This window comes from Prinia subflava, chromosome 2 (assembly GCF_021018805.1).
Source record: "Prinia subflava isolate CZ2003 ecotype Zambia chromosome 2, Cam_Psub_1.2, whole genome shotgun sequence".
NCBI classification, from domain to species: domain Eukaryota; kingdom Metazoa; phylum Chordata; class Aves; order Passeriformes; family Cisticolidae; genus Prinia; species Prinia subflava.
In genome coordinates, this window is record NC_086248.1 from 2939225 (window position 1) to 3008789 (window position 69565).

The 69565-nt window shown below is 49.3% G+C and overlaps 2 protein-coding genes across 11 annotated transcripts; both read left to right on the forward strand.

Moving 5' to 3' along the window:
* Positions 1-16968: 16968 nt before the first annotated feature.
* Positions 16969-36893, forward strand: MTMR9 (myotubularin related protein 9). 10 transcript variants are annotated; one of them, XR_010083548.1, is made up of 12 exons: positions 16969-17073; positions 17471-17659; positions 19160-19268; positions 19599-19724; positions 24560-24733; positions 26320-26537; positions 27440-27601; positions 29312-29453; positions 30580-30800; positions 32210-32361; positions 32797-35620; positions 35653-36893. XR_010083548.1 is itself a non-coding variant. In XM_063423195.1 (11 exons), exons 1-11 carry the CDS (start codon positions 17009-17011, stop codon positions 32958-32960), a joined length of 1722 nt encoding a protein of 573 aa, XP_063279265.1. In that variant the 5' UTR covers positions 16969-17008; the 3' UTR covers positions 32961-36893. The 10 variants fall into 10 exon arrangements, 1 of the variants encoding a protein (XP_063279265.1); XR_010083546.1 differs by having other exon boundaries at positions 32797-35557; positions 35621-36893; XR_010083551.1 differs by having other exon boundaries at positions 32797-35557.
* Positions 36894-54042: 17149 nt separating this feature from the next.
* Positions 54043-66709, forward strand: LOC134564404 (L-threonine 3-dehydrogenase, mitochondrial-like). Its single transcript, XM_063423239.1, has 10 exons — positions 54043-54067; positions 56513-56625; positions 58917-59118; positions 59440-59482; positions 60616-60686; positions 61216-61365; positions 61704-61876; positions 62825-62915; positions 63334-63603; positions 63815-66709. Exons 3-10 carry the CDS (start codon positions 58935-58937, stop codon positions 63952-63954), a joined length of 1122 nt encoding a protein of 373 aa, XP_063279309.1. The 5' UTR covers positions 54043-54067; positions 56513-56625; positions 58917-58934; the 3' UTR covers positions 63955-66709.
* Positions 66710-69565: the final 2856 nt, after the last annotated feature.

A 69565-nucleotide genomic window follows, 5' to 3' on the forward strand; every position in this document is an offset into this window, starting at 1 on the left:
TTTTTTTGTTTTGTTTTTTTTTTTTTTTTGGTAAAGACTCATTTGTATAAAAATAGCTCCCCATGTAAGACAACCTGGGGTAACCAAACCACGTCACAGAATCATAGAATCCTAAAGTCCAAAGACCCACGAAATCAGAGCCATGAAATCACAGAATTATGAAATCCTAGAGCCCTCAAGTGGCTTGGGTCGGGAGGAGACACAGATGCAGCCCCAAAGGATTAGGGACATTTATGTGGCCATCAAAGTCCCAGCTCTAAAGCCAGTCGGGCCCACGTTTTCTCCAGCTGCTGCCACCCAGGCTGACCCTCCTCATCCCGCTTTTCTCCCTTATCCAGCCCACATCCCCACAAAATCCCCCTCTTACCTGGGGCAGCCAGGGAGACCAGGAGGAAGACAGCAAAGACGAGGTAGAGGAACCTCATGGCTGGAGAGGAGCTGGGATCTCAGCGGGGCTGGAGCAGGAGCGTCAGAGGGAGCCGGAGCTGGGCGCTGTGAGCGGCACGGCTGGGGATCCTCGATTTATGGGGCAGAGAGGAGGGTCTGGGGGAGGTCCTGCTGCTCAGGGCACCTCTCATGGGTCACTGCCACCGGCCCCTCCACCCTGCTGGCAAAACTCTGCCCTCCCCAGACCTGGTATCAGCCCCTGATTCAAAGGAAAACCGCGGGGTGTGACAGGAGCGGACGGGGAGCAGATGGAACAGATGTCCTGGGGCAGAGGGACCTCGCAGGGAACAAGATCAGTATCACAGGCCTTTCCCAGCCTTTGGCAGGGATGCAGCAGGGCTGGGATGTGGCCAGGATGCACTGACAGCTCTGCCTCTGTTGTCTAGGGGTGTCCCCACACGGGCTGGACACGCTGAGAGGACCCGGTGTCCGTGTGTCACCCTCTTGGGAACCATGACCGCAAACCCCTCTGGTAAATTCAGCAAACACCACATCCCCCGCAGATCTGCTGTCCCCTGTCACCCCTCTGAAGGGCAGGAGCCCTGGAGCTGAGAGCCTTTTCCCAGGGAGAGCTGAGCACTTGCAGACACTTTGATCAGCCCCTCTTCCTCACAAACCCTCAGACAGCTCTGGGGGCTCGAGTGTGTTCAGTTTTTGGGGTGGATGTGGCCTGACCTCGACTGTCAGAGTGTCTCTGATGCCAGCAGGAGGTTATTGAGAGCAGGGAAATGAGAACTGACTGCGAGGAGTCTGGAGGCTCTGGAAGGATCTCAGCACTGAGAGGCAGCTTCAGCAGATGGCAAATGGGACTGGCTCGGTGATGGCAAACTGATTTTCACCTTCCAGGAATGAGACATTCCCAAAGAGCACTCAGAAAAAAAAACCTCAAAAAAACCAAAAAACAAAACAAAACAAACCCAAACCAAACCAAACTAACCCCAAAAAACCCCCCACCAAACCAAAACAACAACAACAAAAACCAAACCAAAAAAAACCCAAAACAAACCAAACAAACAAACAAAAAACAAACCAAAAAACAAAAACAAAACCAAAAACCCACAAGAAAACCACAAAAAAACACACAACCCCCCCCACACACACACACAAAAAAAACCCCCCAAAAAAACCCCAACAAAACAAAACAAACCCCAAAAAACACCACCCAACAACAACAAAAAAAAAAAACCCACAGTGCCCAGAAGCAGGAAAACTGAGTGCTTGGATTTGCTGGAATGTGTGCTGGTAGAAATTGGAGTGGTTTTGTGATAGTTTTGAGAGTGCTTCATGCTGCAAACTGTGCAGGTGTGCCTCAGTCTGCACAGGCAGAGCAAGAATAGAGGTACAAAGGATGGCTGGGAGGATGGTGAGAGCTGGGGACTCATTCCCAGGCACTAAGACACTAATTAGACTGGGAACTTCCACTGGAGAGGGAGAGGAGTATGGGGAAATGTGTGACAGCACTGTTAAAAAAGTGCCCTAAAAAGAGAGAGAACTCTGGTTTTCCCTTTCCATACCCAGGGAAGCAGATGACACATGGGAGCCTGAGGCACTGAACAAAGTAATTGTTCCTTCCCACTGCCCACAGTGATGCAACTCCCTGTGCCACTGGCAGCATGAGAGGAAACAGGCTCAAGTTGCACTAGGGGAGGTTTAGATTGGATATTAAGAAAGATTTGTTCACTAAAATGGTGGTGAGAGCCGTGGTGGAGTCCCCATCCCTGGAGGGATTTAAAAGTTGTGTGCATGTGGCACATGGGGACACGGTGGCCTTGGCAGTGCTGGGGGAATGGTTGGACTTGGTGACCCCAGAGGGCTTTTCCAACCTTGGTGATTCCATGGCTGCCACAGATACTGTGGAACAGGGGTTATAAATGTCTCCAGAAGGTAACTGGGGCAGCCACTCTGACTTGGAAGATTGCTCTGCTCTGAGCAGCTCTGAAGCTGCACCAGAGCTCCCTCCCACTCTGTGTTATTCTGTGCTTCCATGAAAGCCATAAAATCCACTGAGGGGCACTCAGCACAACGATATTCATCCATATCCAACTCAACAACCCCAGACATGAGACTGGAATTGGGTGGGTTTCCAGTCTAATGCTGCTCTGTGTGGCTCTGCTCTCCTTCTGAGCATGAGCTGTTTGTCACTGTCACACTGAGGACACCTGGCTGCATGGGGACCTGCCACACAGACACCAACAGAGCTGGGAAGGGGCTGGAGCACCAGGAGAGGCTGAGGGAGCTGGGAAAGGGGCTCAGCCTGGAGGAAAGGAGGCTCAGGAGGGACCTTGTGGCTCTGCACAACTCCTGACAGGAGGGGACAGCCGGGGGGGTCAGGCTGTGCTCCCAGGAAACAGGGACAGGACAAGGGGAAATTGCCTCAAGTTGCTCCAGGGGAGGTTTAGGTTGGAAATTGGGAACAATTTCTTCATGGAAAGGGTTGTCCAGCTCTGGCACAGCTGCCCAGGGCAGTGGTGGAGTCCCCATCACAGGAGGGATTTAAAAGCTGTATGGATGTGGCACCTGGGGACATGGGTGAGTGGTGGCCTTGGCAGTGCTGGAGGAACTGTTGGATTCAATGGTCTGATAGGTATTTTCCAAACATAGATGGTTCTAAGATCCTGTGAGTCTGTGATTCCATGGCATGGTTCACCCTCTTGTGAGTGACTTCTGAACAAATCAACTGTCCTGGCACAAGGAGCTGCCTCTCCTCACTGGTGAGATTTTAACACAGCCCTGGCCATGCTTTTTTCCAAGGCCACTTGAGACATTTGCAAACACATTTCCCACTGCACCTCCAGGCATGATTTCCAACGAGACTGGGACCTGCTCACCCTGCTTGGAAGGGAGTTTAACATTGTGGATGTCAGCAGGGTGTGACCACTGACACGAGGGCCGGGGAGTGGGGCATGGAACTGTTCAGCTGCCAAAGAAGCTGCATCCGTGGTGATTACTGTGTGTTACCAAAAATGCATGGAACCACAGTGTCCAAGGAATGCCATGAAAGTGTTCCATGGGCTGGAGCCCCTCTGCTCTGGAGCCAGGATGGGAGAGCTGGGGGTGCTCACCTGGAGAAGAGAAGGATCCAGGGAGAGCTCAGAGCCCCTTCCAGAGCCTAAAGGGGCTCCAGAAGAGCTGGAGAGGGAATGGGGACAAGGGATGGAGGGACAGGACAAGGGGCAATGTCCTGAAGCTCAAAGAGGGAAGATTTAGATGGGATATTGGGAAGGAATTCTTCCCTGTGAGAGTGGTGAGTCCCTGGCACAGGGTGCCCAGAGAAGCTGTGGCTGCCCCTGGAAGTGTCCAAGGCCAGGTTGGATGGGGCTTGGAGCACCCTGGGATAGTGGAAGTTGTCCCTATAGCAGCCGGTGAAACCTAATGGTCTTTGTGGTCCCTTCCCACCCAAATCATTCTGTGATTCTGTGATCACAGTCTCAATTCTTACAGATTTTTGTTGCAGATCACATTTTCTTGGTCCTGTAACTGTCTCAGCCCTGAGCTCCCTCCAACCATTCCACCTCTCCTTGAAACCTGGTCCTCTTAGCAGCAAACAGCACCACCTGGAATTCTAATTCAGAATAATAAATGAATTAACAGATGTGCCTGGCACGTGATAAACCTGGTGGTTATTTTTATAGAAAGAACAATTCCTGCCTTTTCCAGAACAGAACAGGATGATGCTATCCCAGTGTGTGCACCTTGGTGCCCACTGCAGCCCCACAGAATCCCTGAATTGCCAGATATTGCTTATTCCAGCTTCTCCACCAATTGTTCCTGTCTTTTCCAAAAAAGAAAAGCCAGTTCCCAGTGCCTCCCAGGACAGAGCAGCTCCTTTCAGCCTATTTGCAAATTCAGAAAGGAGGAGCTTTATTCCCTTATGGATTTTTTTAAATGGAGACCCTGGATAGTCCAGGACTTAGAACAGCCTTCTGAGATGTCCTTCTACCATCACCACGGTAACTGGAAATTTATTAACTCCTGCTCATAAACCATTTTCCCTTCATTTCCTTTAGGCCATGATCGATACCGGGAAAAAAAGAGAAACAAACTCAAAATGGAGACAAAACACCCAGAAGAAATGAATATGATGAAAACCTTGTGGAGAATCACATCTGGGAGAGGCCCTTGAGGATCCTCACTGGCAGAGCAGTGGTCAGGGTTGGATGCTCCATCAAACCACTCCCCAGTGTGGATCTGACACCCCATTGTGTCCGTGCCTTGCAGACAGTGCCCAAGGCTTATCAGGAGCCATCCCAGAGCTTATCAGGAGCCATCCCAGAGTGAATTTGAGCTGCCCTGGCAGCAGCTGTGCCGTGGGCAGCCCTGGCTGGCAGGGCTGGAGCCGGATCTGCAGAGCCCCAGGTGCCCGTGGAGCAGGGCCTGGCTGCCAGGAGCCTTTGTGAGAGGGCCCAGCGGGTCAGGGTGACACTGCACAGCCCCTGCAGAGCAAACAGCAGCTCCTGGGAGACACCTTGAGACGTCCCCAGGCACAAATGTTTCTGGGTTTTGTGGTTTCATGGGTGTTGTTCCATGCTCCCAGCACAGCACGAGTTCCCCTGGCCTTGCGGGCATTAGATTGGGTGTTGGAGGGAATTAGATTGGATATTGGGGGGAAATGCCTTCACTGAAAGGGTGGCCTGGTGTTGTATTTCTCTGGAAAATGTTTTTTTTCCCCCCAGAGACCCCTGGAGTCTGTAACCATGTAGTTTAACCCTTCCTCCCTTTTCTGACCCCATTGGCTGAGTTCCAACTATCTCTTCCTTAGCAGGAATCTAGATAAGGCTCTGTTCTTCCTCATTCTTTCTCTTTCCCCCCTGGAAACCATCTGGAATAAAGGTGTGGGACTACATTTGGGGGTTAGAGCCTCTCTTGGAATCTTTTGCCTTGTCCCTGAAATATTCCTCCAAAGCCTTCTAGGATCTGAGCTAGCACAGGAACTCTGGGGAGCTGCAGGGGGAAAAATTTCAGTCAGGCACTGGAATGAGGTGCCCAAGGAAGTGGGGGAAAAACCATCCCTGGAAGTGTTAAAAAAACCCCAAACATGTAAAGATGTTGCTTCTGGACATTGGTCAGTGCTGGGGAATTGTTGGACTCGATGACCTTAGAGGGATTTCCCACCCTCAGTGATTCCATAATTCTGTTTTCTACACTGTTCTGCTTTTCCCTTGTTTTCCTCTATGCCCACCCAGGTAACACAGCAGCTGGGGAACTGGAGAGGATGGAGAGACCTGGAAGGACAAAATTAGGAATTGTCACCTCCAGAGTCGCCTTATTGGGACACCCTGCAGTGAGATATCCTTGAAAACAAACTCCACTGGCCAGAAACTCTCCAGAAAACTGGAGAAAGTCTCTTCCCACCCTCTCCCCTGTCAATCCTTTACCCCTTTTCCAGATTTCTCTATTCCTTCTCTCTTTTTTTATGCCTCCATCAGGCTATTGTCCATATCCAATTATTGTAACTACATGTTCATTCCCTCTCAGCTTCCTTCTCCATTCTTTGCTTTTTCCTTTTTCATTCCACTTTATATTTTTTGTTTTCCAATACCACTGCAGGGAAATACCCCTGCTCATTTCTGCTGTTGACCATTCATAACCTTTTAGAACGAATAATCCCATTTACTGGAATTCTGAAGGAAAATAAATCATTACACTGATCATTACACTGCTATTGAGAAGTGCTTTTTCTTTCTTCTTGACAAGAAACTGGGTGGGGTTTTTTTGAGATGCAGAGTTTATTTTGTAGATATAGAATGTGTTTGTTCCTACAAATGTTCAGCAGGAAATCCCTCATTCCAGCTATTCATGTTCAAATTCATACAAACACCATCAGTTGTTCCTGGTGTTGTCTTTTCTGGATTCATCTTTTCTGGATGCAAAACCAACAGCTAAAGTCTCCTCCTCTGAGTTAAGGTACAAGGAGCAGGAAGGATGAGTCTGGACCAGCTGAAAAACACCTAAAAAAAAATGCTGGGAGATGCTGAAGCCCTTTGCACCACGGGAGAAAGAGCAGAGCTGGAGAAAATCCAGCAGAGGAGAGGAAGGATCATCTAAAAACAAAAACAAAAACAAAAACAAAAACAAAAACAAAAACAACCAACCAACCAAAAAAACACCAAAAAACAAACAAAAAACCCCCAAAAAGCACACACACAAAAAACCAAAAAACAAAAAAACCAAAAAAACCCTCCCAAAACAACAAGAACAACAAAAAACAAACCAAAACAAAAAAACCACAAAAAACCCCCACAAACAAAAACCAAACAAACAAACAAACAAAACAAAAACAAAACTCCAAAAAAACCAAACAAAAAACCCAACCACAGAACAAAACAAAAAACCAAAAAAAACCACCAAAACCTCCCCAAAAAACCCAAAAAACACACAGACAAACAAACAAACAAAAACCCAACAAAAACACCCTGTATTTTTGAATGGGATATGATCCAGCCTTGATGTAATTTGGGTTTTTTTTAATCCCAGCAGTTCTAGAATCGTTTGCCCCCAGGCAGATCTGTGGCTTTGCACAGATGTTTCCATCCATTCCTTTCCCTGGCACACGCAGTGACCTCTGTGGTCCTCGTGTCATTGACACCAGCTGAACCCTGCGCCAGGAAATGAAATATTTTCAAATATGGCAACAATAAATGTCTAGTCCATCCTCCTGATGTAAATCTGGGGTTATTTCCCCTCATTTGTCACCTTGCAATTGTGGTGCCCCTGGGGCCTCCCTTTCCCACTGCCCTTGGTTCTTTCAACACAGAAAAGGGAAAGACAAAGGGGTGAACGGCTCAGACAGGGAAACAGCAAAGGAACTGTGATCTCTTCACCCTTCTCTGCCTCTTTCCAGCTAAAAATTTGAAGACAAGTCCTTGGCATGTCTCTCAGGTGAGCTCTGTGAGGGATTAAACTGCTCCCAGCTTCCAAAACAGTGAATTCCTACCCAAACACAGGGTGTGGCCTTTGGTCTGTGGCCAGTGCAGGACTTGCACTTGGGATCTGGTGAACCTGCTGGTTGTCCTGGGGCACAGCAGCTCCTGGGGCTGTGCCAACCCTTTGGGAACATGGCATGGTTTAAATTGGAGTGTGGGTGCTCCCTAGGGCAGCTCCAGACACAGCAGCTCTCAGGATTACAGGGAGAAAGAGGAATAAAAAGGATCAGAACTCCTGGAGTTCAGAAGCTGTGGAGTTGCATTTGTGGTGAAAATTTTCCCTGGTGTCCAGGCAATTAAGACATCATCACTTCTATTATTATTGAATCTCACTTTTAATAACCAAAGTTTCTTTATAGAACCATAGAATAGAATCACAGAATGGTTTGGGTTGGAAGGGACCTTATAGGTGCAACACCCTGCTATGGGCAGGGACATCTTTCACTGTCCCAGGTTGCTCCAAGCCCTGTCCAGCCTGGCCTTGGACACTTCCAGGGATCCAAGGGCAGCCACAGCTTCTCTGGGCACCCTGTGCCAGGGCCTCCCCACCCTCACGGGGAAGGATTTTTCCCAACTTCCAATCCAAACCTATTTTCATTCAGTTTAAGCCCTCCAGGCTCCTGTAAATTGTCCCTCTCCACGTTCCCTGTGGGTTCCTTTCAGACACTGGGAGGCCACCCAGGTGCTGGGTTTGGTGGTGAACACGTGGGGCTGGGTGAATGCTTGGACTCAATCACCTTAAAGGGCTTTTTTAACCTTAATAATTCTGTGACTGCATTAAAAAAAAAGAAAAAAAAAGGAAAAAAAAGCCACAGGACTGCAACAGCAGCTCTGCTTTGTGTCTGATCTTACAGTCACAGAGACTTCCCAGCACTGCTGCTGAGTTCCAGCACAGCTGGACGTTTTTCCAGCGCTCGCTGTCTCCGTGTCCTGTTTGATGTCTGGAATGACAAGTCACGGCTCTAAATTTATCCCACTGCCTGCAACAGGGAGTGGGACAAAAGGAATTCCAGCTGGTGGGAGCGTCTCTGACTCTGCTGGGCTGCCCTGGCTCTCATCCCTTTGTCACTGGTACTCTGGCCACTTGTTCTTTATTAGCTGGGATCACTAATTGGATTCCGGAAGAGAAGATTTGCAGTTCTCTGCATCCAACAGAGAGGACGTTTACTCCCACACTGAGAACTCTTTTTTTCCTCCCAATAACAATGGTTCATACCCCAAGCTACTCAGGAGACTCAGCCTAACAAATCCTAACTCAGCCTGTTCATATTTGATCTTAAATACTCAGCACAACCTCAGCAGTCACTGCTGAAATGACAACACCAGAGGGTGGTTCCAGCTCCATTTAAAACCATTTTCCCTGGTTTTGAGGCCAGGTTGGACAGGGCTTGGAGCAACCTGGAATAGTGGAAGGTGTCCCTGCCCATGGCAGAGGGGTGAAACAGGAAGAGCTTAAGGGTCCCTTCCAAGCCAAGCCATCCTGGGATTCTGTGAAGTCCAAGTCTCCCTGCCCACTAAACCAAAATTTTCTAAGCTCCATCAAATCCAAGAGGGTTTGGTTTTGAAGATATATTGATTTATGCTCCTCAAGAGGGAATTCGGGATTCACCTTTCTCAGTAATGATCTGGCAATTTCCCAAACTGGGTCAGACCCCAAGAACTCAGTTTTGGAGTTGCAAGGAGTTACCCCCACACATGCAGCTCCCAGAACAGAGAGAACCTGACCAAGCCTCATGGAAAAGCAGCAGCCCAAATGATGCTTTCAAAACACCACAGCTTCTAAATAGTAATAATAAAAAAATCAATTCACAAACAATTTGTCACCTCACATTATTCTCATTTCCCTTTCAGAAACAGGCAGTAGAACAATCCTGGTTTTGAATGACAGAATCAGAGAAACATGGAGTGGTTTGGGTTGGAAAGGACCTTGAAGATCATCCAGTTCCAAGCCCCCTGCCATGGAGGGTTATAGTAATGCTCCCTTGTAGCCTCCAAAGGAATCACAATTGTCTCTATTGCAGCCTGTAGTCACTGTATAAATATCTATTTCATTATCTTTCAACTTACACCCAAGTGCAGGTGAAGATTCTTTTGTTAATGCCCCTTATTTCACACTCCTGTCCAATGGAAAGCCTTTGTAACCACAGAAGTTCCCCTCTTCTGTCACCAAATTCTGTTTCTTTCTGTTTTTCTCACTCCAGGGGTCTCTGAGCCCCCAAAGTCAAATCATATCCAAAGCAAAACTCTCAAAGCCACTCAGCTAAAAAATCAGATCATGGCACATCAACACATTAAATGTGTATCAGACCCCTATGCAGTGGCCTGAGTGGTTTCCTCAAAATTCAATGGGTTTTGAACCGATGGAAAAGTTGGAATTTTCCCCCTGAAAATTTGAACAAGCCAAATACAGATGATACATCAGCTATCCCACCCTTCATACTCGGGTCCTGATAAAGGGAACATTTTGGGGACAGTTTGTACCTGAGCAATTGTTCTCACTCACTCAGAATAATTCCAAACAACTCTGGCACAGGCTGTGTGCTCTGTGTACTCCAGGAGCGCAGAGACCTGGAGATTTGTTCCTGGGGAGTGCCTAGAGATTTCCACGGCAAGAAAAGAGTCTCATAAAGTGAGGAAGAAAAAAAAAAAGGAAAAAATAAAAAGACAAAAAACTTAGCAGAAAAATATTAAATTTAGAATCCCAGAATGGTTTGGGTGGAAAGGGACCTTAAAGCTCATCCCAGTCCCACCCCCTGCCATGGGCAGGGACACCTTCCACTGTCCCAGGCTGATCCAAGCCCTGTCCAGTCTGGCCTTGGACACTGCCAGGGATCCAGGGGCAGCCACAGCTTCTCTGGGCAACCTGTTCCAGGGCCTCCCTGGCACCCTCACAGGGAAGAATTCCTTCCCAATATCCCATCTAAACCTGCCCTGAGAAGGCACTGGGAAGTCATTCCCTGTGTCCTGTCCCTCCATCCCTTGTCCCAAGCTCCTCTCCAGCTCTCCTGGAGCCCCTTTAGACCCTGGAAGGGCTCTGAGATCCCCTTGGATCCTTCTCTTCTCCAGGTGTCCAGCTCTCACCTACCAGCACCCCAATCCCTTTTCCTCAGGAGAACTCGACAGTGTCCCCTGATTTCTTATGACAAAATGGAAAAGCTTCACCAGAAACTAGTTATTCTCTAGAGGGAAAAAAAAAAGGAAAAAGAAAATCAGCTAAAAATAATTAATGATGGAATCTCAGCCTCAGGAGCTGAGTGTGGTGTGGGGTCCATCTGTCTGTCTGCCTTATCCTGCCACCCTCCTTTCCCCTGCAGTCTCACTTCAGAGCTGCCCTCTGCTTGCCAAATCCCTGCTGTGGCCCTGCTGAGGAGTTGGGAATGCTGGCTGGAAGGGGGAAGCTCTCCCACCCCTGCAGGCTCCCACCCCCAGCTGCCAGGAGGATGGATCCTGTGGATGGTGAGGAATTGTGGATGGCAGCTCCCAGGACACGCTGTGAGCTCAGACATCCCCGTGGATGTAAAGTGGAAAACAACATCTAAATCGGCTCCAGCTGACTTTGCAGCTTTTTGAGCAAATTTCACATAAACAGGATGATTTCTGTGCTTCTTTATGGAAGGATTTTTCTCTCTGCCTCTTTCTCCTCCAGAGCCTTGGCTGGATCCACACCAGTGAATGAAGCAATGCCAGGATCAGGCTCAGACACAAAATTTCCCCCAGCTCCTAGCAGACTTTAGGTGTGGGCAAACTGGCTGCAAGGCAGGGCTGAGGAGTTAGCACAGACACCAACCCCCAGCAAGCTGCCCACCGTGGATCCCTTTTTTGGGCAGCCAGGAGATGTCAGTGTCCTGTCTGTGGCCTGGCCCTGCCAGCTGGCCTCGTGGCTGCCTTGGATTTATCCCTGTGGATGTGGTCACTGCACTCACAGATGATTCTCAGCAGCCACAAACCTTGAGCTCGCTGCTCTTCCTGGGAAAACATCAGAGGGTGAAGGGGCTGGTGTTGGGATAATGGGAGCACAGTTCATTTCAGGAATGAGAACAAGCACAGAGAGAGCCCTAAAAAGCAGCAGTGCTGTCCAAGAGGCAAATGGTCACGGGGCTGAGCATATGGAGGGTGATCCTCTGCCATCCTGCAGCCAATTACTCCTTGGATTGCACAGGCAAACCCCTGCTGGAGTCAGTGCATGCGTGGTGGAGGAGAACTCGCTCTCTGGAAAGCCAAAATCGTGGAAATCCCTCCAGATTTGGGACATGTGGCCTCAAGGGTGACTCCAGAGCAGGGAGAGGAAGAGCTCTGCTCCCCAGGGTCTGCCCCACACCCTGGGCTTTTCCAGGAACAGACCCAGACAGTTCATGATCCCGCTCTCCAGGCAGGAGAGGAAGACATGGGAAGAGCCCTGGCTCCTGCTGAGGACAGACAAGCCTCCTGGCAGAGCTCCCCAGCCCACGTTCCAGGGCAGGGGGAAGCAGATGGCCGGGCATTTAGGGCTCTGGCAGGAGGAATCTCTGGGCCTTTGGCGCAGGCCACTGATTAAACTGCATTTCCTTCTGCTTGGACAAATTCTTGTTGTGCTTCTCCCGCTCATGGGGTTTCTTAGGAGGCTTTGTCAGAGCAAGGAAAAGCAGCTGATGCCTGGAGCCACCTGCTTCCAGCAGCTGCAGAAGCCTCCCTGACCCATTATCAATTATTATGGCCCAAATGCATCCTCACAAATACCTGTACAACTCACAGACCACAGAATATTTAGGCTGGAAAAGCCCTCTGGGATCAGTGAGTCCAATGGCTCCCCCAGCACTGCCAAGGCCACCACAGAGCCATGACCCCAAGTGTCACACCCACATGGCTTTTAAACCCCTCCAGGGCTGGGGACTCCACCACTGTCCTGTCCCAAGGCTGGAAAAACCTTTCCATGAAATAAATCTTCCTTTTTAACCCCTCTGAAGTTCCAAGCTAGCTCAGGCCTTGAGAGGCTTTGGAGGAATATTTCATAGACAGGAAAAAAGACTCAAAAGAAGCTCTAACCCTTAGCTGCAGATCAAGATGTTTATTCCAGGTAGTCTCTAGAGGGAAAAAGGGAATGCACAGAGGAACAGGGTCTTTTCTCAGCTCTTGTTAGGGAGAGGCAGCTTAGGTCAGCCATTAGGGTCAGAAAGGGAAAGAAGGACCAAACTTACATAGTAAAAGCTCTAGGAGTCGCTGAGGGGGGAGAAATCATTCCCACAAGGGAATGTAACATTTCTATGAAAAATTTTCCCTGATGTCCAACTCAAATCTCCGCCGGAACAACTTGAGGCTGTTCCCCCTCATCGTTTTCACTTGGGAGAAAAAAACAACCCAAATCCAGTCATCCCCTCCTGTCAGGAGTTGTGCAGAGCCACAGGGTCCCTCCTGAGCCTCCTTTTCTCCAGGCTGAGCCCCTTCCCAGCTCCTTCAGCTGCTCCTGGTGCTCCAGGGCTCTCTGCCTCATTCAGGGTGAGCCTGCACCCCAGCCATGAGATCACCCCAAAATTGTCGGTGTTCACAGCCCAGCCCGTGGTTGGGATCTCTCCTATCGAGGGGGAACGCAGCTCAGGGTGAGATATGCAGGACCCAGGGATCAGGCTGGCCAGGCAGGGGTGTTTTATTGCACAAGAGGTGTGCTGTTCCCTTCCCCGTGTCCTGTACGTCCCTCATTGTTCCCGAGGCTGGGGCAATGTTTGCTGGCCGCTCTCAGGGCTGAGCTGTGCCAGGCAGTGTCACAACGCAGGGAGCGGCTCCAAATGTCCCTGCTCCTTTTACGGGGCTAAAATCGAGGCAGGATGGGTCTCCCTGCCATGTCCAGGGGTTCCTCTGGGAGAGGTGACGTTCAAACCAAATTCTAGAGTACAGGGTGAGTACAAGTACAGGCACAAATGGATACAAACCTCATTTTCCCTACAGCACGAGGACAGAAAAGGGCAGGCAGTGAATCCCATCTCAGTGCCAGCCACTCCTGCTCTTAGGCACATTCCCAGTGCACCTCTAACTCCTTTTTCTCTGCGTAACATCCCCTAGATCCCTGACTCGAGGGCTGTGCTGAGCTGGGTGATGATGTTATCTCCCACACAACCCCTGGGGGTTGCAGAGTTGTCAGGACCAACGCTGGGGTAACAATCAGTCCCTCCATGTGCAGCCACAGCCCGAATTTGCCTTTTCCCTCCTTCAGAGAGGCAGCAGTGCTGTTCCCTCACTGCCTGTGGGGCTGAAATCCTTTGTTTTCCTTTGCAGCCAATCCAGCTGTAGCTTCCCCATCCCTGGAAGTGTCCAAGGCCAGGCTGGACAGGGCTTGGAGCACCCTGGGATAGTGGGAGGTGTCCCTGCCATGTTCCAGGGGTGGAACTGGATGAGTTTTAAGCCCTCTTCCAACTCAAACTGAGACCCCTCTTCTCTCTGATGATGTGGATCAGTGCAAGCCTCCATAAGAGGAGAATTAATCATCCTTATTATGAATCTTTGCATCTACCTACAAGATTAAAATGTCATTAATTAAAATATCAAATCATTCCCACACACTGTGACCACCAAAACTGCCAGCATTAACGAGACACAGGGCAACAAACTGGACGAACTCGAGTTGAACTCAGATAAAAATTCAGGTCACCAAATCCAAACACCTCTGCAATCCTTCCCAGGGGCAATTGCCCAGAACAGGCTGTCAGTCCTGCCCGCTGGCAGCCACTCAGGCTGATTCCATCGTGCAGGGGCTGAACAACCTTGAACCTGCAGCAATCCCGGCTCCAGGAGCCTTCCACCCCCTCCAGAGGGAGCCCCAGGAGTGCCTGATGACCCGATTGCCAAGCTTGGGCTTTGTTCTTCGCCAGAGATAAAGCAGGTGGAGGCTGAGGAGCCTCTCTGGGTGAGTGAGATCTGTGAGATCTGTGAGATCTTTGGCTCTGGATCAGAGCCTGGATCCACCCACCCTTCCACCAGCCCCAATGGCCAGTGCAGACAGCAGAGCCCCTCTTCAGGAAAAGATCTGGATTTTAATTTTTTTTTTCCCCTGAAAATCTGGAGAGTCTTTCATCTTTTTCCCACTCCCTAGGACTTCACTTTTCCTGGAGCACATGGGTTTGTGACCAGCTTTTCTCACTGTCACAGATACTCTCAGGGTAAATGCTGGATTTCAGCACCACCAGCCTTAAATTTAGTTTGGAATCACAGGATAATTTTGGGACCTTTAATAATAATAATAGGACAGGATAATTTAGGTTGGAAGGGACCTTACAGCTCATCCAGTTCCACCCCCTACCATGGGCAGGGACACCTTCCACCATCCCAGGTGGCTCCAAGCCCCATCCAACCTCGCCTTGGACACTGCCAGGGATCCTCGTTCCTGCTCACACCTCTGCTAATAAATTTAGTGGTAAGGTTTGGGGTTTAGCTGTGCTCAAGCCCTTCCTGACAGGTCTGTACTTTACAGGAATAAACCATGGAAAAGCACTCGAGTTTATGCACCCCTGACCCTGCAGGCTCACTGCTGGCTGTGGGATGATGGCAGTGTCACAGCTTCCAGTGCCTAAAGGAGCTCCAGGAGAGCTGGAGAGGGACTGGGGACAACGCAGGGAGGGACAGGACACAGGGAATGGCTTCCCACTGCCAGAGGGCAGGGTTGGATGGGATATTGGGAAGGAATTGTTCCCTGTGAAAGTGGAGAGGCCTTGGCACAGGTTTCCCAGAGAAGCTGTGGCTGCCCCTGGATCCCTGGAAGTGTCCAAGGCCAGGCTGGATGGAGCTTGGAGCAGCCTGGGATAGTGGAAGGTGTCCCTGCCCGTGGCAGGGGGTGGCTCTGGATGATCCTTAGCGTCCCTCCCATCCCAAAGCACTCAGTGACTCCGTGATAAACACCAATGCCGGGTGATGACCCAGCGCGGGGGCTCTGCTGGGGCCACAGCCGGGCGCCTTTGGGGAAGAACCCGAGGGGGATTTCAGAAAACACCGCCTGTGGTGTGGCCAGCATGAATTTTTGGGCTTTTCCCCATTTTTTGCAGGAGCGGCACGGCGCTGGGCTCAGCAGGGACCCGTGTGTGCCCAGTTCCCGCGGGTTTGTACCCAAACTGCGGCTCCGATGGCCCCGCTGGGACCGGCCCAGCCCCGCTCCCTGCCCGGCCCTGGCGTCCCGCCTGCTCCTGCTCCACTCCCGACCCTTGCCTGTTCCCTGCCGGCTCCATTCACAATTACACACGCATTCCCTCCCCGTTCCATTCCCGCTCGCTTTTCGCTCCATCTTCAATTCCTTCCCACTCATTTTCCGTTTCATTCCCAATCCCCGCCCCCTCCCTTCCCTCTCTCTGCCGGCTCCATTCCCTCTCTGTTCCCATTCCCGTCCCATTCCCAATCCCTGCCCGTGCCCGTTCCCATTCCTGTTCCAGTTCTCAATCCCTGCCCGTTCCCATTCCCAATTCCTGCCCGTTCCCATTCCTGTTCCAATTCTCAATCCATGCCCGTTCCCATTCCCTGCCTGTTCCCATTCCCAATCCCTGCCTGTTCCCATTCTCACTCCATTCCCAATCCCTGCCCATCCCTACTCCCATTCCCATTCCCAATCCCTGCCCATTTGATTCCCATTCCCATTCCCATTCCCTGCTTGTTCCCATTCCCGCTCCATTTCCAATCCCTGCCTATTCCTACTCCCATTCCCATTCCCAATCCCTGCTCGTTCCCATTCCCGCTCCATTCCCAATCCCTGCCCATTTGATTCCCATTCCCATTCCCAATCCCTGCCTGTTCGATTCTTGTTCCTATTCCCAATCCCTGCCTGTTCCCATTCCCGCTCCATTCCCTCTCTATTCCCGTTCCCGTTGCCAATCCCTACCCGTTCCCATTCCCATTCCCGTTCCTTTCCCACTCCCTGCCCATTCCTATTCCCATTCCCATTCCAAATCCCTGCCCTTTCCCATTCCCGTTCTTTTCCCAATCCCTGCCCATTCCCATTCCCATTCCCATTCCCATTCCCATTCCCATTCCCATTCCCATTCCCATTCCCTTTCCCAATCCCTGCCCGTTCCCGTTCCCGTTCCTTTCCCACTCCCTGCCCATTCCTATTCCCATTCCCATTCCAAATCCCTGCCCTTTCCCGTTCCCGTTCCTTTCCCAATGCCTGCCCATTCCCATTCCCATTCCCATTCCCATTCCCATTCCCATTCCCATTCCCTTCTCATTCCCGTTCCTTTCTCAATCCCTGCCCTTTCCTGTTCCCGTTCCTTTCCCAATCCCTGCCCGTTCCCATTCCTGCTCCATTCCCAATCCCTGCCCATTTGATTCTCGTTCCTATTCCCGCTCCATTCCCTCTCTATTCCCATTCCCAATCCCTGCCCGTTCCCATTCCCGTTCCTTTCCCAATCCCTGCCCGTTCCCATTCCCGCTCCATTCCCGCCCACCTCCCCAAGCCCCGCCCCCCAGGCCCCGCCCCTCGCTCCTCATTTGCTCTCCCTTCAGGCCCCGCCCCTCGCTCCCCATTTGCTCTCCCTTCAGGCCCCGCCCCTCGCTCCCCATTTGCTCTCCCTTCAGGCCCCGCCCCTCACTCCCCATTGGCTCTCCCTCCCGGTCACTCCCCTTCCCTCGAGCCCCTCCCGGAGCCCGGCCCATTCCATTAAGTGCCGCGGAACACTTGTGGCGGGGCCATGCCGCACGCCGGACCCTTTATCCGCCTCGCTGTCTCCGTGAGGATGGAGGGCGCGGATTGGTCCAGATGCGCGTCACGTGACCCGGGAGGCTCCCGGGCGGCGCTTCCGGCCCATCCCGCTCGGCCGGCGGCTCCCGGGGCTCCCGGGAATCCTGAGGGGCCCGGGGCTCCCGGAGCTCCCGGCGCCCTCACCCTCCCCGAGCCAGCGCCGAGGCTCTCCCCGCGCCGCCCCCCGCTCCCCTCCGTGACATTCCCCCGGTCCGGCCCTGAGGGCGAGGGGGGCCCTGTGCGGGTCTCTCCTCTCCCCGCGTCGCGCTCGGTGCCCGGGCAGCGCCGCCACCGCGGGTTATGCCCCCCCTGCCCGGGTGGGACTGCACAAACCCTCCCCGGCTTTCCCAGCCCGGTGTTCCCGAGGCTGCCCCCCGTTTCCCCGGTGAATTTCCCCGGTGAATTTCCCCCTCAGCATGGAGTTCGCCGAGCTGATCAAGACGCCCCGCGCCGATAACGTGGTGCTGCACCGGCCCTTCCACCCGGCCGTGGAGGGCACGCTGTGCCTCACCGGCCACCACCTCATCTTCTCGTCCCGGCGCCACGACAACGCCGAGGAGCTGTGGCTGCTCCACTCCAACATCGACTCCATCGACAAAAGGTGACGCTTCCCTTCCCCTGCCTGCCCATCCCCAGTGCCTCGTGGTTGGAAAGGCCGCCTGGCACCTCAGCTGTCCCAAATCCGGGGGTGGAGAGCAGGAAGGATGCTCTGGGCACGGACACTGCCCTAAGCTGTGCCAGGGGAGGTTCAGGTTGGGCACGATAAGGAATTTCTCCACAGAAAGGGTGATTAAACCCTTGGAATACCCGGGGGGTTTGGAGTGCCCATCCCTGGAGATGCCCAAGGAAGGTCTGGCTGTGGCACTCAGTGCTCTGGGCTGGTGACAAGGTGGGGATTGGTCACAGGTTGGACTCGATGATCCTTTTCCAACTTTAATGATTCCCTCAGGGCCCAGGGCAGGGTTCCCGTTCTGTTTGGATATTCATGTTTGACGTTGCATCTCAAAGATTGGTTTTTCAGTCCTGCAGAGAGTCAGAATTTTTGTGTTTAACCATTTTTGCTCTGTGTTCATTGCCCAGGGGATTCATCCACCCTTGAAGCACTTTATAAACAACGCAGCTTCCCCACTCTGCACAGAGAGGGACATCAGAGCCCTGCTGAAGGGATTTACTTTGTGTCACCCTTCAAAACTGGTGGCAGAATTGGGCTCTGGGCTTGCTCAGCCCCACATCATCTCCTGCTGCTCTACAGCATCGTCCCTCACTTCTGCAGCAGCTTGTGGGGATTAATAACCCTTCAGCAATGTGCTTTTTGTGGTACAGCTCAGCTGTAGATGCACAGCTCCGTGTATTTCTTGCCCATCCCTTTTTAACTACAGAGAATTCAGAGGTGTCTCTTTTCTCCCTCATTTCTGTTTTGCCTGCACCATTGCCCCTCACTGAGTGTCTGCCCCACCTCACCTGGTCATGGCCTTCTGCTCCCTCACCTTGGTCCTTTTTCCAGCTGGAGCATAATACTTCATTTTTATATTAATTACAAAATCTTCCCTCTGTTTTTAAAACCTTTTGAGGAAATCTGGTAGAACAGAGTTCATTTCTGCCAGCAAGACTGGAGAAATCAGGCAGCAGGGATTAAAAAAAGCACAGAGCCTGGCATGGGGGAATGGCTGGGTGCTGATGAAGTTTGGTGCTGATGAAGTTGGTTCCTGATTTCCCTGTGTTTCTGAGGCAGGAATGGAGCAGAGGAGTGGAAAACTCAGGGAATTTCTTCCCATGCTCAGTCCTCACCCTGGCCTTGGACACTTCCAGGGATGAGGCAGCCACAGCTCCTCTGGGCACCTCACAGCAGTGTAATATTTGTCATGTAATACCTGCACCCTCTGCCACAGCAGAAGGATGGAATAAATGAAAATAAAGCCAAACCTGCAAATAGCAAATAACGAGTTGTGTTTGTTTCTTTATTTTTATGAAAGGTGCCCCTGCAGACAAATTCCCACTAATGCAGATTTGCCTCCTAGGAAGAGCTGTGACACTTTGTGACACTTCTCCTGCCTCAGAGGATCCTGTTTTTATGGCACTCTTGCTTCCTGTCTTGCTGCAGGTTCGTGGGCTCCTTGGGCACCATCGTGATAAAATGCAAAGACCTGAGGATTATCCAGCTGGACATCCCAGGGATGGAGGAGTGTCTGAACATTGCCAGCTCCATCGAGGTGAGCACTCACCCTCAGCCAGAAAACCTGAAAACCTGCAGGTCTGGAGTCACCTCAGCCTTGAGAGCTTTTTGGGGTTTTTTTCCAGTTAGGTTTTCACATTTTGAAAGGCCAAATAGAATCTGGAATGTTTCACATGGGTTTGTGGGGTGTTTTCCAGAGGTTTTGGTCTCCCCATCCCTGGAAGTGTCCAAGGCGGGTTTGGATGGGGCTTGCAGCAGCCTGGGAGAGTGGAAGGTCTCCCTGGCCCTGGCAGGGGTGGGATGGGATGAGCTTTGAGGTTCCTTCCAACCCCTACCTGTGATTCCACGATTTCTCTTGTGCACACAGGCGCTTTCCACCCTGGATTCAGTCACCCTCATGTATCCCTTCTTCTACCGGCCCATGTTTGAGGTGCTGGAGGATGGATGGTCCTCCTTCCTGCTGGAACAAGAGTTTGAGCTCCTCAGCTCAGTGGTGAGTGGGATCTGAGGGATTTCCCCAGGCACTTGGATGTTCTGTGAGCTGTTTCACCCAGCGGTGGCTGGACTGGAAATCCTGGATGGTTAAAAATCCATTTGGTGCCTGGGTGAGGAGTGAGTGTTGTTGAAATATTCCCTCTGTAATATCAGACATTTGTTTCCTCCTCCACCTTGTACAAGTGGAGGTTTGAGGCTTTTTTCAGGAAATCACAAAGGTAGGAAATGTTTTTGGCCTTTGGGGATGGTTCTCTTAAATGGAAGAACAAATTGAAATATTTTGTCCTGGCTTTGTTGTTCTTGATTTTGACGTGGAGTTGAACGAGAAGGATCTTTGTCAAACCCTTCATTAAAAAGACATTGGTTTAAACAATTGTTCTGCAGCAGGATGACAATAAAGACGCCCAGTTTGAAACACTTTTTTCTTTAATTGATGCTGGAGAAATATTCAGGAGGTTCAAAAAGCAGGAAACTTCCAGTTCTCTTTTTCCAGGTGCTGCTGAGCACACTGATTTTGTTTTGGGTAGGAATTGTTCTTGTGGCATTGCCTGTTGTGTCCTTTTGGGATGCTGAATTTGGCAGAGTGGGAACTATCTTGGGAACCTGTTCTGATGATTCCTTGGATCTGCATCTCTGTGTTCCAGGTCTTTGTTTCACATCCACTCTGTGCTCCTGCTCCAGCAGCTCAGGTTTCTGAGCCCACATCCATTAGTGCAGCATCCAAGAACATTGATTTTTCTTTTATTTTTTTGGTTGCTTTTCTCTGCAGCCCAGCTCGTCTGCAGCCTGAATCACTTCCTGGCTATGAGCAACAACTTAATAATGTGATCAGCTTGACCAAATTCAGCTGATGAAATCACCAGAAAACTAAAGAAAATTAAAGGGATTCAGAGGCCCTGCTATTTTTGTCTCATTATTAAAGCACTCTCATAGGTCTTATTTTCCTCTACCATCCAAAGACAGACCAGCTGTTATCATATCCAGCACATGGATCCATTGAGGTGCTTTTTTTCCTTATTTTTTAAATTTAAAACTTCATTTTTCACTCTCTTGCCTTTCTGAACATATTTTCTGTGTAAGAATTACATTTAAAAACCTCATTTCCTTTTTAGCACCACATTTCCAGGGCAATCATTCATTCCTTTAAGACCTCTATGTCTGACAGCTGTTGATTAATTCTTGGCTTTTAACCCAAAACTTCACATTTTGAACAAAATGGTGTCAAAAGCCTCCTTCCAATGATTTACATCTCCTGAACAACAGATAAATGTCTTGTTGATCAAATAATTCTTGTTCTGGGCTGGAACAAGGAAATGGCTGATTTAAATCTTTCTCCCAGAAGTCAGATGAGTAGAATTCCAAAGGTTCCTGCCTCTGCTAAATCATCCATCTGGATCTGTACCTTCCCCAGTAGTATAACAAGTCAAAAACTATTTCACCCACCCTGCAGCTCTAGTCATTTATTAATTCTACATTCATTTGCTACAGGAGAGTTGTTTTCAACACTGTCTAATGGCAAAGTGCAGAGTAAAAGTTAATACTTTTAAAAAAGGTTAGGTAATACATTAAATATCTAGATAATATAATATATAATTTGTATCCTCCATTGCACATTGAGGGGTTGAAAGGAATTCAGAGTATGTGCAGGGGTTCATATTTTCTCTGAGCAGTCAGAGGAGAGCCAAGAGGTTTCTCTTCTGCCAAATTCCAGAGCTGCAGGACGCTGCAAACTAACTCTGGAAATTCAGTTTCCTAAAATGAAGAGGGCTGGGAAGTTTGTACACTGACAGGATAATTAACATAAAGGTATTTTATTGCCAAGAAAATAATTTCCTTCATTCTCCTTTTCTTCCCTCCTTTTCTTTCTTTCCTCTTTTCTTTCCCTCCTTTGTTCTTTTTGTTTACCCCTTTCCTCTTTTTTCTTTACCCCTTTTTATCCTTTCTCCCTTTTTTTCTTTTTTCTTTCCCCTTTTTCTCTTTTTTCTCTTTCCTGCCTTTTTTTCTTTTCCCTCTTTTTCTTTCCCTGTCTTTTTCTCTCTTTTCTTTCCTTTTCCCCTCCCGTTTTTCTCTCTTTTCTTTCCATTTTTAGCAGGGAAGATCTCAGGGTTCAACTCAACTTCATCTCTGTATCAGAGCTCCTTTTAAAAATAACAATTTTCTGGGTTTGGGCTCAGGTTAAATGATAACTGTGAACCATATATTGCTTTTTTCAGACAAGCATCAATCTTTACATCTGTTCTGCTCCTTGTGCATGCACAGTCAGATCCCAGCAGGGCTTGTCCCTTGGGAATGGCCTCTGGCTTTGCTGCTTTGCAGGATCTCTCAAAGTCCATGCTGAGTTCTTGACTGGTTTTTTTTAGGCCTATTGGTAGAGCTTGACTTGTTTCCCAATGTTTTGTGGAAAACAACCTCTCCTGGCAGTTTTAGGTTTTAGGAGGAAAGATAGCTTGGACATTTGAGAATCAGTGTCTCTATAAAGAAGTATTGGGACAAGAAAAGCAGAAATCCAAGAGTTGATCCTGCGTTGGGTTTAGAAATCACTGCTTGCTTTTTTCTCTGGAATTCTCTCTCCTTTCTGCTCAGCCCTCAGCCCTTTGCTTCTTTTTCCTTAACTTTTTTTGATTCCTAAAAGCTCAGATGTCCTGCTGGGAGAATTAAGGGTTCACTTTGCACTCCCTGAGCTTCACACAGCACAATTACCTGGGTGAAAGTGAGGTCTCCCTTCATCCTTTTCCCTGCAGTCCTTCTGCTTCCCCTGCTGCTGCCTCTCTCTCCCAGGTACTGATGGTCCTTTTTGCTTCCAAATTCCAGCCAGGCCAGAGCTACAGGAGTTGATTTGGGCACTCTGGAGCTGGCAGTGCAGAGGTTAATGTGATCTCTGCAGCAGGAGCTGTTGCAGGGAGGACAAATAGTGCCAAGTGCTGCCAGGCTCCTCCTCCTGGCCATGGAAATGACACCAGGATGAAAACACGGGATCCTCTGTCTCTGGTGTAACAGGGGAGGAGAGCAGGTTGTGGGCAGGGTTAAGTTACCAGAGTGGGGGATAAATCAGGTGCTGCTCCTCCATTCCATTCCATACTGGTGGTGCCAGTGACAGCCAGGCTCCCACACATTCCCCAGAGTTCTGCTTTGCTTTTTCCACATCCTGTGTCACTCTGAGGTTTTTATCAGTTTAATATCCCAGATCCATGCATATTTTATTCATGGAAATCAACCTGCACACCTTCCTACGTAAATTAACACAGACACCCCAAAAACCCTGTTAAAAGTCTCATTGCTGGTGCTTTTGAAGCTGGAGCTGTGGCCAGCCACATCCCTTTTGTGTCCCAGAAGTTTTCATCTCTGCTCATAACATGATGGCCAGAGGCAATTTGACTTTTTATCTGGGAGAAGCTCTGCTTTTTATAAAATGGAGCTGTTCAGAGGAGCTATTTTGAGGCTAATGAATAATGAAATAAGGTTATAGCAGGGATGGTGCAAAACTGTCCAGCTGGGCTGCTGCAAACAGGCAGCAATTGCTGCTCTTGATGCTGATGTTTATTTTTTCCCGGCATCTTTTTTTAGGCTGCCACCAAAAAGGACAATTTTCCTGTCTCCTAAGCCACACATCCCATGCCTTGGAGCTGCAGCTGCTGAAGTAGTGTTGTGAGTCAGATCAGCTTGTTCAGCTGATGGAAAGGCTTCATTGCCAGAAGACATTCCTGAGTTGATCCCAGTTTTCCACTGGACCAGGGAGCCAGTCAGGTAGATTTATATAAGCAGGTAGCAATCAGGAGGCGTGTGGCAAGAGGTAGTAAGGATCTGGAAGAAAGGAATTCTGATGAGAGATGTGCAGTTAATTCGTGTTAAGTCAACAGACCTGCACTGATGTGGATTTTGTGTGTTATGTCACAGCCTAATTTAGCTGTTGTGCTCTTTTCTCACTTTATCCTGTCTGCCTTATCCCTCTGCCTTTTTGTGTGCCTCAAACTCTCCTTGAACTCAGATGAGCAGAGGTTTGATGGATCTCTGAGGGCTCTCCCTGCTGCAGGAGCTCCTCCCTGACCTTTTCCCCTGAGCTGGAGCCAAGGCCTGTGGGTGACCCTGGGTGTCAGGTAGCTGGAATTCCCATGCCAAGTGCCTGTGAGGTGCCACATTCTGCACTTCTTTCCCAGGGTTGTTGGGAGCTGCAGAAGTTACATCACAGGAGCTCATGGGGAGCCCTCAGTGCTCTGCTGCTCCAGAAGGTGCTTTAGGAGGAGGAACTGTAGCTGAGCCCATGGAAAAGAACCAACCTGGATATGTTTAAATTGAAATTTTAACCTCAAAGCAGCTTCAGTATCTGGAGTGGGTGGAAGTTCTTGCCTTTCTTTGCTACCTTTGTCTTGTGAACTCTTCTTTCAGCACAGATAGAGGGTTGGGCCCATATTGCCTGTATTTAAATGAACTTTTTTCCCCTCTTGTTGTGGGAATACATTTCTCTGTGGGATCTCCCCTTGCTGTCTGCTGTGTCTGTGAAATAATTTGAAGCCACAATCACCCATTTCTGCTTATTTTGTGCTGTTTGAGGATGTGGATAAACCAGAGGGGGACCTCGAGACCCCGAGGCACCTGATCATTCTGCCATTGCTTCTGAGCTTTATCTGCACTCTGGGGAGCTGCTGCAAGGAGATGATTACAGGGAGCACCAAGGGATGTGCTGGAAAAATTAATGGGTCAACAGCCCTGTAAATGGCTACTTAAAGGACAATTTGTGGTGCAAATGGAACTGATCACAAATGCAACTCTGTGCATGTGCTTTATCCTGGAGATAATGTCTCTTCTGACCCAAAGCTGTGTTCTGGTGTTTTCCAGACCGACGAATGGCGCCTGAGCTGTGTGAACAAGGAATTCTCTGTGTGTCCCTCCTACCCTGCAGTTGTCATTGTCCCCAAAGCCATCGATGACGAGGCGCTCCGCAAAGTCGCGCTGTTCCGCCACGGCGGCCGCTTCCCAGTGCTGAGCTACTACCACAAGAAAAATGGGATGGTGAGCTGGGCTAGAGGGGTGTTTGTGCCTGCAGGAAGCCTGATAATCTGTTGGTTTCATGCTCTGGAATTAACAGAGCTCCTGGTTTATTTTCTGGCTGCTTCAGTGAAGCTGTTTCTGGGTGGTGGAATGAGTAATCTCCATCCCAGAAATAGCCATTGATCTGCTTGGTTGGGAATGTGCATGGCAGGAGCTCTCTTACAGCAGTAAGAACAAGATGAGGCTTGTAAAGCCACTGCTGGCACCCTGGCTGGCTGTGTCTGCCAAGAGTTTTCATGGAAGGGATGGCAGGAGCCACATTGTCCTGTCAGTGAGCGGTGGGCCCTCATCACAGCCGTGGTGACAGCAGAGCCAACGCTGCTCCTGCTGGGTGACTGTGCAAGGAGGATCAGAGCAATCTCTTCTCTGAGCCTGGCAGGGTAACTCGATTTAGGAGTAGCAAAGTCTTGGTCTTACAGAGGCTTTGACAAGCCAGAATCTAATGGAGTGACTGATACATTGTAATTAAGAAATGCACTGTGTGAAAGTGTTGGGTAATTGTGTCTCTTGCTGATGTAACCAGCTCTGAGGACGCTGGGATGTCCCACCTGCAGCTTTTAAACTTGATACACTCTCCTCAAACGCTCCAATTCCTTCTCACCACCTGTGGCCAAGATTTGTAAGCCTTCAGTTTGAAGCTGTCTAGTCTGACTCAGCAGTACCTTGGGATTTTCTTTGCTTTAAAAGCAGCCAACCACCTACTCCACATCAGTTGTGCTTTTTGCTTTTTCTCAGCTCAGCTGAAACCCATTGAAGGAAGATTTTTGCTCAGTTATCTCTCCAAACTGTGCATGTTTCATGTGAGGAGTACAACAGTATTTGGCTCGGAGTGTTGCACTTGTGGCAGTAATGCTCTCAATGCCCTCCTGGCTCTGATTCTCAGCTGTACCTGGGGTTTCTGACTGGCTGCCCTCACATTTTCATTATGATTTGAGCTGCTGGGATGATTCTGAATTGAAAGGCATTTGCTGAAGAGAAATCTCAGCTCATCAGTCTGTGGACTTGAGGTTTATTAGGCCATCCATGGAATAAAAATGTCACCTTTAACACACAAGCAATTTGACTGCTTTAAGAAGAGAGCTGGGAATAGACCTTGAAAATGACAATCCCGAAAAAGTTGGTTTCATGGAATCACAGGTTTTGGTTGGAAGCATCCTTAGGGGCCATCTAATTCCAACCCCCTGCCATGGGCAGGGATGCCTCTCACCAGGTCAGGCTGCTCGAGGTCCCATCCAGCCTGGCCTTGAACATTTCCAGGGATTTATAACACTGCCAAGGTGTGTAAAGGAGCCATCAGCAGGAAGGCAGCTCAGTAGTTCATCAGGATGAAGGGATACAGCCTCCAAGATGATGCCTGGCATTTAAAACTTGCCCAGCCAAATCATTGCTGGATTCAAGGATTTCTAGTTCAGTTTTAAATCCTTGAGAGAGATCGAACTTAAAACAGCTGAAAGATTCAGGCAAAGCTTGGAGCTCAATGCTTGGAGCATTCCAGTGAGAATTCTCTCCCCTTCCAGTGGCCCATGCATGGTTTTGTGTCTCCCCAGGCGATGCTGAGGAGCAGCCAGCCCCTGACAGGCACCAACGGGCGGCGCTGCAAGGAGGACGAGAAGCTGGTGAACGCCACGCTCCGCTCGGGCCGCCGCGGCTTCGTCATCGACACCCGGCCCCTGCCTGTGGCCCAGCAGGCCAGGGCCAAGGGAGGGGGCTTTGAGCAGGAAGTGCACTACCCCCAGTGGAGGAGGATTCACAAATACATCGAGAGGTGGGTGAAATCAGGCTCTCCCCTGAGCTCGGCCCCTCAGGTCACACTGGCAGTGATACCTCCACAAAGTATTTGCTCCTGTAAGAAGAGTTGTGTATCCTGGTTCCTGGCAACAGGGTTGTGTTCCTCCTGTGGCAAAAGCAGGATATGTGGATGTTAAGGGGATTTTTGGTTTGGTTCCTTGTTCTGAGCAACCCGCTGCAGGTTTCAGCCAGCAGGCATCTCCCTGTGCTGTTTCTTTTCCTGCCCATCTTCAGCCACACCCCAGCCTTCCTGTGTTCCCCTTTGCACAGGAAGGAGCAGGTGCCTTGCCTGAAAACTTCTGCAGGAGAGGGCTTGTTCTGTGGCTGTCACTCTCCTCTTAGCCAGAGGATTTGTCCAGAAAAGCTGTGGCTGCCCCATCCCTGGAAATGTTCAGGGCCAGGTTGGACAGGGCTTGGAGCAACCTGGGAAGGTGTCCCTGTCCATGGTGGGGGTTGGAATGAGATGAGCTTGAAGTTTCCTTCCAACCCAAACCATTCCATGATTCTGCGATCCAGTGCTTTTCTCTGGACATCTAATACTGTTCAGTCATTTGGAGATAATTTCCTAAATTAAACAGGCTTTTAGTCTGGCCTTGTTCAGCCTCTCTTAAAGCCTTACTTTTGGGGAATCCTTCTATACAGACATGCAGTACTGTTACTGGAGCTGTAGGCCAGCTCTTGAGCAGTTAAATAAGGAATTCCCTGGCAAATACTTAAAGTGTTTGGTTTTGCTTCTAAAGATTTTATGTGAACCTACATTTGTTGCTGATTGTTCACAGCATCAGAGAGAGAGAGGAATGAACAAACACAATATACAAACACTAAACAATCCATGTCCATGCTCCTTGTGCTTTCAACAACGTTTCCCTTTTCCCAAAGGTTTAATATCCTGCAGGAGAGCTTCATCAAGCTGGTGGAGGCTTGCAATGACCAGTCCCACAACATGGACCGCTGGCTCAGTAAACTGGAAGCTTCCAACTGGCTCACTCACATCAAGGAGCTGCTGACTGCAGCTTGTCTGGCTGCTCAGTGCATTGACAGGTAAATGTCCTGCAGAAAGCCTTGGCTTGCTCATTCACTGGGTACAGATTGCTCATTAAATACCTCTGGCAGTATCAATAACTGCCCTCCGTGGTCTGGCTCACTTGTACCCATGGAAGATTGGGTTTCCTCGTGGTGGAGGAATGTTCCTCCAATAAATCAGGAGGAGGGAGGAAATCTCGGCTAAGAAAAGGTTTTGGATCATGTGTTTAGGGTGTATTCCTGTGTCTGTTGCAGCCAAGCTAATTTAGAGAGTTTTATTGAAGGTTTGGGTTAAAATGTGTCCATCTGAAATGCTGTTTGATGCCCTGGAATAGGGGACACAGAGATGTCTTTTTCTTTTTTTTTTTTTTTTTAAGAATTCTCTTTTTTTTTTCAGCTGCAAATTTCCAGTATCACACCTCACTTCCAGAGGTTAAAACAATGTCATCTCCCTGTTTTCCCCAGGAACTGCTCCAGTGCTTTTTCCCTCTTACATTTTTATCCCCACAGCCCTGTCCAAGCAATCCTGCTCATCCCTTCTAAGTGCCTGTGACCTCTTTTAACCTGACATTTCTTTCACAAAGGCTGCTGACTCAGACCTCAGGCTGCAGAGCCAGTGCTTGCTGTCAGCTGCCAGGGTTTGTAAGGCCAGATGCAGGAATCTAAACTGGTTTTAACTGTGGCTGTGGGTGGGAAAAGCCCATCCCAAAGTTTAGGGAGAACCTGGCTTTTCATAGGAGCTGGGAAATGAGTTCTGAAGGCACAGCAGCAGCTGAACTGCAGGCTCAGTGGTGAAACAGCACTGCTGCATTAAAATGGGAGCTCTGTGCTTTTTGAAAGCTCTGACAGTGCTGGTTTCATTACTGGCTGTGCCAGGAAAGGATTGCTCTGGATCAATAGTTTTATCTGAAATTCTTTCCTGCAGGCACGTAATGGAAAAGATCAGTGATGAAACCCTTCTGGCTTGTTGGGACAGTGGCTAATTGCATAATTTTTAACCTCAGCTTTGCTTTTTGTGTTTACCTGGAGTTCCAGGTGCCTGACCTGCCTCACTTGGGATCTGGAGGTCAGAGCTGCACTGACAAGGAGAGTTCTCCTGTGTTTTCCATGGGGAGGGAATGGCTGGGAGAGATCTTTCAGCATCTTAAAGGCCTGAAAGATAAAAGGGGAAAAGAGTGTTGGAAACTTACTGTGTGGAAAGGTGAAGATTAGGTAGGGAAGGAAGGTTTAGATTTAATATTAGGGAGAAATACAGTGGTGAGGCCCTGGCACAGGTTGCCCAGAGAAGCTGTGGCTGCCCTTGGATCCCTGGAAGTGTCCAAGGCCGGGTTGGATGGGGCTTGGAGCAACCTGGGCTAGTGGAAGATGTCTCTGCCCAAGGCAGGGGTGGAATGGGATGAGTTGCACTTCCAAGCTGCAACTCAAAGGGGTGCTAATCCCAAAGAGTGAGAACCACAAGGGAGATCTCACTGTGCACCTTCTGTCTGTGGGAAAGCATCTGGAGTTCCAGACTGCTCAGCAAGACACTGAGCCTCTAGTGGTGCAGAGCTCAGGTCACTGTTGGTGATTATCCAGGTGGGATCCATGTGGGATGGGGCTGCAGTGGAGGTAAAGAGCCAGCAAAACCTCAACACTGTCAACACTGGTGTCCCTGGGATGTCATGGCATCCACTGGGATGGGTTCTGCTCATTCCTACTCTTACCCCCTCCCACCTTTTCCTTTCCCAGGGAAGGTGCTTCAGTGTTAGTCCACGGCAGTGAAGGAACTGATTCCACACTCCAGGTCACTTCCCTGGCACAGATCATCCTGGATCCGAGGTGCAGGACCATCCGTGGCTTTGAGGCTCTTATAGTGAGGGAGTGGCTGCAGGTAAGAAACAGCCCTGGAGAGAACAGGGGAGTCTCCATTTCCAGAGGCACTGGGGTTGGGAAATAGCCTGAGAGGCAGCCAGCGGGTTGGGCCAGGTCAGCCCTGCTGAGTGTGAGTGTCCTTTGTCCCAAAGAGCAGCATCACCACCTGAGTCGTTTGTCCCTCTGGCACTCCTGGGGCCTCATGGCAGGTGTTTCATTTTGGGGAGCTGCCTGTTTTTTGTGCTCATGGGGAACATCTCCTATCAAGAATGGTTTGGGTTGGAAGGGACCTTAAAGCTCCTCTCATTCCAACCTCCTGCAGGTTTCACCTTCCACAGGAGCAGGTTTCACCTCTTCCATCTCATTAGAGAAAACTTTTCAAACCAAACCACAAAACCTGAGCTGTGCTCTTTGTGCCTTGGCCGTCTGGTCCTCCAGTGCACCCACCTCAGCTTTCCTGCTCACGTTCTCTGATCAAACTCAGCCTGAGAGGGGCAGGGAAATCAGTCATGGAATCACAGAGACACTTAGGTCAGAAAATACCTTTAAGACTGTCAAGTCCAACTGTCCCCCAGCACTGCCAAGGCCACCACTCATCCGTGTCCCCACACAGCTTTTTAATCCCTCCAGGGTTGGGGACTCCACCACTGCCCTGGGCAGCTGTGCCAGGGCTGAACAACCCTTTCCATGAAAGAAATTTTTCCTAACATCCAATCTAAACCTCCCCTGGTGCAGCTTGAGGCCATTTCCTCTCCTCCTGTCCTGTTCCCTGGGAGCAGAGCCCATCCCCCTGGCTGTCCCCTCCTGTCAGGAGTTGTGCAGAGCCAGAAGATCCCTCCTGAGCCTCCTTTTCTCCAGGCTGAGCCCCTTTCCCAGCTCCCTCAGCTGCTTCTGGGGCTCCAGCCCCTTCCCCAGCTCTGTTCCCTTCCCTGGACACGCTCCAGCCCCTCAATGTTCCTCTTGTCAGGAGGGGCCCAAAACTGACTCCCAGATTTGAGGTGTCCCAGCAGTGCCAGCAGAGGGTCAATGCTTTCTAACAGCTTGGTCCTGGCTGCCTGAGCAGTTGCATGAACAGAACTCGCTCTGAGGTGCTTTTCCCACGTGTCCTCACATCCCATTCCTGGGTGTGTGATGATTCCCTGCAGGCTGGCCACCCTTTCCAGCAGCGCTGTGCCCAGTCAGCCTATTCCAACAGCAAACAGAAGTGGGAGGCGCCGGTGTTCCTGCTCTTTCTGGAGTGTGTCTGGCAGATCCACCGGCAGTTCCCCTGCTCCTTCGAGTTCAACGAGCAGTTCCTCATCCTGCTCTTCGAGCACGCCTACGCTTCCCAGTTTGGGACCTTCCTGGGAAACAACGAGAACGAAAGGTTGGTGAGGGTGCTTGGCTTGAATCCTCTGAATGCTGGGCTGAATTTGGCTAAAAGAAGGTCCCAGAGTCATGGAATGGTTTGAGTTGGAGGAAACCTTGAAGATCCTCTCGTTCCAACCTCCTGCTGTGGGCAGGGACACCTTCCACTGTCCCAGGTTGCTCCAAACCCCATCCAACCTGACCAAAAATCTCCACCCATCACCACTTTATTTAGTTTCTCACACAGAAGCTGTTCCACAAAAGAATAACCAGCTGGAGTTTGATGTGAGTCATGCTGTGGGAAGCAGACTTGTCCGTGCAGGCCTGGAGGAGGAGGCTGAGGCAGGCAAAGGCCACAGCTGACAATTCTGGCCCTCAGCTGTGAGGGAGGAACGTCACTCTGAGCCTGGTGGTCCTGAGGACCCCTGGGAGTAGAGACAGGGTGAAGGACTGGAGCTGCCCACAGCTGCCAGGGAGGTTTGGATTCCTGTTTGGAACTTGGCACCTCTGCCCTCAGGACTCCAGTAAGGCCCTGGCTGAGGGTCTCCTGCTGGACTGCAGGCCACTGGACAGGAAGGGAAAAACAGAAGTGATACTCCAGAGAAGGAAGGCAATTTAAAGCTTCCTGTAAACCTCTCTGTCCTTAAAGTAATCTGGGTTTAGAAGAGACTCTGCTGCCTTCTGCAGGGCTATCTGCAAAACCAAGTTAGACTTGAAACCAATAAGCTGAAATTTGGAGGAGTATTGAATGTTACGTGTAATAACCTGCCTGTCACATCTGAGCACGTCAGCCAGGGAGCACAGACAGGGCTGAAGTCTGATGTTAAACTTGTGCTGTCTGAAGCATTCTCAGCAGTGGTGAATCTCCTGCCTGCCTGGCAGTTCAATTTGCCAGTGCAGGCAGGATGAGATTTGCTGGGATCTGAGGCGTGGGGATCCCTGTAGCTGCCGGAGGTGGGATTGCCCCAGGAAAACAGCACTGCTTGCTCCATGTGCTCAGTTCCTTCCTGCCACCAGAGGGACCTGTCAGACGTGCCCATTCCAACAATAAAACTGCTTTTATGTGCTCGAGAATTCCATTTCCATCCTTCCCTGACGCAGCCCCACCTCCCAGCTCTACCCTAACACAGGAGCCTGATCCTTTCCAGACCTGCCACTCAAACCACAGTGGGGAGGTGACTGATTCTTCACCTGGACAGAAGGCAACCAACTTACAAGTGTTATTTCTTTCATTCAAAACTAATGTTGATCAGCCATGCCGAGTAAATTGCTTCAGGTTTACACCCCGTGCCATGATGGTGAAGGGATTAACTTGAATTATCTGGGGCAGTAGCACATGGAAAATCTCGTGACCTTGTCTGTGTGGTTCTAACAAGAGCCTTACAGATCCAAGTGTGTAAAACTGACTCATTCCTGTGTGTTTCTTAGGGCTAAACTGAAGCTGCCTCAGAAGACCATGTCCCTCTGGTCCTGGGTGAACAGGCCTGAAGAGCTGACCAGGTTCCAGAACCCTCTTTATGAGGCCAACAACCTTGTCATCTGGCCCTCTGTGGCCCCACAGAGCCTGCAGCTCTGGGAAGGTGAGCCAGCTTTGCTTTCTCTGTTGCAGGCAATATCTCTTTGGGGATTTTTTTGTCAGATTTCATTGCTGACCCTTCTGGAGAATCCATGTGCAGTGGGTTCCCTGCTGCAGAAACTTTCCCCCTCCCATGGGTGCTGAAAAGTTCAGTGACACAAGGAGGTTGGCACGGGAGGGTGGAGACTGAAAATGGAGTGGTCTGATAAGTGTAGGAGGAAAAAAGGAATAAACCTTAAATCCTTATCTTTTATTTTTCTTTTATTAACCTTGTTTAATAGCACAGAGAGGAGGGGGGAAGCCATTAAGGGGGGAGGGAAAGGGAAGGAAATGTGAACTGTGTGCACCTTCCTTGAGAGCTGCTGGAACGTGAACAACCTTCACCAATTCCTCCTTGTCTCAAGAACCCCTTGTGACCTGGGTGTCTCTGGGCTTCCAGGTGTCTTCCTGCGGTGGAACAGGTCTTCCAGATTCCTGGAGGAAGCCGAGAAGGAAAGGATCAGCATTATCAAGTACAACAAGGAGCTGCAGGCCAAGGTGAACGCGCTGAGGCGGAGGCTGGCGGAGTTGGAGGCGAATAACGTGGTGCCCCCGCAGCCCTGAGCTGAGCTTTGCCTCAGGCCTTTGCTTTCCCCTCTACATCGAGGAAGAAACACGGAAAGTGCATGTTCTGCTGAGCCCTGGGGTCCAGCTGACCCTCCCACTGCTGAACCCTTCACTCCATGAACCTCCCTGCTGTTTGGGGAGGGGTTTTTGTTTTGTTTACAGAAGACACAGCCGGGCACAATGTCCCCTCTTGGCAGCTTTTCTGTCTCAGAATTGGGTACACTGTCAACAGAAGCTGGAACTCTTCAACTGTGTGGATGACCAGGATGGGCCAAGAGACAGGATGTCTCCAATTTATTTTAGACTTTTTCTGGTTTTGTTGAACACTCACAGGATTATAACACAGAGTTCTAGATAGATAGGTAAAGGCATTTTGTCTGGAAGCACCTTTTCTCTCCAAGAGTAGGTAAGGCAGCTTAGTTCTTTAATTTCCTAGGAAATCTGGGAATTGTTAAAATCAAATCACAGGTTCTGCCAGTCTACACAATACTCTCAGTAGCCTTCACATCTCACACTTGGGTTTTTGTGTTCAGCATTGGCTGGGGAGCAGGAAGTTAAATACCAAACCAGAGCAAGACATTTCAGTGCAATACAGAACTGATGGAGGGATTCTGCTGCTAAAGTTTAAGCCATGACCTTCAGGTGGAATTGTCCCTCGTGGACAAGCATCTCCTAAGGAGGAACAAACTTTTTTTTTTTTTATTCTACCTGGAAAACAAAAAGGTTTAGTAATTGGTGAGGGTGTTCACTTGCAGAACAGGGCTCAGACCTGTCCTTTAAACCAGAGCCAAGCTGCCTTCTTGGAAATTCCAACCCCCCTGGCTGGGTTTGGACACCTGGCCAGGTTCACAGCATTGCCAGGGTGTAAGAGCAGCACTTCATTTACAGCTCTACGAAACACTTTTCATGCACCTGATGTGCTTTTCCTTCTTGTGCTCTTATGCCCATCTTGTGAAACCTCAAAAGCAGAAGCTGGAAGTTCAGGTGACCTCACAGATCTGCTGCAGATGAAGGGGCCATCACACTACAAAAAATGTTAAGAGTTTAGATGATTTGTAGCTGCTAAAACTGCTTAAAGACTTTAGGGATAAGCCTTTTCCCATTTAACTCTGTATTTTATAGCTGCTTTTTCCATTTCTGTGGCTTCAATCTGCTTTTTATAAAATCAGAGTTCTCTCTTGTGATTTTTTTTTCTGCTTTAAAAAGACAGGTAGGAGTAGGTCTGAAATACTCCCTGAGGGATTTTTTCAGCTTGATTCTGTGGGTAACTCCACAGGATTGAGAAAAGTTGGATTAACAACAGCACATGTGGCTGGGATTATCCAGAAAAGAGCTTCCTGTTAGCCTGGTTCTGCTGGAATGAAGGGAGCTGCAGTAGGTCAGTGGTGAGATCCCTCTGGAAGCTGCTGAGCTTCCAAGTTAATGAATGAAGCTGCCTTTATTTAAAAGGCACTTCACACAGATATGTGTGAAAATGCAGGATCTGTAGCTGTAGGAGTAGCTGGGCAGGAACCTGCAAAAATCATGTAGCCACTAAATACAGTCTAAGAAAATTCTATAACCAAGGAAATGATGTAAAATTATGTGATAGTGGTCAAGTGCTACCATAATGCCTTTTGTTGAGTCCTTATTTCCTTAATTATTTCCTTCTTGCCTAAGCTACACTTAGCCCTGAAGTCCTCTGGCTTAAAAAATAACATGATCCCTTTTAAAACATTGCTCACTTAAGGCAGAAGAATAATTCCCCCCGCTTGCAATGCCAATTTATTTTTAGGTTTGGAGCCTTGTCCCCTAAATCCAGTCTGACACAGGGAATGCTGCTCAGGGTGGCTGGGGATCTGTTCTGCTTGACAGGGGATGCAGAATCAGGCTGTTCCCTCCTCCAAACCCCGAGATTCCTCGGGGAATGTTGCTCATATAAGCCCCTAAAATGATTGTTCACCCGTTGAAATGATGTCTTTGGGATCTGCACCTGCCTGGGTGGTGTTTCCCCACCCCATTCAGAATTTCTCCATCTGAAATCCATTATCCCCAGCCAGATGGGAAGGATTCAGAAGGCACTGTTTTCCCTGTAATAGACTACACATAAAACACTCCTAAAGGTTATGCAATTGCCTAACACAGTAATTATAGATTGAGCTAAATAATAGAGAAGCAGAGAGGGGTTTTTTTTGGATCTAATTGCCTGGCTGCTCCAGCCTCTCCTGCTAAGTGCAGGCATCCGAGGAAATTGGGAAAGCAGCTGTGACAGCCAACAAAAGGCAGCACATTCCCTCGGAGCTGGCAGCAATTTCAGCCTCCACTTGTGCTGAACCCACACCCAGGAGCTGTGCCTGCCTTGGGAAGTGGATCCTGGGATTGTGCCTGCCTTGGGAAGGTGGATCCTGGGGTTGTGCCTGCCTTGGGAAGTGGATCCTGGGATTGTGCCTGCCTTGGGAAGTGGATCCTGGGATTGTGCCTGCCTTGGGAAGTGGATCCTGGGATTGTGCCTGCCTTGGGAAGTGGATCCTGGGATTGTGCCTGCTTTGGGAAGTGGATCCTGGGATTGTGCCTGCTTTGGGAAGTGGATCCTGGGATTGTGCCTGCTTTGGGAAGTGGATCCTGGGATTGTGCCTGCCTTGGAAGGGGGATCCTGGGATTGTGCCTGCTTTGGGAAGGTGGATCCTGGGATTGTGCCTGCCTTGGGAAGGTGGATCCTGGGATTGTGCCTTCCTGTGGCAGTGCTGCTGTCCCTCTGAGCAGCCCCTGCTGTTTATTCCACAGTTCCTTGTCCCTGCTCAGGCTCTGTGGCTCAGGCCTGGCAGGAGATGGAGAGGGGACAAGCTGTGTGGTGGTGCCATGGCTCTCCTGAGGTTCTCCTGGCTCAGGACACTTCCCAGAGCTGTCCTGCCACGCTGCTCCCACATTCCCTCTGAACTTTGCCATTCCTGGTGCCTCCCAGGTTCCAGGTTCACAGCAGATCGCTCCCATTCTTTGCTTTGCTGCTTGCCTCCCCTGTTAAATCACATATTCAGTATCAGTGATGGGTTTGCTCCCCCTGAGGGGGATCCCTGCCCCAGTTTGCAAATTCCCTGTGTCTTCCTGAGCTGGGGCAGTGCCCAGCTCTGCCTCCTCCCTGTGCCGCTGCCTTACGCCCTCGCTGCCACCCCGCTCCTGCTCTTTTGCACACTCTCTGTGTAACAAGCTGGACACTGAAAGCCCCATCCCCCAAATTCTGGGGGCAATCCACGAAGACACTCTGCCATTTACCAAAAAAAGAAGGGAAAAGGAACTAACTTGCACAGTTCTCATAAGGGAAATATGAACTATGTACCTTCAATATTCTGATTGTATCGATTAACTCTTGAATGTGGCGCTGGTTTTGACGTGCACTGTTGTCCCTGTTGCATAGGATCTCATTTAAAATTGCACTGTACAGCGTTTTTTGGTGTCTCCTGTGTGCTTTGCTGAAGCCTTGGGCAGTGCTGTCGTCGTGTGAGGGGTGAGGTTTGTCCCAGCACTGCCTGTGCTCTGTCACAGCAGCACCGTGTGACGTGAGCTGTGTCACCACTGCCCCTTCAAGTGATGAGTGCACTGCTGGCACAACATCTGGAACTGCTCTTTGGACTTGGCTGCTGCATCAGTCTTGATTTTATTTTATTTTATTTTTTTCCTGTACAATTTGAAATGCCAGGGCTGGGAGTTGTGTGCTGGTGTTAGGTATTTGCTGTCTGTGTACAGGATCCCAGCTGCTGCTGCGTGGAATTTATTGTAACAACAACAAAAAAGTAACAAAACCGAGGAAAAAGAAGGTGATGGCTCAAGGTTCAGCCATTTGGGGGGAACAAAACAGATACAAAGTGGCTGTAAACTGTGCTGTAGATATGTTGAGCATAGTAGATGTGTCTATTTAAATTAAAACCTTGAAGACTAAAAAGTTCTTTAATTACACTGCTGAATCTTCTTTATTACTGCGTCCTTTGCTTCCCACAGGAGGGATGTGGGTGGGTGCGACTTGGATTAATATTTTGCTTGAAATTTTAGCTCTTTTCAGCTCAATTGTTTTATTTTACAGCTGAACAGGCCTTGTGGTGGTAGAAGGGGGATGAAAGGAGCAGGGTGAGACCCTGAGGCTGGTGGGAGCTTGCAGAGCTCTGCTCCGACGGCTTTGGGCCTTGGACAAGCAGGATAAACTGTTTGATTAGCCAAGGTTTTATCCTGGTATTGATCTTTTTATCCTGGTATTGATCTCTCCAAAGGAACAAGGGCAGGGGTGTTCACAGGGAGAGGAGTTTGGAGTGAGGCAAAGCCTTGCAGGAATGTGGATGGTGAATGGACAAGGGGGAATGGTTTTAAACAAAACCAGGAGAGATTTAGGTGAGATATTAAGAATAAATTCTTCCGAGGGTGGGCAGGCCCTGGCACAGGGTGCCCAGAGAAGCTGTGGCTGCCCTGGAATCCCTGGCAGTGTCCAAGGCCAGGCTGGACAGGGCTTGGATCAGCCTGGGATAGTGGCAGGAAGGTGGGATGGGATGATCTCCAAGGTCCCTTCCAACCCAACCCACCCTGTGACTCTGAGGTCCATCAGTGACTGGATTTAGGGCAGGGGGTTACATTGGTGCCAGGGGCAGGAACACAAAACAAAAATAAAGGACAAACAGCTCCTGGGAAGTGGAGACTGGGAACTCTGGGAGCTCCTGGACCTCTCCTGGCTGCTGAGTCAGGAGGCTGGGAATTACTGGGCTGTCTCTTTCCCTGTGGCATCACTGTGGTCTCTGCAGCTCCTGGGGAAGGTGATGAGTTTTTGTGGCTTTTGGGGCCAGATGGAGGCTGGGGGTGTTTGTGCTGCCCTGCAGCCCGTGCAGCCCATGAGATAACACAGGGATGGGTGCTGAAGGTTTTGATGTGAAAAGATTGATATTCAGCCACCATTTGTGCAAAAAGTCCCAGCTGAAACAGAGTAGTCTATTTTAAAATACTTTCAGCAGTGATCAGGGAGTCTGATTTGGGTTAAACTTGATGTTTGGTGGAGGGAGAAGAAAATACCCAAAGAATCATAGAATGGTTTGGTTTGGAAAGGACCTTGAAGCTCATCCTGTTCCAGCCCTTGCCATGAGCAAGGACACCTTCCATTATTCCAGATTGTTCCAAGCCTATCCACCCCGACCTTGGTCACTTCCAGGGATGGGGAATCCACCTGAGCAAGTGGTGAAATTTTTCTTCAACCTTTTCTTGAGTCTGTTGGACTTTTCTCTTGGAAGTCCCAAGTGGTTTTGGTCAGTGCCATTGTAAGAGTCTCTTCCATGCTGCCTATTTTTCCCCCCTGAGCAATGAGAGGGGAAACAATGAGGAGGAATCCCCATTGCACTGGGTGGAACTGGGGCTGCTGGGCTGCTCACAGCTTCCCCTGCCGTGGAAATGTCATCACAAGCCCCTGGCATTTGTGTTTCAGAGCTGAGCCGATGATCCTCTGATGTTCTCTTGGGAGGGTGTTGCTGATGGCTTTGGATGCTCTGTCTGATGCTGCAGGTCAGCTCATGGAGGGTTTTCTCCTAAAGCTCCAAATCTGCTCCCTCAGGATTTTAAAATCCTGGCAGACAACCTGGGCACCGCACAGATGTAGCTACACCACTAAAAACCACAGTGTAGTCGCAAAAATCATGCTTTTTATAGCCTGGGCAGTTGGTTGTAACCATTTACATGACCAGTGTGCACATCCCAGTTGATACTGGTTCTGTTCAGGGGATGGTTTCAGGTTTGAAAGGTGAAGCCTGTGGTCATTGTGTGAAGGAAAAAAGCTTTTTTGGTGAGTGGCTCATTCAAAGGTGCAAGAGATAAAGGAAATCTGCTTCCTGCTGTTCTTTCCTGGCATGGAAAACATTTGTTAACATGCCTCAGCAAGGTATGTGCAGCATTTCTACAGGGAATTTTCTGGGTTTGGCTTGTAAGTACTTGGTGGAACAAAATAAAACCTTTATGGCAGAAATAAAAGTTGTTCCACTGCTTGGGTGGGTTTGGGTTTTTTTGGGTTTGTTTTGGTTTTGAAATTTTTGTTTGTTGGTGGTTTTGGTGGGGGTTTTTTTTTGTTTTGTTTTAGGGTTTTTTTGGGGGGGTTTTTTTGTGTTTTTTTTGTTGTTGTTGTTTTTTGTGGGGGTTTTCTTTTGGGTTTTTTGGGTTTTTTTTGGGGGGGTTTTTTGTGTGTGTGTGTGGGTTTTTGTGGGTTGTTTTGTTTTGTTCTGTTTTTTACCAGAGAACTACTTAGCTTCTCTGTCTGTACTGTGCTCCATTTTTGGGGGTCCAGCTCGAACACTTCCAGGGATGGGGCAGACACATCCATCAGTTGTTTTAGGGACAAAGCAGCAATGTGTACTACAGTGGGGTAAATACAGGGCTTTGATTTCTACATTTCCCTCAGGGAATAAAAACAAAACCCCACAAACCTGTGCCTTACTGGGAAAAAGATTTTCTTGCAGAGATCCTTAAAGGACACTTGTGCAACGTGAAGCACATGGAGCGTCCTGGCTGTGCTGCCAGCAGTTGGCAATGCTGTCGTTTCACAATGGGGAAGGCTGTGGCAATCCTGAATTAAAATTCTGCTCTGCTCCCCTCCGCCTCTTTTTCCTCCTCGCTTGTTCTGGTGATTCCAGCTGTTTGTGATTCCACGTGGCACACAGGATGGGAGAAATGTATGGAAAAGTGACACAGCCAGGAGGGAAGAGCCTGGCAGGCTGAGTCACTGTCTGGGGTGGTAAACGTGGCATCGGTGCTTGCAGTAAATGAAGTCACAGGGAGGATTTGTAAGGTGAAAATCCACATGGAGCAGCAGGAGAGATTCCAGAGGAAACCATGGAGCTGCTCCAAGGGCTGGAGCCCCTCTGCTCTAGAGCCAGGCTGGGAGAGCTGGGGGTGCTCACCTGGAGAAGAGAAGGATCCAGGGAGAGCTCAGAGCCCCTTCCAGAGCCTAAAGGGGCTCCAGGAGAGCTGGAGAGGGACTGGGGACAAGGCATGGAAGGACAGGACACAGGGAATGGCTTCCCACTGCCAGAGGACAGGGTTAGATGGGATATTGGAAAGGAATTCTTGGCTGTGAGGGTGGTGAGGCGCTGGCACAGGCTGCCAAGAGAAGCTGTGAGCTCAAAGTAGAAGAGGAGAGCAGACACACCTCGATCCTTTCCCCACTGCCACATTACAGGAACCCTGCACTGAGCACCTCTGGCATTGCCAGAGGGACTAAAGGCAGCTGCTCTGCACCAACCCCACGCTTGGGCAGAGCCTTGTCCCCTGCAGAGCGGGGAACCAAAAGGACAGCACATCCCTGATGTCCCCCCACGTGTCCTGAAAGGCTGGGAAGGGCTCCTTGCCCTGAGCTCTCCAAGCACAGTGGGCGGTGAGGGTTTGCAGGTTCAGCAGGGCAGAGGGCAGAGGAGGAGACCACAAAACCTCCGTGTGTGGGAGGGAGATCGAGCCCCAGGCTCTGGGAGATGCTGCTGCAGGAGCCTGGAGGGAGCAGCATTTCTGGATGTGGATCCATGGCAAGGGAGAGAAAGAAGGCGGTGGTGGAGGGTGGGGACAGTGACAAGGACACTCATGGAGCCCCTGGAGCAATGGCCCTGTGCTGCCTCTGAGGGGAAGGATGTTGGACTCCTGCTTTCTTCCCCTTGATTTGTATTTCCAGTGTTCCCCCACTAGCCTGTTTCTGAACCTCAAGCTGGCTTTTCATGTTTGCAGTCCTCTGGACATGGATTCATATTTTAAAAATACCCCAAATCAGGCAACAAACCAACCCATAAGACCTTAAAATCCAGATAACGTGAAAAATACAGAACATACAAACTCCGCAGTAGCCTGTGACCCTCCCTCTCTCCCTGGAGCACTTTTGGGGACATCTGTTGACACACATGGAAATTTTGTGAGCAGGATTGGAACAGGCTGCCCAAGGAAGCAGTGGAAATATTACCCTTGGAAACATTCCAAAGGTGTGTGGATGTGACACTTGGGGACGTGGTTTAGTGGTGGATTTGGCAGTGCTGGGGAATTGTTGGACTTGATGACCTTAAAGGGCTTTTCCGATTTAAATAATGTGAGGGCACACAAAGGTGAGGACTGTCACAGAGTCACAGAATGGCTTGGGCAGGAAGGGACAATAAAGGTCATCTGATTCCACCCCCTGCCATGGGCAGGGACACCTTCCACTGTCCCAGGCTGCTCCAAGCCCTGTCCAACATGACCTGGTGAGCTGCAAGTCTGTGCTGCCCACAGAGAAAGGCACCCAAGGTGTCTTTGCTGCCCACAGTGGGGTTCATCAGGTGGGAGTGTCAGCCCCAGCTGTTGGAATGGACTCTCCACCCTGCTCAGATGCCATCACCCCACTGGGGTGAAGTTTTCTCCCCTGTTGGGTTTTCTGCCTTGCCACGTTGATGTTTTTCCTCTTGTCCCCTTGAGCTGCTGCCTGTCACATCCAGGCAATCCAGCCTCTGTCCTTGGGTTTACCTTTCTTATCTCACAGGGCTCTGTGCTCTTTCTCACAAGCTGGCAGCGTCCTGGGCTCAGGGAGGAGGGGTTCCCAGCTGGGCTGTGTCTGGGAGGCCTTGGATTGCAGCTGAACCTGGAGGGTCAGGCAGTTCAGGGCCAGCTTTGCTGGATGCTCCATTTTGCTGATTTTGTGCCAATTCAGTGCTCCAGGTGCTTGGCTCAGTGCTGGAGGAGTTTATGGTTTATGGAATCACTCCTGCTTCCCTGTCAGTCTGGGGGCTCTGCCATCTTGGAGTGATCTGGGTCTGGGAGAGCTTTACTTTGTGTCCAGGGAAGGGAAAGGAGCTGGGGAAGGGAATGGAGCACCAGGAGTAGCTGAGGGAGCTGGGAAAGGGGCTCAGCCTGGAGAAAAGGAGACTCAGGGGGAAACTTCTAGCTCTGCACAACTCCTGACAGGAGAGATTGAGCTCTGCTCCCAAGGAAAAGGGACAGGATGAGAGGAAATGGCCTCAAACTGTGCCAGGGGAGGGTCAGGTTGGATATCAGGATGAATTTCTCCATGGAAAGGATGGTCAGGCATTGGAAGGAGCTGCCCAGGGAGGTGCTGGAGTCCCCATCCCTGGAGGTGTCCAAGGAATGACTGGATGTGGCACTCAGTGCTCTGGGCTGGTGTTAAGGTAGGGATGGGCCACAGGCTGGACTCGATGATCCTGGATGTCTTTTCCAGCCTAAATAATTTTGTGATTTACACTGAGTCTAGTGATCAGATACAGTGAAACCACCAGTGCTCTGTGTGCTCCCCTTCCTGAGCAGAAAAATCCCTTTTGGTCAACTGCTCATCTATGTCAGGGCTCTGGGACCAACAGGATCTGCCCTTGTTCCCCCTGCAGAATTCCAGGTGAGCTGTTTGCTGGATCCAAGGCTGGATCCACAGTGCCTCTGTGAGAGCAGCCACAGAGCCGTGCTGGAGGCTCTTGCTTTCCTTCCATTTGGTGCAGACTCCTCAGACTGGAGCAGGGATTGCTGAGGTCGTGCTGTGATTCAGGTCTGAGGTGCACTGGCATGGAATCACGGGATGGGCAAGGTTGGAAAGGACCACAGAAATCACAGAAATCATTTCACTGTAAGAAATCCTTCCCTGTGAGGGTGGGGAGGGCCTGGCACAGGGTGCCCAGAGAAGCTGTGGCTGCTCCTGGATCCCCGGAATTGTCCAAAGCCAGGTTGGACAGGGCTTGGAGCAACCTGGGACAGTGGGAGGTGTCCCTGCCCATGGCAGGGGTGGAATGAGATGATCCCCAAGGTCCATTCCAACTCAAATCCTTCCATGACTCCATATAGTCCAACCTGGTGGTTTTGGGATAACACACAGGATTCAATGACCCTTTCATTTGACCCTTTTTTGGAAGCTCCTGCTCAGTCTGTAGCAGGGGGATCAACTCTGCTGATGCTCCAACATCTCTGCCTCCCCAGGGATTTTAAATGCGTTTTTTCCCAGACTCCTCACTGGAACAAGAAGGTTCTTTGTATTTCTTTTCCTCCTGGAGCTTCCCCTCTTTTCAAGAGAGACATCTGCTCTGGTCAATGGTACTTAAGAGGCCTTTCAGACTCAATTAGGCACTGAGAGTCCGGAGCTGCGAGCTCTCAGCTTCCCCGCCCGGCAAAGGATTTTCCCCTCTGCAGCTCCTGTAATACCACGACTTTCCAAGATTTTTTAATAGCTGGCCACTTGTCTGGAATGCTTGGCAATAACAGCCATTCCTGCTTTGTTTGCTCTCTGAGCAATTTCATTCAGCATTTTTTAAGCGGAAGAAAAATAAAACTAAAAAAATGAAACAATCAGTCTCTGCCCCAACCCTGAACTGCCCAGAATTTTAGATCCACAACAAATACCAGGGATTTTTTTTTAAAATTTTTTCTTTCCAGGCTTGACAACAAAACCATTCCTGCATTTGAAACGGTGATATCTGAGTGTGTTTCCCCTTTGTGGAGGTGCGTGTCAGGGCACAGGGATTTTGGGTTTTGGCAGGGTCTCCTCCTGCCCAGGGGCTGTGCCCACGTCCTGCTCAGCCAGGCGGGAGGGGAGGGATCAGTCGCCGTCAGATGTGGTTGGCTCTGCCTCTGATCTCCAAGGCCAGGGATCTCTCTGTGTGTGCACTGCAGGGTTGGATTTTGCTTAGCTGAGCTCTGGGAAAGGTTTTCCCCTCTTGGGAAATTGCTTTAATGTTCATCTTTGTCCTGAATGAAAATGATGACCTAAATATATCTATTTATTTGTATGGCATTTTTCCCCCTCTGATTTAGTTAAGCTCCTCTGAGTCTTTCCTGTGCCTTTAACAAAAGCATTTCAATATTTCAGGATTCCTTTTTGGGCTGCTGAGCTCAAGGTTCCAGCTCACTGAGCTGTGTGCTCACAGGGGCCTGGGATATTTTACGTGTCACATTTTCATGCTCTGGGCTCCTTCTCAAGAGCTTCCAGGGGATACTGAGCTGAGCTGGCTTCATGCAGGTGTGTAAGGAGGACCAGGCTGGTCAGAGCAAAGGCACCAGCACCTCCATGCTTGGTCTCCAGCACCCATAATCCGTGGATATTAAAGGAGGAAAAGCAGGGAATGGGACCAGAGCAACCTGGTCTGGTGGGAGGTGTCTGTGCCTGTGGGGGTAGAACGAGGTGAGTTTTAAAGTCCTTTCCAAGCCAAACCATTCCAGGATCCCAGGGATTTCCCAGACTCCAGCAATTTCTGATTTTGATTTAAGACAGAATTGTTTATGCAAAACCCCCTTTTTGTCCCCAAGGACAATTTTTTCTTTGCTGAGATTGCTCTTTTTGCAGATGGAAAATTCCCAAGCCGTGTGAGTTGGCAAGCGCTGGTTTCCAGCTAAAGCAGATGCTGATGTATGTTTATATCCTGCTCCAAAAAAACTGTGGATAAATCGGGAGCTGAAAGCAGGAGGCATTTCCCTTCCCCAGTCCAACAGTCCTCATGTTGCCAGTGGGGGGGTGGGTGGAAAAATGTCAATTACAGTTTGGTCTACAGGAATATGACAGCAAAATTTAATAAAATATAATTCCAGCACTCTCACCTGTCCTACAGGGCACTTTCCCATAAATTCAGGAAGATTTTTTTTCATGGAAAGGGTTGTTAAGCTTTGGGAGGGGCTGCCCAGGGAGGTTTGGAGTCCTCATCCCTGGGGGTGCCCAAGGAAGGTCTGGCTGTGGCACTCAGTGCTCTGGGCTGGTGACAAGGTGGGGATGGGTCACAGGTTGGACTCGATGGTCTCAAAGGTCTTTTCCAACCTTAATGATTCTGTGGAATGAAGAAAGATCCAGAAAAGGTGACCTGCAGCACCCACTGCATGAGAAATGTCGTGTGAGAAGGAATAAACAACCTGCCTTTATTTCAAGCAGAGGACTATTAAACTGTAAGAGCAAAGCCTGCAGCCTCATCCTGCTAAATTACAGTGATTATCTAATAACACTGGATGGAAAATGGAATTCTCCGAAGCCTTTGCCTCTCCCTGGCTCGTAACATGATGCCTTATTCCCTCCAGCAAAGGCAAGGAATTCTCAAGCTGCTTTTTCAGTCCTGTGCCTGCTCCGCTCCTGCACAGCTGTGAGAGGCTGGGGAGGCTGTGGGAAAGGTGCTGCCTGTGCCTGGAAACATCCAGAACACTCCCAGCTCTTGATAAATGACTGTACAGCTGTGGTAGCAGCTCTGTTTTGCAGAGGTAGCCAGTTTAGAATTGATTTTAAATGCCTCTCAAATTCTGTGCCCCAAAGTCCCCCCCCAAAGAGAGGGAGACTTTTTTTCTTCTGCCAAAAAGCTTTATTTTAGAGTGCTTCTTTTGAGGTTAACTGGACAAAGCACTTGGGGGATGAGAGGTTTAGGTCTGTGAGACCTCACTGGCTTCACAGAATGCGTGGATATGTTTTCAGAAAGCTTTTCTCAGGTTGGGTCATTACATTCCTCAAACCCAATGAAATCCAGTGGTTCCCTGGGCCATTAGGAATTACAGACTTCCAGTACCTGAAGGGAGCTCCAAGAAGGCTGAGAGGCACTTTCACAAGGGCATGGAGTGATAGGACAAGGGGGAATGGCCTTAAAATTTAAGAAGGGAGACTGAGATGAGAAATTGGGGGGAAATGTCTTGGCTGTGAGGCCCTGGCACAGGTTTCTCAGAGAAGCTGTGGCTGCCCCATCCCTGGAAATATCCAAGGCCAGGTTGGATGGGGCTTGGAGTAACCTGGGATAGTGGAAGGTGTCCCTGCCCATGGCAGGGGGTGGAGCTGGATGGGTTTTAAGGTCTCTTCAAACCCAAATCATTCTGTGATTCCCCACGGAGCAGTTGTGTCTCTATTCCCACATTTCACAAGGATTGAGCCCCTGACAGGGAAGGTTTATGTAACATAATCAGATGAAACCTGAATCTTCTTCATAAACTATTTACTCTCCAAAGTCTCATTAACAAAGGTGCTCAGTAAAGAAATTGGGAAAGTGGTTTTTCACTGGCCACAGGGGTTTTTTCCTCCACCTTGTTCCTGGCAGAAAATTACTCCAATGATCATCACCTCCATTTCACTGTGAACTCTTTTCTGAGTGTTCTGTGTTTCAAGGCTGATTCCTGGTGTTGTACAGATTTCCATCTCTTGAGCAGGTGGAGGTGAATCACAGAATATCCCACAAGCATCCCTGAAGTTCAGCTCCAAAGGGAGGATGATGATCTTCCATTGTTCTTTGTGGCGTGTGACAAACTTGATGTGAGGTTTGGTCTGGATTTTTAAACAGTTTGGTTTGGACAGAGCACATTCCTTAACCCTTATTTTGCAACATCTGCTCACCTCAGAGCCCTGGATGAGCTTGTTTCCACACAGGTTTGTGTTCCAAAGGACACAGACCTTTGGGAAAGCAGGGTTTAGTGGGCAGGGAAGGCTTACAGTGAGCAAACTCTCTTCTGCCTGCCTGAGAGTGTTCGATGTGCTGCTCCAATTTAGTCTGGTAACTCATCCTTGTCATTATCAGGACTGATTATGTATCTTCTTTCCCTGGGTGGAAACTTGTGCTGTCAGGGGCAGTAAGGAAGGAGGAAAAATGGATTCTGTTTACACTCCAGACACCATTAATGGATCTAGCTCTACAACAGCAGATGCTGGGAGTTTATAATATTTCCCTTCTGCCTCTGTTTCTCCCTGTGGTTACTCATGCTTGTTTCAGGGTGAATGGCTTTGGCTTTTTATGACCAAGCTGTGAAGGGCAGAAAGATTCCTTGGGTTGTTTCTGCTGAGAGACTTCCATGTGGTTTTCCCAATGTGCTATAGGAGCCCCTCTGGAAAACTGGGAAATCGTCACAGACTGGTTTGGGTTGGAAAGACCTTAAAGCTCATCCAGTTCCAGTCCCTGCCATGGGCAGGGGCACCTCCCAGGTTGCTCAGAGCCCTGCCCAACCTGGCCTTGTCAGCAAAAGAGAATTGAAAGTCATTTTAAATGACAGCACTGCCCCTTGTGAGCTCCCTGCATCCATCCCAAGGTATGAAATTCCCGCCTAAGGGCAGGTGACAGCTGCTGTGTTTGCTCTAGCAGCATCAGGGCCTCTCTGCAGGCAGATGTTCATGAAGGGTGAGACCCAGGGCCTGATCTTTTCCTCAAAAATCCTTCCTTTCCATCACCAATCTCAAATCATTGCTATATTTGTGATGCACCCTTCATGCATTCTGTTTGCTGAGATGTGAGGCTGCAAGGCAGTGGATGAAGGGCTAATACAGGAAAGCCTTCAGGGAACAAAGGGAGCTGTTTCCAAAATAACAATGGATCTCTCTGGGCTCTAGGAATTCCTCCTGGCTGGTTGCACTGCAGGCTGGGGCTTCTTCAGGACTGTGTAACTTCAGAACTTGTATCCCTGTCCTCTTTGTACATTCCCAGGATAAACAACTCGTTATTTTATGTCTTTACTAGAGGCAGCAAGCAAAGGGGAGAGATTCAGGTGCTGAATCTGAAGAGGGGAGGTTTGTGAGCCTCCCTCTCTGCCCTGGAACAGGATCCACTGAACACACATCTCTGCTGATGGTTCTTACCTAACCTGCTCTTGAATCTCTCAGCAACACAAGCTTCTTCCTCCCCAAGTGATCTTTTCCAGGACTTCCTTACAGCTAAAGGTTTGTCCTGAAGACTAATCTGGCTACTCTTGGAGCACAGGCCTTCAAGATGGATTTATTTGGAGGTTTTTCTTGTTGTGATGATGGTGCTTTGTGCTGTAAGATTGGCCCCTTGTCCCCCTCAGCCACTTCTGCTCTTCACAGGTCTGTTTTCTTCCCCCCTTCCCTTATTTTTTTGATAACTCTTGTTGCTGTGGGCTGTCCTTAATTGTGTTTCATCTGTCTTTAACACCTGGATGTGTCCTGGTCTCATTGGTGAGGATTGGTCACAGGCTGGACTCAGTGATCTTGAAGGTCTTTTCTAACATTAATGATTCTGTTAGTGCAAAATCAATCACCATGAGGGTGGAAATTGAAATTGTGGATATAAAAGAAACCAGACCCTTTATCTGCCATCAGTGCATGCATTGGGGTGTCTCCTGAGGGAAGATCCTTGCAGGATTGCTGCCCTGTGGTCGCAGCAAAAAATGTTGATTTTAAGAAAGCAGCAGCACAGAAGCATCTGAGGGGCACTGAGGGTTTGATCCTGGTCCATTACAAGATGCCACAAGGTCCCTTTGCACAAGGAAATGTGGCTGCAGCCACTGCTGTCCCCAAGCTGTGAGCACCCAGGAGGAGCTAATCCTGCTGAGAGGCTCCTCTCAGGCAGGGATCTCACACCCAGAGTGGAACAGCCGGGTGGAAGATGCCACAAGCAGATTTCCCTCCTTCTCAGCCTACCTGGAGGGGGAACACCTGTGTTTTCCCTTTGCAGGAGCTCACAGGGAAGAGAATGATGCCAGCAGAATGTGTTGAAAAACAAGGTGTCTGTGGTTCGCCCCGTGCTTTCACCCCTCATTAAAAAAAAAAAAAAAGAAAAGGACAAGGCAAATCTAATTGAACCAAAGATCATCAAATGAGTTCTTCTAATTAAAAAGAATGACTTCTAAATAAAATCTTCCCTTTTTTCCTTCTCCAAGCAGGCAGCAATACAGTGTGACACACGTTTGGGTGCAGAAGTGATGCTTTCACTCACAGAGGGAAGATGAGGCCTGACTGTGATCAGTGTGAGGCTGTCCTGTGCTGCCAACACGATGTGACACCTCCCTGTGCCCGGGCACAGCCCGTGTCACATCTGCTGGGCATGACGAGCGTCAGGGTCAAACCAGTTCAGCACCACAGGGAGATGTTTCCTCTTTTCTCATTCTGTGTGGCTGAGCTGTCACCGAGGCCCAGCTCAGTGTCCCTCCTTGGTGACTCTGTGGCTGCTGTGGCACATGTGGACACAGCAGGAGATCCTTTCAGGAACTGAAACTTTGCTTGGGTCTGAGAGACAGAGAGCCACCAAAAATCCAGGCAAAATTCCACCTCCTCACTAATCTATCTCTGGGCAGCAGCAAAGGCTTTTGGAAAAACCATAGGAAAATGACCTGGTATGGATTTGTAGGCCCCCCTTGCAATGGGGAAGCTGGAGAGGAGGTTCTCCTTCAGGAACTGTAGTGATAAGACAAGGAGTAATGGGGTCAAACTGAAAGAGGGGAAATTTAGGTGAGATATATGGACAAAATTCTTCCCTGTGAGGGTGGTGAGGCCCTGGCACAGGGTGCCCAGAGAAGTTGTGGCTGCCCCTGGATCCCTGGAAGTGTCCGAAGCCAGGCTGGACAGGGCTTTGAGCAGCCTGGGATAGTGGAAGGTGTCCCAGCCTGTGGAAGGGGTGGAACAAGATGAGCTTTAAGGCCCCTTCCCACCTAAACAATTTCACAATTCTAACTGTGGTGGATCCCTGCCCTTCTCAAGTGACCACAGCTCAGTGGGACTGTTTAGTCCCAAGTGGGGGATCTGGTCCAGGAATTATCTGCTGCCACCTTTCCTGTGTGGCCTGGAAGCAGTTCCTGCAGGAAACCTCCAGCTGTTCTCTGCTCCCTGTGTATGGTTCTGTCCATGTGCTCGAGGGCTGTTGTTCAGCACTCACGTTCCTGCTCAGGACTGCAGCTCATCCCAGAATCCCAGGATGGGCCAGACTGGAAAGGATCACTGGAGGTCACCTGGTGCCACCTCCCTGCTCCAGCAGAGCCACCCCAGAGCACAGGGCACAGGGTTGTGTCCAGTTCATTCTGGAATATCTCCAATGAGGAGATTCCACACCCTCTGTGGATAATCTGTTCAGTGCTTGGTAACTGCACAGGGAAAAAAAATTGCCTCATATCCAGGTGGAATTTCCTGGGCATCAATTCCTGCCTATTCCTTTTATCCTATTGCTGGGCCCCACGGAGCAGAGCCTGGTCCCTGCTCTGAGCCCTCCCTGCTGACAGAGGCAGGGAAGACATCCCCTCAGGAATAAATAAAGTACTGGATATTTGCCTTTTTACGTCCAGGAAGATGAAAAAGCAAAAGCTGGAAGGTGTTTTAGCTCCTGTCTTCCCCACTGTGAACAGTTTAAGACCTGTTTATGGGCAGAAATTAGGCAAGATGGGAATATCATTATCTGCAGAACACTGTGAAATTCAACAGACTTCAGAAAAGATAGGCAGTGTTCCAAAAAATATGTTTAAATGCGAGCTCCACGTCAAAGGAGGAGGTTGGTTTACCTTCAGCAGCACCTTCAAATACAAAGTACTGCTCAGAGGGAGGGTAAACATGACTCAGGCACAAGTAGTTTTTAAAATAGAGGCTGATAAGCTGAACACCACATAAAAACGACTCCATTGTGTGAATAACAATCAAGTGGGTCCGGCAAGCAGAAATGACCCGTGCTTCGCAAATATAGTTACTGCACTTGGCTCCCTCATGGCTCAGTGCCCTGCTTATAATAAATGGCCTTGAAAAACAGCATTTTTATAGAGAGTGGCTGGTTTGCTGAGCTCCTCCTCTGCTCCTTGCTGTGCTGAGGCAGGAATTGCTCATCACTCAGGGAACCCAACTCAGAACATAAAAGCAACTCCAGCAAATCAAGGCAAGATCCTCCTAATTCTCCTCCTTTGTTTCCAGCAGCAGCTTTTCCCCCACAGTGCTCTCACAGACTCTGGGACCTACAGCTGAGGGACTTTCTGAACCAGACACTGTCACTGCACTTCCAGGATATTTACAGTCACTCATCATTAATGTTTTTCTCCTCCACAAACTCACACATGTGCTCTAGAAACTCAGGTAAGCTTGTGCCATCCACACTGGATAATATCCCTGCTCCATCTATAATTGTGTGCCCTCTAATTATATGTAGCTAAGCTATTACATAACAATCCCAACTTGTCTGCCAAGGGGTGGAATTCGTAAGCAGGCAGGAATGGGAAAAGAAAAAAGGCTTATAAACACCTCTGTGGCAAGATAATCTTATCTCAAAGTCTTAGTTCAAGATTGCTCAGGGAGTTAATGTTTGTGCTTGTGAAAGATAGATGTGTTTGGAATAAGAGAAAAAAAAAGTAATAACGTTGTTTGCTGGAGGTACAGCTCAGCAGAAGGAATCCAGAGAAGGATCTGGAAGCTCTTTGTACAAATGCTGCTGGGAATGAGATGACTTGTCAGGATCAGCTCAGGGAAAGGAGGATTTGATCAGCTTCTGTCTGGAGAGGTGCAGGATCAAATTGAGAGATTAAATCACTGGTCCATCAAACATGGAATTCTGCTTGCCAGCAGTTTGTCACTTTATCCTTCAGAGGACATCCCACTGCCCCACACCCTCCCAGAGCTCCCCTGAGAAGGGCAACAACACAAGAGCCTCTCCTGTGGGCACCCACTCCCTCAGTCAGGAACAGCAGGAGAACCTGGATGGTCCTTAAGGCCCCTTCCAGCTCTAATAATGCCAAGATTCTATGATTCCATCCTTGATTTAGGAGTGAGACTCCCATATCAAGCCCGGCTTCCGAGGCTGCAAAACCCCATCACAGCAGGACTCTACTGGGAGATTGAGAAGGTGTGAGACATGGGATCAGATTTAACTCCAAATACTTTGCACAAACTGCTCCAGGCCCTCTAATCCCGCCTGGCTGCTCATTAAGAACTCCCTTAAGAACTTCCTGCTCCATGCAGCTTTACTGGATGTCTAAGAAATCAAACAGTGCTTGGACTGCACCAAACCATGACATGTTTCTCTGCAGTTTGGGCCAAGTAAAGCCCCTCTTTAGAAGGATTCTTGGCTGGGAAATTTGGAAATTTATCCTTGCTGCCTCCATATAGTCTTGGGATGAAGGGATATTAAAGCCCATCCAGTTCTGACCCCCTGCCACGGGCAGGGACACCTTCCACCACCCCAGATTGTTCCAAGCCCTGTCCAGCCCAGCCTTGGACACTTCCAGGGATAAGGCAGCCACAGCTTTCCTGTCAGGATACCAGTTGGAGATGCAGGGGCTTCAAATGAAGAATAGTTTCCCAGGAAGGAGAAATGAAAAGGTAGAATTTGCAAGGAAGAAGCACAGCTCCAAAACGTCAGCAGAAATAGCTCTGAAGGACATGGTAAAATGTAGGACTGCATTTGTCACCTCACAGGGCACATCCCGGTGTTTGGGATCCAAAACACTCAACCTGGATTCATAAACCACCATACATTGAGCTTTTCTTCATTCAAGAAGAATGTGCTCATTCCAGCCCCCTTGTCCTCTAGAGAATTGTCAAGTTCCCAAACAGTATAAAAAGAAATGTATCCAATGGAGAGTGCAATCCTTCCAGTTCAAGATGCCTCATATCAATTTCCCTTTCTAAGGCTATTTTAGTTTTCCCTTGGGGAATCCAGCAGAATCTATGTGTCAGCCTCACCCCAGCAGGGTCCTTGCTGTGGGCATGCAGCTCCACCAACTTTATTCTCTTCATGGCCTCCTACTTAAAAAAAAAAAAAATATATATAGATAGATAGATAGGATGAGTTTTCTTCTCAGAACAGCTACGCCCATCTCCTGTACACAATCAGCCAGCAGGCTCTGTCCTGTGATATGGTAAAGGCTGTCCAGGAGTTCGATGAGCAGCTGTGAGTGTGGGTGCTGATAGGAGGGTGGATCTCCAGTTTTGAGGCACGGTGCCACAACTCAGCTGTGCTGAGAGCACAAACACAATAATTCCCACAGTCCCTGTCCCACAAAGAGCCTCTTAGCCTAGCAAATGGAATTTTCTGCACCCAAGATCAACCAGGTGGCTCATTCTGCTGGGCTGAAGCTATTTAGGACTTGGCCATAATATGTGACACACTGACCTTGATGGGAAAGGGGGAAATATCTCCTTCAATTGAACTTATAGGAAACAGTTTTGTTGGGCTTTTTTTTGTTGTTTTGTTTGTTTGTGTGTTTGTTGTTTTGCTTTTCTAAACCTAACAGGTCCTGTGACCTCTGTAAGAGTGGGAACACTAAGAAACAGAGCCTAAGCAAGGGGGAGTGAGTTTTAGCAGCTGTTCGTGTAGAACAGCCACTGAAGTATACGAAGGCAGCAGAGGAATTTGAAATGCAGAGGTGATTTTTAGCAGCTCAAAGATCATTTGGGTACTACATGCCTCTCTGATGCCTGGGCAGTCAAGGAGCTGGTGGCACAGCCTAGGAGAGACAATTGTACCGGTGTGATGGAAAGATGATGAAGGGAGAATCCCCCTTAGGAGGAAAGGCTGAGGGAGCTGGGGCTGTTCGGCTTTGGGAGGAGATCCTGAGGGGAAACCTCATCCCTGAGTGTCCCTGTGTGCAGGGAGGCTCAGAGCAGGGCCAGGCTCTGCTCCGGGGGCTCAGCAATGGCACCAGAGGAACGGGCAGGGACTGATCCCAGCAGGTTCCACCTGGACAGGAGGAAGAACTTCTTTCTGTGCAGTGACCGAGCCTGAACAGATTGTCCAGAGAGGCTGTGGAGTCTCCCTCACTGGGGATATTCCAGAGCTGTCTGGACACAATCCTGTGCACTGGCATGACCTCTTTATCAGGGAAGTGGGACCAGATAACCTCCACAAGTCCTTTCAACCTGACCCATCTTGGGACTCTGGGAATTGGGGATTCCGGGATTCGGGGATTCCGTGACCAGTGCTGTGTTGTACCACAGCTCCTGACCAACAGGAAAGATGGAGAGGCACTCGGCACAACAGCATGGAGTGGCAGGAGGAGGCGGAATGGCTTCCCACTGCCAGAGGGCAGGGATGGATGGGATATTGGGAAAGAATTGCTCCCTGTGAGGGTGGTGAGGCCCTGACACAGGTTACCCAGAGAAGCTGTGGCTGCCCCATCCCTGGCAGTGTTCCAGGACAGGGCTCGGAGCAACCCGGGATAGCGGAAGGTGTCCCTGCCCATGGCAGGGGGTGGGATGGGATGAGCTTTAGGCTCCCTAATCCCCCAGAACGCTCCATTTCGCGGCGTCCCCGCGGCCGGCGCCGCCCGCCCTCAGCCCCCGCGGGGCCACCGCGCCCCGCCCGCCCCCGCCGCCCCTCACGGCGCTTGACATCACGCCCGTGTGACGTCACCGCCCAATCCCCGGGGCGGTCCCCGCTGACGTCAGGCCGGCCCCGGCGCGAGCGGCCCCGGCTGAGGGACGGGGCGGCGGCGGCGGCGGGAGCGGGAGCGAGCGCAGGGTGAGCGCGGGGCCGGCCCGGGCCGGGCTGGGCCGGGCTGGGCTGGGCCGGGCTGGGCTGGGCTGGGCTGCGGGGCCGGGGAGCTTTGGGAGACTCTTTTAGGGGATTTGGAGCCGCGGAGCCGCCCCGCTCCCGGCGCGACCGAATGAATGAGGTGGGGGAAGGGCGGCTTCTCCGGCACCGCGCGGTCCCCTCCTCTGGGGACACCTTGGGGACGCTGCTGGGCCGGGACCGGGACCGGGGCGGGGGCGGCGGTTCGGTGCTCGTGGCGCTTTTGTGCCTCACCGCAGACCCGCTGCGGGCGCGTTTTGTTCGTGCCCATCACCCGCAGCGGCCCCTTGGCTTCATCAGCGGAGGCTGTGCCGGGTGTAGTGCAGGGAATCGGGGAGGGGTTTGGGTTACAAGGGACCTGAGAGAGCATCCAGTGCCACCCCCTGCCATCAGCAGGGACAGCTTCCACTAGAACAGGGTGCTCCAAGTCCCGTCCAGCCTGGCCTTGGACGCTTCCAGGGATCCAGGGTCAGCCACAGCTTCTCTGGGAAACGTGTGCCAGGACTTCTGCACGCTCACACCCAAGAATTCCTTCCCAATATCCTATCTAAGCCTACTTTTTTTTTACATTTAAAGCCACTAGTCCTTGTCCTGTCCCTCCATCCCTTGTCCCAAGCTCCTCTCAAGCTCTTCTGGAGCCCCTTTAGGTTCTGGAAGTGGCTCTGAGCTCTCCCTGGGGCCTTCTCTTCTTCAGGCAAACACCCCCAGCTCTCCCATCCTGGCTCCAGAGCAGAGGGGCTCCAGCCCTTGGAGCATCTCCGTGGCCTCCTCTGGACTCTCTCCAGCAGCCTCACTCTTCCTGGATCCCAGATCTGGAGGCAGCTCTGCAGGTGGGGTCTCACCTGAGCAGGGACAAGGGGCAGAATCTCCCCCTCCCCTCCTGCCCATTCTGCCCAGGATCCATGGGATGTTCTGGACCAATCTTCCTTACCTGCTCCGGGAGTTTCACGCTGTTCAGCAGCTGCGTAATCTCCCTTTTTTTTTTCTTTTCTGTTTATTTTTGGTGGCTGAGGTCAGGTTTCCAGCGGGTCCCTCACTGCTCAGGCTGACGTCTCCTCTTGGCAGGCTCGGCGAGGGGCTCGGCCTCATCCTGCGTCACCCCTGGGACAGGAGCCGTGCGTGTGTGTCAAGGTTATTTCAGCTGAGCTTGGCCAACAGCTCCCTGCCAGAGGGAACAGCTCCAGCCTGGACAGCCTTGCACATCCCCCTGCCAGGGGACAGCGGCAGGGACGCGGTGTCCCAGCTTGGGGGGCTCTCAGAAGCCTGTGATGTGTGATTTGGGCTGTCCAGGCAGCAGTCACTGGGGTTGAGCTGAGAGTATCCCTTAGTTTTTGCAGCTTGAGTGCTCCCAAATGCAGGGATCTGATGGAGATTCCACTTGGCAGCACTTGGGCACCAGAGAGGCTTTCCCATGGGCAGCAGGGCTTGTGCTTCATCTTCTGGGTGCCCAAGGAAGGTGCTCTCTTTCTCCTCAAGCTCTTGATACAGCTGGGAAAATTAGAGGAGCTTCCCAATGCATGAGCAAACCTGCAGGTCTGAAGCAGAAACTGTGGGGTTTGGAGCCAAATGAGAGTTGAGAACTTGGAGCTCAGTGTGCTGGTGTGGACCATATTCCCGAGGATGTGGTTGGGAATCTGTGAGATCCTGTGCCCTGCAGAGTCCCTTAATTTTCTGCAAAAGGAGAAAGTTCTGCATTCTTTGGTTTAGCTCCCTGGAGGGGCATTCTGTGGCATCCCAGCAGCTGTGCATCCCCAGAAATCCTCTGGGAGCTCTGGGCTTTGGTTTGACTTCTCTTTCCTCTCTCTCCCCCATTTTCTTTGAAGCTTGCAGTGGGACTTTCCAGACCAAGACTGTCTTATCTTTCTTATCACCGTGATAATAGTTATTCTATTAATAACTAACTTAAAAGAACTGCTGGTTTCCATAAACATTTCTGACTTTTATGTGAGTGACAGGTGTTGCTGCTTATGTAACACTTTGGAAACCTCACAGAGGATCAGCAGCTGGCAGTTCACTCACTAAATGTCATTCTGTGAATGCGTCTTTTTTTTTTTTTTTTCTTTATTCCCTCTTTTCCCTCTCCCTGTGCTTTAATCTTCTTACAAACCCCAGAAATTTCCTGCTATCCCAGGCAGATTATTGTACATTGGAACACGTGTTTGCTTTCTACTAATCCTTTGCACTGCCACTAATTAGTTTAAACTCTGTCCTTCAGCCACGACCCGAGGCTGGCTGGTTCTGGGACTTGGAGGAGCTGCTTGTGCACCTTCAGAGCCCTTTCCCTGCCTGTCCCAAACTTCCAGTCATTTCAAAATCAGGCAGGAGAGGACAGTGATATCCCTGGCGGCTGCTGCTCTCACACGCACATTTTTTTTCCCTTTTTTTTTCCGTAAGGTGTGGGACAACTCCTACTCTCTGCCAGGTTGTGATTGGCTTTCCACAGAGGCAGTGTCCTATAAATTGCCTTCTCTGCTCTGCCTCTGCCCTATCACCAGCTGAGAACCCAGGTGAGTACAGGAGAGGGGAAATTCCAGCTGCAATTTCATTGCTTAATCCTTAAAATTAGCCTTGGTTAAATTAGCGGAGTGGGGGAAATAACCTTGATATTCCAGGATAAAACTTCCTCATTTTGCTGGCACTTTCTAATATCGGTTTGAGTTGATAAATGAGATCAGGGACTGAGAAACTTTTCTGAAGGGGATATGGGGGGTGGTGGTAAAAATATATTGTGAAAATATATCATGTAATCATGGAATGGTTTGGTTTGGAAGGGACCTTAAAGCTCAGCCTGTTTCATGGGCAAGGACACCTTCCACTATAAAGGATATCTATTATTATATAGTTAATTTTTTCCTCTTCAGTTCCCCACAGAACAGAAATATTACCCTTTGAGATAGTAAAAAGGGAAGCCTATAAAAATTTTAATTATTTTACTTCAGTTGGGAAGCCTACAAAAAATTTAAGTTATTTTACTTCAGTTAAATTAATTTTGTGTGTGTGTGTTCAGAGCTGTTAATAACTCCTAGAAGTTATTTAAGATAGGAAACTTGGATCTAGCAGAATGGGCTTTCCTGTCTGAGTTCCTTTTGCAAGTTAATCACTGTGTGGGGCTGGCTCCAGCTATTTGGGGAAGTGTTTTTAAGGCATAATTTTGATTTCTTTATATATCTGTGCATTTATGGTTATTTAAGTAGCCAATCACACCTGGTTTTTTTTCCTCTTTTCTATTTGAAATAGAAATAAATGTCATCAGTGGAGGTTTTTTGCAGCAGCTCTGCTGCCTGACTCTTTCAGTGCCTGGTATAAAATGTATTTCTGTTCTGAGTCAGACTTGGGAGTAAATTCTCAGCTTAAGCCTTTGTGGTTTCACGCCAGGGTAGTTTGGAAAAACCAGTCCAGTCATTGGGAGACCAATTTTAGTCACAGCCAACTTTTGTTTGTACTTTGCAGAGCTCAAAATGCCTTTTCAGGTATTTGGAGTGGAAATTTTTTGTCACACAGAGAGTGAGTCTCTCTCAGTGCTGGAAGATTTTATTCTTCCATGCTGAAATAGGAAGGGAATATCATGAGAGCTGGTGCCTGGTCCAGATGCAATTTGGATATTTCCAGGGATGGGCACTCCCATCCCCTTTCTGGGAATCTCAGACCAAGTCTTTTTGATCGGTTTAAATGTATTTTTTTGATAATGCAATTTTATGGGGCTGGTTTACTAGAGAACAGGCAGTTTAGCAAATCTGTATTTAAATTGCAAAACTCTCTCAGGTACCAGAAAATTCTCTGTCAGATGACTTGAGAAGTGAAAGGAACGCCCACATTACTCACTTGTTTGCTTTTCTCTGGAACTGGTATTCATCTGCAGCAATTAAGTGCTGCAATTTCTTGTGGAGAGCTTCCATCTACCTGACTCTCCTTTTTAGAATATAAGCCCCAAGAAAGGATTTGACAGGGTAACCTCATCAGGCAAGTCTGAAATATGCTTTCATCTGGGAATTTACATATTCTAGATCCTTGGGAAAGAGTTAAAAACTGTTCAGAGGGGATAAGGAAAAAATAAATGTTTGTGCCTTGAGGATTTTATTTGAGAGAATTAAATTTTGTGCCTTGAGGATTTTATTTGAGAGAATTAAATTTGCACCTTAGAAATGACCAGTTGTGCCTCTGTGTGTCATTTGTTTGGTGTATTTTACATTTCCTTCCCCAATATGAAAGACTTAGAGAGAAAGAACCCAAACCTGAATGCAGCACAGAATAAAGTATAATTGTGTGAAATACTTAGGACATTTTCCGGAGCCCTGGCTAAGCCCTGCCACTGCTCTGTTTGCTTTCTGGTACTGTCCATCCTGAGTGTTAAATTGGAGTAAATCTCCCTTTTTTTCAAGAGATTTCCTGCTGCCTCCTTGGCTCAGCTGCTCTTGCTGATGCAATCCCGAGGAGTTTTGCTTATTCACAGCAGCTTGCAAAACTTTCACTCCAAACGTGGCATCACAGCAGCTTTGTTTTATTCTGTATTTACGCTTAACATCACAGCTTTGAGTGGTGTTTTAAAAAAAGTTTAAATTTGAGCTTTACAGTGTTCTCCCTGCCCGTTTTCCTGGACTGTGGATACTTTCCTGAGCTCACTCCAGGGAATACATTACCTCTGCTCATGTTACATACCAGGCTGCTTTCAGCCCTTGCTTAGCACAACCCCCCAGCCCTCGATGGCATCAAGTTCCTCTGAATCCCTGCGGGGTTTTCTGGGGAAATGTTTAAAAGTCTTGAATCACTCGTGACTCATCTTTTCTCTCTCTCCTCTCAGCACACCCGAAGGGAGAAGATGCCAATCGTCAGGAACCTGGGCAGGGCTGCCAGCCAGCTGCTGCAGAGCTCTGGCTGTGGCTGTGGGGTGTCCCTGGTGCCCGTCAGGGCCATCGGGGTGTCCCCACGCCAGGTGGCCTCCGACGCCAGCTTCCACTCGGTGACGTTCTCCGAGTCGGATCATCCCCGGGTGCTAATCACAGGTCAGCATTCCTGGCACAGCCGGGCTCCTGCTCCTCAGCTGAGCTTTCCCATTGCTCTCCTCCCTCCCCAAAGAGGGCAGTTCTGGAAGCAAAAATACCCAAAATATCCCAGAACTGGGATGATCATCGGGCAGCAAGATTGGAGTCCCGTGTGAGCTTCCCTGTTTTCGTTCCAGAACTCTTCTAAAACCAGTTCCTTGAGAAAAAAAAAGTCAAAGCTTCCTGACTCACTGAGAAAATCATACTGATTCTTGATGTGATACAGATAATAAAGGAATTCTGCATTGTGACCCCTCTTTTCCTCTGATTTTTGTCTCTTAGGTGGTCTTGGCCAGCTCGGAGTGGGACTTGCAAAGCTGCTCAGGTGGGTCACCATTCCCTGGCTTGCTGTGAGGGAGGAATTCCAGCTTCAGCCATCACTTCTAAGAGCAGTAGTTGTCTGGAAAGTTGTTTATAAAAGAAATCCCTTTTTTTCAAATGCTGATTTTGCCTCTTGGCTTGGTAAATAACATTAATGGTTGGACTTGATGATCTTAAAGGTCTTTTCCTTAATGATTCTTAATGATTCTATAATTAAATTTCCACCATCATTTTGTTTGTCCTTCCTGTGCTTGCTGTGGGTTCCTGACGTTTTTTCTGTGTGTCCATTGGTCACAATTCCCAAAATAGCAGGATTTTGCCTAAGGACCTGTCTGCTGAGTTGTTTGCTTCCAGTTAAACGGGAGTATTCAGAGTCTGAACCCTCAGAGTTTTCCTTCTTTTTCCTTCTCCTCTTCCCCCACCTCAAGCACAGTTACCTCCTTTTTTATGATATCTTTTCAAGAAGTGTGAAATGCTCCAAGAGCTCTCCCTTATCCATGTCCTTGTGCATATCCAGCTCAGCTCCACTTTATCATTTGCTCACAGTCTTTGCTGGAAGGGATTTGGACCAAGACCAAAAGTGAGCAGACTCACTGCACTCAACACTGTGGCAGTTTGAATATTTTCTACCATTTCTGTGATATATTTTAAAATTATTTAGATAATGGGAGGCCAGAATGTGCTCCAATGCCCCCAGATTTGCTGTCTCCGACAGCCTTGTGTTGATCAGCACAAGGTCACAATTTCTCTCCTGTATTTGCTTAGTTGATATAAAAGTAGCTGCAGTTACAACAATCTCAGTGGCTTTTTGTTGTCTGCAGGGAAGTAAATTATCCCTGGGTAAAATTTTCTGTAAGAAAAGGGTAGGAAAGTCTCTTTTCCCAACATATTTTCACTTTCTAAAGAATTTCTCTCTCCTTATGCAGACCTTGACTGCTACTAGAAGTATTTTATCATTTTTAAAGATGCTGTGTTGATATTTAAAGGATTGTTGGGGTTTTTTTGGTGTAGTGCAGTAACTGATTTTATTGTGGAAAATATTGTTCCTCTGCTATCACTCCTGCAAAACAAAATAGCAACGATGGATTATCTCAAAAAGCTGTGGACTCACTGCTCCCTGTGGGTATTTTTACACAGGAAACGCTTTGGAAAGAACAATGTGATCTTGTCTGACATTAGAAAGCCTGCAGATAATGTTTTTTATAGTGGTAAGTGACTGGGGAAGCACATGAAAAAAAAATCTTGACTTTACCTCTGATGTTCATAAACTAATTATCAAAGTGATAAGTGGATTACACTGACAAGCTGCTGTTCAGACCTTCTGCATAATGCCTCTGTGCTTTGAAATCTTGCCAGGATGTTGGTTTCTTCTCTTATTCCCTTTTCCTAAATACTTCTCTTTGCATTTTTTCACTGCTCCTTTGCTGCTTTGCTGACTCGAATAACTATCTGAGGCACGTTGTGCTCCTGCTGTAAAAAGAGGTGCTTTTGGAGGGAGGAAGTTGGAAATGAAACTTGTGCTTTGCTTTTACACGCTCAGGGGATTTTTATTATGAGGTGGATATAGAGCTGGATTTAAGATTCTTTGATCTTCACTGGAAACTTGCTAAAATTTTTCCTCAGCATCGCTGTTTAGTGATGTGTTTAGGTGGTAGAAACAGCAGCCTGAGCTTCCTACAGAACCTTCCTTCCATCCACTCCTGACAGCCAATCTCCCACTGCTTGCATCTCCCCCAGGCCCTTTTATCTTCGCGGATATCCTGGACTACAAGAACCTGCGGGAGATCGTGGTGAACAACCGCATCACGTGGCTGTTCCACTACAGCGCCCTGCTCAGCGCCGTGGGAGAGGCCAACGTGCCCCTGGCCAGGGCTGTCAATATCACCGGTGTGTGCTGGGTTTTAAGTGCTGAAAGCTCTCTCAGGGGAATTTGGGAGGGGTATCAGGGAAAGGTTCTTCCCCCAGAGGGTGGTGGGCTCTGGAAGAGCTCCCCAGGGAATGGGCACCGCCTCAGGAGTTTTTGGAGCACAGCCGCTGCCAGAGCTCCAGGAGTGTTTGGACAATGCTCTCAGGGTGGGATTGTTGGGGTGTCTCTGCAGGGCCAGGAGTTGGACTGGATGATCTTGATGGGTGCCTTCCAGCTGAGAATATTCTCTAATTCCCACAATGGCTTGAGAAAGCAGAACTATTCTGATAAATTTGTGTTGTTTTGGGTTTTTTCCCAGGTTTACACAATGTTCTGGATATTGCAGCTGAGCATAATTTGAGGCTCTTTGTTCCAAGCACCATTGGAGCCTTTGGACCCACCTCTCCTCGAGATCCAACTCCTGATCTCTGCATTCAGAGACCAAGGACAATCTATGGAGTCTCCAAGGTCCACGCTGAGCTCATGGGAGAAGTGAGAATTTTTTATTTTATTCATTTCCTAAAAGGTCTGGGAGAACTTCACTAAAACAGGTTTCCCAAAGAAGCTGTGGCTGCTCCATCCCTGGAAGTGTCCAAGGCCAGGTTGGACAGGGCTTGGAGCAACTTGGGATAATGGAGGGTGTCCCCGTCCTTGGCAGTGGTTGGAATGTTCTTTAAGGTCCCTTCCAACCCAAGCCATTCCATGATTCTATGATTGGAACTTCATTGCTTTTGTAAGATTCCTCCCTAATTTCTTTTCCCCATTTTTCCCTCCTTCAAACTTTAGTACTTTGCAATAGTCAGAGGCAGCTCTGAAGGTCAAATATCTTTTAAGTTTCATTGGGAAAAGCACAAAGTGTGGGAAGCTGGCAAACAGCTGACTTTCAGTGTCATTTCTTTCCCTGTTTTTTATGGCTTTGGCCTCTGTGCCAATGTGAATGGCACTGCAGAAGGGACAGTGCACAAAACCTTGTGACAGCAGGTACACAGTGATGACTTTTTACTCCTCCTCTCCAAAAAAAGATTTTCAAGCCAAAGCCTTGGGAGTCTGCACATGCACAGCTTCTCTTTTGGCTTTGTAGTTAAATACCATTTTTAAAGCTGATATTTTTATACAGTTTCCTCATGTAGGTCTGAGGACTGTGTTATCCTGAGAAGTCTCACAAACTTGGGAGTGTTCTGTTTCTGAACACTGTAAATCCTACATGAGTAGCACGGCAATCCATGTCAAAGATCCATATCCACTGATGTGGATGTGAGCTGGAAATGGCAGGGAGATCAGCTGCCAGGCAGGGAATAGGGATTGTTCAGTTATTCCTTTCCTTCCATCCCTGTCCTGGGACAGCTGAAGGGTCATCCTGTGTCAGATTTTTCCTGTGAGATCCAAGGGGGTGTGACCAACTCTTGGTGTGTAACTCTGTGTTTCTCTCCCCCTCCCCAGTACTACCACTACCGCTATGGCCTGGACTTCCGCTGCCTCAGGTATCCCGGGATTATCTCTGCTGATTCCCAGCCTGGCGGGGGAACAACTGGTGAGTGACTGGTGCGCCACAAGAGGGGTGGGGAGGACTTTTCACAAGGACATGGAATGACAGGACGAGGGAGAGCCAGAGGCCTGGGTTAGATGGGATATTGGGAGCAAATTCTTCCCTGTGAAGGTGGGGAGGCCCTGGCACAGGTTGCCCAGAGAAGCTGTGGCTGCCCCTGGATCCCTGGAAGTGTCCAAGGCCAGACTGGGATAGTGAGTGGCATCCCTTCCCATGGCAGGGGATTGGAACTGGGTGGTCTTTAAGCTCCCTTCCAACCCAACCCACTCTGTGATTTCATGCTGAATATCACACAGTCCTGCTGCCAGATTTGAGGCAGGAGACTTTGGGGTTGTTCTGAGGTTTGTTCCCTCTCATGAAGTGCACAACACAGATTGTACACGTCCATTTTTCTCTTCCCCAGATTATGCTGTCCAGATTTTCCATGATGCCATAAAGACTGGCAAGTTCAAGTGTTACCTGAGGCCGGACACCCGGCTGCCCATGATGTACATCGACGACTGCCTCAAGGCCACGCTGGAGGTCATGGAGGCCCCTGCAGAAGCCCTGACCATGAGGACCTACAACATCAGTGCCATGAGCTTCACTCCTGAGGAGCTGGCCCAGGAGGTGCAGAAGTATGTCCCCGAGCTCCAGATGTCCTACAACGTGGATCAAGTCAGGCAGGCCATAGGTTAGTATCTCCCCTGGCAGCAGGTAACCAAAAACATCACCGGGGCGAAATAAAGTCTCTTCTCTTTTTAGGAACTGACAAATTGCTCCTGCGCAGTTCAAGTCTTAAGGTTCAAAATTCAGCATTAGTAGTGATGAAACATCTCAAAGTTCAGCGAGATTTTTTCCTAAACCTCACCTTTTTTGGTTCTTTTTGTTTTTCTTCCCTGCAGCTGACAGCTGGCCCATGAACTTCGACGACAGCAACGCCCGCAGGGATTGGGGTTGGAAACACGATTATGACCTCCCCGAGCTGGTGACCACAATGTTTAGCTACCTTGGGTCTGACTCCAGGATTGCCCAAGCTAACTGAAATGCTTTCAGATGTTTCCAGATTTCCACAGAGGACCAGGAAGAAATGGCTGAATTTTAGTTTCTGAGTTTCTGAGTCTTAGAGCATGTCAGTTACTAATTTTTGTAAGTAGCGACAGAGTTGGGCAGAAACATCCTGTAGCTGGAATATCCTTTATATAAACAACAGCACTGGGTGCTGTCCCCAAACACAGCACTGCTGACAAACACAGAGTTCTTGAACTTTCACACTTAGGGAGAAACACCAAAAGTAGCACTTACTCCTGGCTGATGGCTCTCCAATCATTCCTGCCTCTTCCTTGGCAAACAACATGGGATAGCATTGTCCAACCTGGCCTTTCAGGCATATCCCAAAAAATTAATGGTAGATTTTGCGTTTTCCTGGACGTTAGGAGGATCTTAGGTTGTAGGAAGATCCTTTTTACTCTTTGCTTACAAAAGAGACATCAGAAGAGCTGTTTCATGTTTCCAAGTTGCAGGGGATCGTTGCAATTCTAGTTTGAAATCAAACTTTGCTCGATAGCTCCTATTTATATCTCTCTTTAGTGCTGTTTCAGCATACACTTTTCTATAGCTAGGGCATACAGAGAAGCATTCTTATGATGCTGCTTATTAATGTGAAGTGTAATAGGACTTGAATTCTCATCATGCTTTAAAAAAGCCCAGAGTTTACAAGCAAAGCTTTGTCCTGTTCTCTGCAAGTGCCGCTGCCTTCAGTGCAACCTTGGAGGGAGAGCTGAAATCCGAAGAGCTGCTCCATGCACGTGAGTCTGGGTGGGATTTCAGGGAGGCCAAGCCCCTGGCTGGGGTTTTTAGCAGTACTTTTGGTTCTCCTGGTTGTTTGGTGTCCCTGGACAGTGTTAGATTGCCTGGAACAAGTCTTAAAGGTGGGCTGAGGATGGAGCTTTACTGTAGAGCTGGGTCAGCCATGGAAATCTTTCCTGTTCACCCCATTTTCCTCATGCACTGTGTTTGTAGATGCTGTTTATATGTAACTCATACCCTTTTATTCTTCAGAGAGGGATCCAGAAGCTGAAACCATCTTCTAGCTACAGCTAAGGGCTGTTCTGCTTGTTGAGTTTCATGCACAGGAGATTCTGGGATGAACAAGGGAGTTTCAGTTGATGTGTGAAAGGAAGAGGTGTCAGTTCAAAAGCTACTTAGGAGACTTCAGGAAATGACAAACTGGAGAGACAGGAAGGTCTTTGTAGGTAAAACAGCAGTTTCCATGGATGTGAGTTTGAGCTGTCAGCTACTCTAGCTGAGAAACAGCCTCTGGGAGCTTTGGACTTTATTTTTTTTCAAAGAAAAAATACCTTTCATTTTCAAAATGACTGGAAATTCCCTACAGGAAGGTCTTTTTTTTTTTTTTTTTTTGTCTTGTATACTCCAGTAGTGTGTGTAGGTAAAAACATTCAAGTTTTTGTTGGGTTTGTTGTTTTATTTTTGCCTACAACTTGTTTGCTGTGTTTTCTGTGACAGTGCTTTGGTGCTTGTGAGTCTGTTGTCTTCTCTGTAACCCTGCCATGATCAGACTTCTATCTCTTTGTGCAGGGGTTCTCCTGCAGGGAATATGTTTCCTCACAAAAGTAACCTTCCAATGAAGATTCTGTGGTGAAACTCAGTTATTTAAAACATTTGTTACACTTGTATCTCTTGGTTTTGTACTTATTTTATCTTTCATCTGTGGGCAAAGTAGGAATTTCCCAGGTATCTAAGCTCAAGGGTCGTGGCTGTTACTGAAACATTTTTATATTGTTTACATTGCTGAAAGGACAAGTTTTAAACCTTGACCACTGTTGTAACTCTCATGTAGCTCAAGTGTAATTTTTGGCCCAATGGGCCGGTGAAGTTGGCCCTTCCTTCACGCCCTGTGAGGAGGGACTGGCTGGGCTTTGTCCTCTGCCCTGCCCAGGAGGATGGGATCCAGACTGGATTATCTCCCAGGGACGTGGAGCCAGCAGGGCTGGAAAGGAGCTGAAGTGTCTTGTCCACTCCTCAGTGCCTCTGTTCCACCCTCGGGAAGTGTAAAATAAAGAATTCTTGATGGGTCTCACTCCATTTCCTTTCGTCGCTCAAAGTGCTGGGGTCTGATCCCCTCACCCTCATTCCCAGCTCCAGTTTATTGGAGTCAACACGAGTGAGGAGCAGGAATGTTCTTTCTTCCAAAACACTGTCCTTGGTGGTGGAATTACACAAAAGCCTTGGAACAGGTGGCACAGCAAAGGTGAAATTCAAACCTGTGGCATTTTGAGCACAGTTTTGTTTTTCCTGCCAAGATGTTACTGGTCTCATTTAGGAGCAGCCATTTTAGTAACTTAATTTTTTTTAAATCTGAAATAAACCATGTTCCAGTAGAGAGTGGTCTGGAGGAAAATGTGGTGACAATCGGGACATGTTATTAAATGTGTCTGTAATGTCTGCATCCTGTTTGAAATTCTCATTTTCATTCTCTCCAATGATCTTTATATTTTTTTTCCCCATGTCTTCCACATTAATTTCTCTTGTAATCATGTCAACTTTTTTTTTTCTGTATTAAACCAACTTAATGTGGTTCAAAAATCTACCTTTTGCTACCAGTTGGAAGTTTGACTTCTGGGCCCAGACTTCCCTCGTGACCCTTGAGCACTGTGGCTGTTAAATTACCTATTCAGGACAAAAAAAAAAGTAAAAAAAAAAAATGTTGTTAAGAATATTTTTTCAACTATTGTTCGTTGTGGGTGATGCCTACTTTAATAAAATCCTATGCAGATGGATCCTGAGTTTGTCATCCTTGGCTGGAGCAAGTGAGAGCAGTGCTGGGGGCTCCTGGGCAGTGATGAGGGAGACAAGAGAGGTGGAGAGGGACTTTGGACAAGGATGGAGGGACAGGACACAGGGAATGGCTTCAGACTGCCAGAGGGCAGGGATAGATAGGATATTGGGAAGGAATTCTTGGCTGTGCGGGTGCTGAGGCCCTGTTGGGTCCCTGTGTCTGTGTCTGGGCAGGTCCTGCCTGCCGGTGTTGCACAACCTGTGATGGGTCAGCAGGAGAAGCTTGGGTGAGGACGGTACGCTCGTAACTCCCACAGCCCCACCCTGCCTCCTTAATCCCAGATAAACCCTCCCTGCAGGGGGAGCGGGGCCTTTCCCTCCTCCCACATCTCGCCTTGCTAATGACGGGAGCCTCTGCTGGAGAGAACATTCCCGCTGACCGCAGTGATGACTAACGTGGCCGTGCTGCCTTGGAGGCTGTTGCGGCACCGCGCTCTTCCCAGCTCCTTCCCTTTGATACTCGGTCTGGCTCTTGTCGAGTCCTGCTCGACACAAGCCCAGCCCGGCTTTTAGAGGTGCTGCCTCCAGAGCTGCTGCAGCTGGAGCCAGGCTGGGAGAGCTGGGGGGTTCAACTGGAGAAGAGGGGGATCCAGGGAGGTGAGAGAGCTCCTTCCAGAGCCTAAAGGGGCTCCAGGAGAGCTGGAGAGGGGCTTGAGACAAGGGATGGAGGGACACGACAAGGAGGAATGGCCTTAAACTGAAGGCTGGTGGGTTTAGATTGGCTATGAGGAGGAAATTCTTCCCTGTGAAGGTGGTGATGCCCTGGCAGAGGTTTCCCAGAGAAGCTGTGGCTGCCCCTGGATCCCTGGAAGTGTCCAAGGCCAGGCTGGATGGAGCTTGGAGCTGCTTTCTTCTCTTGGCTGTTTAAGATATCAGACAGGTGCAGGAAGAGGAGGAAGCTCCTTCCCTCAGCAGAACGGTGTGAGGGATGTGGGGGATTAACCCCTGTGACTCTGGAAAACCCCTCCTGCCACTCCTCAGGTTAGAATCAAGCCCCTAACTCTGTCAGGAGCTCTGCATTCCTGCAGGGAAGGGAAGCTGAGCCCAGGGAGGTGAAGAGAGGAGAGCATCTGGGTTATCCAAAGGGAAATCCAGGGACTGGGTTCCCAACATTGAGCCCCCTCCCCACACTCCATGTTTCAGCCAGGCCTGGTGGCTTTCCTGAGCCCTGCACACAGGTTGTGTCTATTTTAGGTGAACATCAGCTGGCATTTGCCCTTCTCCTGGAGCCTCAGGCCAGACAAATGCTCTCCAGGCTATTTCTGGCTTCATACCATAACTGTATATGATCCTAAATTCCCCGAGGGACTGAGCTCCTGTGGCGTGCTGGGGCTGAGGGGCAGGGAGGGGGCAGCTCCTGGAACAAACCCAGGGACTTCAGGATGACTGGGATGAGACAGAGCAGCTCAGAGCTGGCACACATGGCTGTGGAGACGCAATTCAAAAGACATTTATGCCTCAGCAGCACCATTAAGGAAGCTGAGTCTGGAGTGGGCATTGCTCAGCTGGGAAAGAAAGTTGTTTTCTGGCCTTGGTTCTGCAACTGGGAGCAGTTTAGGATGGTTTTCCTGCCCCTATAGTCCTTGTGCAGCCTCCTGGAACTCCTGAGAAGGTGCAGCACACAGGTTAATGTTCATTTTTTAACAAAAGATTTAGACAGTCTTATGCCCTCTCCCCCATCTCATATGGATCCCCAGAGTAGAAAAAACCTTGGGTACAGGATAATATTTCTTCTGACCATGAGCAGAGCTTTGATATCTCAGTGTGGAGAAGAGAAGGCTCCAGAGAGACCAGAGAGCCCCTTCCAGCACCTAAAGAGGCTCCAGGAGGGCTGGAGAGGGACTTGGGAGAGGGGCCCAGAGGGATAGCACAAGGGGGAATGGCTTCCCACTGCCAGAGGGTAGGGGTAGATGCGATATTGGGAAGGAGTTGTCCCCTGTAAGGGTGGTAAGGCCCTGACACAGGGTGCCCAGAGCAACTGTGGCTGCTCCTGGATCCCTGTAAGTGTCCAAGGCTGGGCTGGATGGGGCTTGAAGCAACCTGGGATAGTGGAAGGTGTCCCTGCCCATGGCAGGGGGTAGCACTGGATGCTCTCAAAGTTCCCTTCCAACCCAAACCATTCCATGAATCCACGATTCTGTGAACTCTTCCACAGGTGAATGCGAAGCTGAATGGAAAACTGGGCTGGGAATGCATCCTCAGGAACTTCCCTGCTGCAGCGAGGCCACGGCGTTTTCCTGGATGTGTGGGATGAGCTTTGGACCAGCCCCAAAAAAGAGGAGGCTCTTGGCAGGGCACACCAAGGACGCCGCGAGCCGATCGTTTTTCGGCACGGCAGGGGCACTGCTGCCAGGGTGATGTCACCTCACCTGTGTGACGCAACGAGTCCTTCATCTCTCCAGCCTTTCCACAATTCCAGGTCAAAGATCTGTCACCAGCAGAGCTGTTGTGAAAGGGGCACGTCAGAGGAGAGAAAGCAAACTCTGGTGTTCACAGCCTTGGACCCGACACGGCCCAAAAGTCCCCAGATTTGGTGCATTTTTAAAGATCTTCCTCCCAGACCCTTGTGATGCTGAGAGACTCTCATAGGAGGTTTAGGAAGAATCCTTACCTTTCTAATCCTTGTATTTTAAGGGAAAATTGATCTTCTAGAAATGAATATGAACTGTGTGAGCTCCAAAATATGGAATTAATTTTTAAGGCAGTTGAGTTTCAATGTTTTACCACCACTTTATTTATAATAATTCTTTATCTTATTATCTTACTTACTTTAGGGGGATGAGTTTTTCCCTATATCC

Excerpts from the sequence above, each read along its gene's own strand:
- MTMR9 (XM_063423195.1), top strand. The coding sequence starts at position 17,009 with ATGCCGCACGCCGGACCCTTTATCCGCCTCGCTGTCTCCGTGAGGATG. Across the intron at positions 27,602-29,311 it reads GCTGCTCAGTGCATTGACAG|GGAAGGTGCTTCAGTGTTAG; the intron begins GTAAATGTCCTG and ends TTCCTTTCCCAG. Across the intron at positions 29,454-30,579 it reads TAGTGAGGGAGTGGCTGCAG|GCTGGCCACCCTTTCCAGCA; the intron begins GTAAGAAACAGC and ends GATTCCCTGCAG.
- LOC134564404 (XM_063423239.1), top strand. The coding sequence starts at position 58,935 with ATGCCAATCGTCAGGAACCTGGGCAGGGCTGCCAGCCAGCTGCTGCAG. Across the intron at positions 59,119-59,439 it reads TCCCCGGGTGCTAATCACAG|GTGGTCTTGGCCAGCTCGGA; the intron begins GTCAGCATTCCT and ends TTTGTCTCTTAG. Across the intron at positions 61,366-61,703 it reads CAGGGCTGTCAATATCACCG|GTTTACACAATGTTCTGGAT; the intron begins GTGTGTGCTGGG and ends GTTTTTTCCCAG.